The sequence below is a fragment of the Coloeus monedula genome (assembly GCF_965178545.1).
Source record: "Coloeus monedula genome assembly, chromosome: 5".
NCBI classification, from domain to species: domain Eukaryota; kingdom Metazoa; phylum Chordata; class Aves; order Passeriformes; family Corvidae; genus Coloeus; species Coloeus monedula.
In genome coordinates, this window is record NC_138785.1 from 4,243,380 (window position 1) to 4,309,652 (window position 66,273).

At 41.0% G+C, this 66,273-nt stretch overlaps 1 protein-coding gene across 1 annotated transcript; it reads right to left on the reverse strand.

Annotated features, from left to right (window-relative positions):
- Positions 1-916: 916 nt before the first annotated feature.
- Positions 917-13,691, reverse strand: QRFPR (pyroglutamylated RFamide peptide receptor; the record flags this gene model as incomplete). The annotated part of the gene is made up of 6 exons (XM_082281433.1): positions 917-1,320; positions 2,264-2,361; positions 2,699-2,934; positions 3,693-3,754; positions 4,343-4,501; positions 13,352-13,691. The coding sequence occupies 6 exons, from the start codon at positions 13,689-13,691 to the stop codon at positions 917-919; spliced, it is 1,299 nt and encodes a 432-aa protein (XP_082137559.1).
- Between the last annotated feature and the right edge of the window lie 52,582 nt (positions 13,692-66,273).

Below are 66,273 nucleotides of genomic sequence, written 5' to 3' on the forward strand. Positions count from 1 at the left end.
AGATCATGATACTCCATTGAAAGTCTTCTGTGAAGTTCCAACAGGCTCTGGATCAGGCCCTTATAACCCTCCAGAAAATGGCAACACCACCCTTTCAACCTGTAAACCTCATGTCCAAGCATGACTAGAAGTTCAACTCAGTGTTTACTCTACAGACCACACCTCCAGCATCTGCACTTTGGTGTACAGCACTTTTTCAACTTCTCTGTTTTTCAGCAGAACAACGCAGTTTGCAGGGCGTACAATGGCATTTAAATTTGTACCCAAGAATTAACCTGTAAAAACAGCACAGTAATTATGCATGCATTGTTAATTAGTAATATGCCTCCTGTTAACAAAATCCAAACGTGCACGCAATGTTTAAATCTTAAATCTCTTCAGTCATATTCTGGATAACCCTTTCATACTCCCTTTCTTTTTTGTAAAGTAGAATTGCATCTCAGTCTCCATCTTTCCTGAACTCAGATCTGAAGCCTCTCTGTCCTCAAAGCTGCAGAGTGCAGATCTTACAATGTTGGCCCACGTCAGATTTCCAAGTTGTCCAAAAAAGGCACACATTCTTTCCATAGTTCCTGTCTTCTGGCATTCAGCTGAGTACAGTCCAGACACAGAACAAATGGAGCAAGCAGCAGTTGTTTGGCTTACCTAAAGCAGAGGGCAAACAAGCCCTAAATTAGCTTAAGAAGAAATTTTTTTTTTCTCCTGGAAATCATCCAGTAATGTTGTTTTCCAAAGTTTAACTCCTCATCATTACAAAATAAATACTACATTTTCTCAACCACTATCTCAACACGCTTATAGCCCACAGAACATTTTGCCCCCTCATTTCAGCATGCAAAGTAGCAAATTCTTTTAAATGGCTTACTGAAATTATCCTAAAGAGAATGATTTCTCCATTCCCAAACCCCTTGTGACGCTACTGTCCATTTCCTACTGCAGAGTGCACAGTAAGCTCAGAGCTGAACAAGACCAGGTGCCTTTTCAAATTCCTTTTGGAAGCTGGTTGATCACAGAACTTGACCTCAATGTTGCCATCACTGAATGCCTCCCTCCTGCCTTTGTCCGAATCCATGGGATCTCTTTGAGAAGCACTTGGCTTTTGCCTCCTCATGGTAATCCCCGAGTTCCCAAGCTGCCTGCTCGGGGATGTGTTGTCTTTCACAATGCAGAAGCAGAGGGCAGACAGAAAATTCTTCTTGAAGTTCTCATTCATGAAAGCATACACTATAGGGTTGCAAATAGAATTGAAGAATCCTACGATCTGGACAATTGCAAAGATCATTTTGATTGTCACATCATCATACTCCTTCTCAAAATTACCTGGAGAGGAGATGAGAAATATGCTGTAAGCACAGAATGGCATGAATGCTTACCACTTAGCCTATTTATATCCAGTTTGGCATTAGAAAGCTTTTGTTTAAAATCAACAAAAACACATGCTGGAAGTTCTTAGCATTAGCAGTAGAGTTTCATCAACAAGATAAAATCAGGATCTATCACATAATCATGCTCTGTATGTAGGTAATAACAGAATCAAATGAAAGAGAATTTATGAGTCAAAAAAGCTGACTGGCTGAACTACTGATTTATCTGCTACAATCTTATTTGTGATAGGAGACAAAGAAACAGCTCCTGCCTTTAGCAAGTAGAGTAAAACAACTACGGAAAATTTCCTCTTCTTCCTACACATAGGCTGCTCCAGTACCAATGGAGGAGGTGGGAGATGAACAGTGGAAGACTTCAGAGAAAAAGGCAAATAGCAAAAAAGCCAACACTACAAGCATTAGGGGCATTTCCAAGCCAGTCTTCAGTAAAGAGCACTAAAAAACTCCAGCTGGATTCACTGGGTATCATCACTGTGATGTCCAGTATTTATATTTCCAATATACCTACCACAATAAAAGGGATAAATGTTTCATAGTAAGTTTAACTCAAAACAGTTAAGTTAAATGAAATATAATTAAAAACTTCAAGAGGTTTTATGCTCAGAAATTACTTTTACCTTCCAGCCAGGCACTTTTGACCTTTCAGTAAATGAGGGTAGTGTAACAGACACGGTAAGAAAAGGAGAGAGACACTCACCCCCCTAATAGTCCTGTTTTTCCTAAAGTCTTCCTTATAAGCAGAACATTAACCTTTGCTAGCAGAAGGTATTCTAGAGCTGAATGCTGGCAGCAGCACTAGCTTATCACAACCTGTAGTTCCATTATCAAAAAACACCCAAAAACCAGACTTTTTTCTATGAGATATGGCAGGTACTCACTGTATTCCATCATCATGTGAATCACATGGAAAGGGGCCCAACAGACTGCAAAGAGAAACACCACTGTCACCATCATAACAATTGCTCGCTTCTTCTTCCTGAAATTGCACCAAGACATTCCACACTGAATCACTGGGAACTGACTGGCAGTTTCATGTCTCTCTTCAAGTTAGATCTGTGACTGTGTTCTGATGGCTGCAGATGCAAATAAAACTCTCAAGGAATGCTCAGAAGTACACAATTCCCTTGGAAACAAAAGAATGCATCATTATATACATCTAGCACTTTATTTCTCTTTTTTGGGACAGCAGTGCACTTTGCATCATGACATCAGCATGTCTTGCAAGGCATTTTAAACTCTATTCAAGAGGAATAAAAAAGTCAGGAAAAAAGCTTTCTAGAAGTCAAAGTTCCAAGTGTATTTTGCTTACAAACCTTGATATTTTAGACATTTCGCTCCCATGAATGGTTTGAAGAACTGAAGCGTCTCCCACCCGTTTCTTAATCCAGAGTTCATAGCCAATTTTAGTGTACAAAAAAAGCATCAGCATCAGTGGAAGGAGGAAGAGTATAACAAGGATAAAAGTTGTATAGATCTTCTGATAAATTGGACTGGCCCATTCTTCCAAGCAACAAACATACACCTTTTCATACAGAAAGTCATATTTAACCTGTAACAAATGCAAAGAAGATAAGTCACTAAGGTGTTTATCCCAAGTGTAAAACCCAAGCACATTCAGATATTCCTTGCTCTTAATGGAACAACCAAAATCAACAGATTTTCCAAGTGACAAAATTCTTTCAAGCACTTTTCCACATCAAGTGTTGGGTTCAATCCAAATTGACAAAGAGGCCAGAAGATGCTCTGATTTGCACTTCAAAGGAGACCTTGGCTACACATTTTGCAAGTAAATATGGATATATAGAAACCTCATGATAGCTGCTTAAAAAAACCAGAAAATTATTAACATTCAGACTCACAAGCAGCAGAGTCTGCCAAGCTGCCTGCTTAACCTCCAAACATTGTGTGGTAACTCATCAACTACAATGAGCAGCTAATTAATTTTAAACTAAGCACAGTTCTTCCAGATCTTGGGGAGCACTATGTCATCCTGAAACAGCAATCTAAGTCCTCTATTGCTGTGTGCCAGTGCACATATAAACCAAAAGAAAGCCACAGTGGAAGTCACAGTTGTAATTTCTGCTCTTTGACATAATTAGGGAGAGTATGCATGACTAGTCCCTGTTGGTACTCCTCCTTCCACTGCATGCAAGTTCTAATCCTTAGCCTTTCCCAGGCTGGCACACAGAACCAATCTCCCTTATCCCCCACTAATTTCACAGGAGTTGATTCAATTTCACCTAATGGTGCAGAAAGATCCAGCAAGGACTGAGTTTAAGATGCAAATTCCCATTTCACCTAACCTACCTCAAGCCGTTGCACGTACCACATGGGTGACCCAACAATAAGAGCCAGCAACCAGACTATGCCTGTAAACAAACACATTTTTTAATACTTTGTCCAACAAGCAGGATTTGGTATGAACAGTTTAACAGCTCTGAAAAGTCAGGCAAGGTGGAAAATTGTAATAAAGAACAAAGTTTTCTATGAGGCATACATCAGTCAATACATCAATAACAGCATGCTATTCTGACATCAGCTTTCTGTCTCCCAAACTACCTCCATTTATGGATATTCAACAGGAAAAGCCACTTAATCTGCATAAGGAGCATTAAGTAAGTATCTCTGTGTAACAACGGAAGGACCATTTCACTGTGACATTGCCTAAGCAGGGCTTGTACATTTTGAACCCTTCTTAAAATTAAAAAAAAAGAAGAAATGGCTGCTAATGGTTTATCTTTAAGTACATTTTTGACTTCAGATGCTAAGTCCCTTGTTAGAGTTTTGGGTAATAAATATGCTCTACTGATAGGCACTCTCCTTGAGCTATTTTATAAAGGTCAATTAACTCTGCTTCTGAATCACTGGTCATATCAGTGCCCTCTGTTCTGCCATGCCATCAACACTGAAGATTATTTCTCTACATACAGAATTACCGGAGATGCTTAAAATCTTACCAAGCATCGTGAAAGCTCTTTTATTGGTGTACTGCCACTTCATTTTTAGTGGATGCACAATTCCCTGGTGTCTTTCCACAGCAATGCAGGTCATTGTAAGAATCTCTGTTACGATAGCAGTGGACTGAACAAACGGCACCATCTTGCAAGCGAAGGCACCTGCAATAATCAGAAAGTAAGGCATGCAACAGCTATTAATACCAGACTCCATTACTAAAAATAACAGACTAAGATTCTTAGATTTATTGCAACATTTAAACTGCTAAGTCACCTATTTAAGCCATTTGTCAAATGCAGCTTTCCAGAGCCATTCTTTGTTGTCTACACCTGCAGAACCAAGATTTCTAAGGACACATTCACTTGCTCTGTTATCAGTCTGCCACTTACTCCTATTTCACTTTTGACCAAGTTTTCCATCATCTGTTTTCAAACATGCCAAGTTACAGAGACTTTTTTTTTTCCCCATTTTGACAGATTACTCTCCGGTTTCATGCAGGTCTGAGTGTTACCTGTTTAAGTTTACCTTTTCCACTGTTGCAAATCCACTCCTTAAGCTCATTTAAATATCATTCTATTTGTACATTTTGGCTTTAATGCATCATCCTGTCAAGCAAGATATATAGAGAAGTCCTCAAAGAGGCATAACATAAGAGGAAAAATTCAACCTCTTCATCATCCTTCTCTTCTCCAAGTCTCCTTTCTGCTGATTAACAAATTATGTTAGAGCCACTGTCCAAACCACATGCAACTTCCTCCTGCATTTTCTAAGTTGTACAGATTTCTATTGTATTTATGCAACATCGGGATTTATTACTGCCATAGCTTCCCAAGAATTCCATATTCAATTTTTAAGATATTAGTCATTCTCCATTGCTCATTCTTAAGTCCTAACCATCTTAGAAAGTGGTATAAATTATTCTGTAAAAAATTTTATCTTAATGCTCTTGCCAATTGACTTCTCGTTTACTCATTTTCTAACCCTGAGATAATTTTCTCTGTCTGTATTTCTACAGTTCCCTCACACTCCTACAGTTCAGTCTGAGCTATTCATTTCAGCAACAGTCAGGGTTATTTTCCTTACTTGACCGTTATTTATACCTTACTCAGCTATAATCCATAAACTCAAAACAGCCTAAGACGTATCTGATCCAATTTTCAGTCAAGCTTTAAGATGCTACAGACACCTTATGCAGAACAGCACAGAAAACAGACAGGAAACAAACAGAAAATTGAAAACTTAATCCTACCCTCCAAGAAGGGAACAAGGAACAGGGAGACTACTGCTTGCTAGGCCAGGCTAAAAGCCACTCCAGCTTACAAGAAGGAACTGGTTTGCTACTGGTCGTACCAATTCTAGTTGCCCAAAAATCCCTTTCTCTGTGGCTCCAGAAACGGAAGGAGAGGACAAAGCAGCGAAGGGTGGAAACCAAGCACCTTTCAAGCACATACTCAACACCAGCAACACAATGGAAGTGCACACAGATCTGGCTTAAACCAGAATAAAAATATACCATGCAGGCCTGTTTCAAGTTACTTGAATGAAATCTTAGCATGGGCAGTAGGAACTGCATGGATGAGGATGCATTGGGCTGCATGTTTGTTTTTCACCTGGTATGTATTTCTCCAGAGCATCAGGAAGAGCCAGAAAAGACATCCTCACATCTTGTATCAACTGCAATTTATACAATAAAATTCCCCCTGCTTCTTCTTCCTTCTAAGTAAGTCCCTTAAACCCCTTAGAAAAAGTAAACCCCTTAAAAAAAGTACACACAGTCAATATCTTACTAACTCAGCATCTCATCAGTTTCTCACTACACCCATTAGAGAATGTGCTGCACATACAGGTACCAGACCCATTCTGTCAAATTTAAAGTCCTTCACCCAATGGGCTTAAACTTCTGTTGTGAGATAAAACAAAAAGCAAGCTCAAATCCTACCTACTCTGCACATGGCAAATGGTGAATGCAACCAAAGACGTGGTTTCAAGTGTTTGCTTCACTAAGTTAGAAGGGACTCCTGCTACAGATGGCGAACAGAAAAGCAAAACTTTTTAATGAAATGTTTAAGTTCCTGTTTCACTAAGGAAATAGTTCAAGTCTGAGTGCTGAAGCTGGGGCGAAAACAAAAACCAGTAGACAAACACAAAACAAACTGAAAAAAACCAATCCAAACTTTCACCATAGGCTGTTTCTTACAGTTTGAAAAAGGCCAGACTTAAATAAAGTCCACTTGAACTATACTGCCTTACAGAGATTTCCCTGTAATGCACTAATCCTCCACTGAAGTCCCAGCATTCCAGGGTATTCTTAGGAAGCAGAGAAGTATCACTATTACTCAAGTAACAAAATAAGACAGAGACTTTCACTGGAGTTCCGTCGGTCTGGTGGAATTTCTAGCTGATGCACAACTGTTCAAAGAACAAAGAGAAGACCTGAGCTCAGCTCAGGAAATCCCAAATTCCCAGATGCCCATTGTTTTTTTACAGATGTCTTCTCATTTTCTTCCCAGTAACCATACTGTCAAAGAGCATAGACTACCACTCACTATGCCTTTAGCTGAACTCCCAGGAGAAAAGGCTGCAAAAAACCCTTATTTCACCTCTTGGAAGACAAACACACAAAAAGGGATCACTTAAGCTATATAAAAGTAGCTGTTAAAAAGGTAATAAAACCAAAAGTCTACACAATGCCTGCAGGTTGAGCCTACCGAGCTGGACAAGGAGTGACTAGCACTTCCAGAAATGGAAAGCAAAATGATGGTTTGCATTACACAGAGTTGGCTGGAATGGAAACACCTGCTCTGAGACACGGGGCATGGCACACACTTTGGGGACTTGGAGGCCATAGCAAAACAGCCACAAGGTATTTTTATAACCAAGAAACAACATCATGTTTTCAAATGAATAGTAGGTAAAAGCTACTCAAAAAGCCTCTAGGTATCAAAACTAAGAACAAAACAATACTTCAGCCTCCCTGAAGCTTCTGATGTCACCATGCACAGGGTCTCTGGGTACAACTTTTATTAACAGTACCATACCCCCTTCAGGACTCTTGTGCTTGCTCTGAATTGTCATTCACTATACAAATGCTTCCCATTTTCTGAAATCCTGAGATGCTCAAGTGCTTGAAATTCAAACGTCCACCAAGGTTAAGAGACTGTTGAGCAAGGAAGTCGACTCTCTTCACTGAAGTATTTAAAACAGATTGCTTGGGGAAAAAAGGGAAAGAAATACACTGCATAGAATGTCAGGGCCAAGTGAAGATCCATCAACTTCAATGGAAATCTGACATCAACACACCTGAGATCCAGCTCCACCATCCTTACTGTGTTTGAATGGGATTCAATCCTGAGATACCAGGAGTCATTGTACTTGGCAGAATAATGAATGTTTTTTCACATAAAGCCTCTTTTAAGTTTTCAAAACTACTTTTTTATTTATAAATATATAGCAGCCATTCCCAACTGCTTAGATAATTACTAGAGACTTTCTCCAGGTCTTTCAATACTTTAAATTATATAACCTATGTTTTCAAATTACAAACATTTACAGATCTTTACACATGGAACATGAAATCTACTGTTAAATAAGGTAATTATTTCAGAATGGTGGCAGTTGGGTTGGGGCAGTGCAAAGAAAAAGGAAAAAGACAACCTGAAACTATGATTTCAGAATAGTAAGAAATTCAGAATGATCACACTGGTTATTCCAGGGATAGCCTGAAACAGAACTTCTGTATGGGGATCATACTGGTCACAAAATACAGCCTTGCTTGTGAGACTGGAGGTGAGGTAGGTTTTACTAGTTCTAAGTCTTTCCAAAACACAGATGACGCATTTTTCCTTCTTCCCTTTAAACTAATTGAATGTTGCAATCACTGAACATGGGGAGTGTGGGAAAAGGGGCCTCAAATCCTGTCCCTCCAGCCTCGAGGAGAAAGCCTTACCAAGTAGGGCTTCACATTCAGGACCTCCCCCTGAAATGGACCATCTCAAAAGAACAACTACAGATTTTCACAGCCAGGAAAAAACCCACAACACTTCCAAATTTCCATACTGACTATTAGGGAAACAGGTACTGAGGTCTAGTCTCCCATCCAATACTGCATGCACATTTCACTTAATATTTAATCCATCTGTGTACAACAAGTTTCACCTGCAGCAAGGAGAAATTGCTACAACCCCATTCCCAAGTGTCTGTTAGCTGAAAGTTCCTTATAGAAAAACTGAGAAAAAAGTGCTGAATTTTACTGTAAGGAAGACGTGGTAAGTTTTGAGAAAAAAAAAATTAATTATTCTACTACATCATAGTACATACAGTGAAATTAAAATAAGACTGAGACAGGCAAAAGCCAGCTGTGTCATACATTAAAACCATTTCAAGCTAATTTTCACATATTTGTGTTCAGACTTAACATAGAGTAACAGAAGATTTTAAAGGAAGATACTGTCTTAAATCTTTGCTCTAAGCCAGCTGGTAAAAATGTGGCTGTTTGGAACATGGTTTGGAGATTATATAGTTTAGTAGCTAGTATTATTCAAGTCTTATTTCTACTCACTAACACAACTGGTATATATTTTAGTTATTTGTATCAGGTGCTATGCCCTTGCCTTGATACACTCACCTATAGTAAATCAACACTGGATTAAGAATACAGTGAAGTTCTGTATCTCCCAAGCAATCTGAAAATAAACGTGGATTTGCTTTTTATCTTTATGATAAAAGCTCTTTAATTACTTCACTATTTATTTCTCTTTGAGCAATATATTCTTCAAAACGTAATTTCAGATCCTACCTAAAGAGGACTTTTTTTGTGACAGACAAACAAATACAAACAACAAAAGTCCAGTTCAGTGAGATTCAGTCAAGATTACTGAAATCTCACTCTGCAAGTTTTCCCAGTGCTGGGTTAAAGGCTAAAGTGCTGGGATCACCTCAAAATCACTGGAACTGTGTTAATTTCTGCACTGGGGCCAGTACAGAGAAGCGTTGACTTTTCTGAATCACTTAAATAATGATAACACTTTAACTAATATGTTAAGTATGTATCAAAGCATTTAAATTTCCACAATGTCAGGCTTTCAGAAAACACTTCCAACAGATTGTCAGTCAAGGCAGCACTGCAGCATCTAATACTGACCACTTCCAATTGGGAAAGAAAAACATTTGCAGTGGAACACTGGGAATGAAAATAACTAACTGCTTCTCTTTTTCAAGAGGCTAAAAGTATTCCTTATGCACTGCTTGATAAAAACTGCATAGATTATTCAAACAGTGAACAGTTTTCCCAATGACAACACATTGAGAGACCGCAAATATAAATGGCATTCCCTTGAACAATGCTTTATGCCTTCATTATTGGACATTGTGCCTGGAACTGTGATTTAGTCATTTCAAATATCAGTTTTCTTTTTATTAGGGTAGCATAAGTAAAAGCCTGAAACCATTCTCTGGTAAAAGTCAAATTGCTCCTTCCTCTGGTAAAATGCTGTTGATCAAGCCCTTGCATTAGAATTTCTATTGCAGCTTGTAATGAGCTCTCTCCACCTCACTCGAAGCAAGCAAGTTGATTTTTCTCACATTTTGTAACTTGGGGCAGAACACGTCAGTCATCATCACACAGATTATCTCCCTAAGGGTGTTGCATTGTTTTACATCAGTTCTTGGGTATATATGCAAGATTTAGTTTTCATCCCTCAGCAAGGAAGCTTTATGCGTTCTCACACAGGGAAGTTCTCAGTAAGGTAACATACAGCTTGACACATGACATTTGGTAAGTAACAGGAAGCACCTTAAAGACTCAGCTGGGTAGAAGGTGCCACTTCGTTTTTCACCCAGCCTTTAGAGAAGAGAAAACTGACACATCAAGAAGCACCAGATGTGACAGCAACATACAGAAGACCCACCCCTCTCCTGAGTGGCAGCTGGAGACCAGACAAGATACAGGAGGAAACCGCAAATGCTGATGTGTGTTCAGGAGTGCCTCAGATGACTCACTACTCTCAAAGTGACAAGGAAAGTCACCCTCTCACACCTGCCTTGAGAATACACATCCCAGCTGATAAGATGCAAAATGCACAAGACTGTAGCACAGGGCTGGCTGTACTTTAAGCTCAAGTTGTGCCCTTATCTTTTGCCAGAGGTGTTACATTACACAACATTAAATTAATTCTCCAGTCACCCTGGACAGTTCCGTAAAGACAACACTATCACTCAGGTAACTAAGCAGCCTCAGGAAACAAAGCAACTGTTGTAATATTTGACCGAGAGACAAAAGCCCAAATTTATCTTTAATAGTGCCATCATCAGTATGACAAGACCAGTACTGCTGCCTCCCACCTAGGACCATATGAGAGCAAGTCTTCAACTGCTCCAGCTTGTACCAAGACACACTACTGCTGTATGCACCAATTTACTCCCACTTGAGTTCCCATTTTATCCTTCTTACCAATAAATATGATCACAGTGACCATTTATGACAAAGCCACAATCTTCATTTTCTTCCGCATTACAGAGAGATAAGCATGCTGGATTTTCATTAAAAGCTCCCCTAGAAATTACAGCCATTTCAGCTGCATAGTTTAAATTTGGAAATTAAATCATATACTGTCACTATTACACTCACACAGCTACACAGATTCTTAAAGAGATCAGAGAATCAAAAGCAGGACCAATTGACCTATTTTTAGTCAATATGGTGCTGATTCCAGTTGCTACCCATATAAAGCTAAAGGGTCTGTGTCAATGCTGCTTAATCACCAGGCAAAGTGAGGCACACTGAGATTTTTAACTGCAGGTGAAGTTAGAGTGTATTAGTGAAAATACTATGGAAAAAGTCACAGCTTCAGCTACTCTGAAACTGTGGCTGTTCTTTTGCTTGTATTACAGTGTTTGCAGTTCTCTCCTCCCCTCTCCCACTGCTGTGGGCCTCTGAAGGGGAAGAGAAACAAACACAAACACACATATACAAGCATGGAAAAAAAGAACCAGATCTAAATTAAAAACAAGTACAAAAGATACACATCTCAGTTCACACCACCTAGTATAGATGCTTGTTTTCATTATGTAAATAAATCAAGAGATAAAGTGACTGAAGTCTCAGAATCCTCAATAAATTTCTAGCATCAAGTGCCCCAGGATGCACCACTTTGTCCACCAAGGATTTATCACAAGTCAAATCACCTTTTTTGTAACAGAGCTGGATCTTGCACTACTCAGTAATGTTGCATTACAGTGGATGAGAACAAGATTTTTTTCAGACTCCAAAATGAAAGGCAAAAAGCAAATTAAACCAGTTAAGCTAGCAAGGAGAAGACTCCTCCAGGACTGGCAGGCTCTGATTTGCAGTACAACTGTAATCACCACTCATGCTTCTCGGTGTAAGCATCAGGAACCAGATACCCTTTGGATACCAGCAGTTCACGTATTTGTTTTCCTCAATTTTACTTCACACCCTCCACCCCTGAGAGCAAAGGGTTAACACACATCAATGATATTACTTATTATGTTCTTTAACTAACACAGTTAGTTAAAGCTAAAGATGTCACCAGATCAAAAGACTGATGGATTCACTGGTACTGAAAGTGCTCTACCACAGCAAAGAGGGCAGGCAAAAAAAATACAGTAATCCCCACAGAACAGTGTGCTTTAGCCAGCCAAATTCTGAATATCTGAAGAGGTTTTTTTGTAATTATGCTATACCATTTACACTCACTACCTCTAGATTTTTGTCAGGCAACCTCAGTACCAGAGTGTAAATAAAACATACATATTTGCCCCATACTGTTCTACATGCCCGTGCCTTATCTCCTTATTCACCCCACATGGAGGCTTCAGCTGATTCTGATCAGATGTTTAGTGAAGCTGACAGGTCAGAGCCTCCCTTAGGAAAGAGAAGAATCACAAAGGCTATCTTCCCCAAAACAGCTCATAAGAAAATAGCACAGTTGTCCTTAGTATCAGTAGTCCCAGGAGTTTTGGATTCATCACTTCTTACTAAAGTTTCCGTAATAAAGCCCATTTCTCACATGTGCTCCAAGTCTCCTCTGACCTGTCAATTCCCATCCAGCATTCTAGTCTGTGGGAAGTACTGGAATTAAATCTCCACGTTCTGACAACAACCTTCACTGTTTCCCAACAACAGAAACACAGGAAGCCTTGGAAATTGGAACATAAATGTGTCACTTTATCAACATCTTTACTGTTCATTCTGAAATATTCTGAAAAATATTTCAATTTGTGGTTGTACAAGATGTTGTCTGCTACTTGCTGCAAAACCATTCCTTTTATTTTTCCACTTATAATTGTCAAACACTGTTGTAAGAACAAAAAAAAAAAAAGGAAGATAAATACCATATGCAGTCTTACTGCACCTATCTCTGCTTGTTTCTTACAACTTGGGAACTGAGATACATAGAAAAAGAAAAAAGAAAATCCTTCTTTGTAGGCATTAGGGAAGCTTTGCCAAAAGGTCCTTCACATCAACAGGAATACAACACAGTTCGCAATAAAAAAAGAATGAAAAAATTAAAAGGATGCATTATTTCAGCATAAATTGTACACGTTCTCTCAGTCACCTGTTCCCCCAAGGACATTATTTTTCCTCACAAAAGGTCAAGGAGGTCTGTTTCTGAGCTGACAGCTGTCAGAAGAACTTAAGCTGTATAGAGACTGATATCTCACTTGCCAGACAGATTTCATTACTTAGCGAGAAAAGAAAAAAAAGAGAAAGCAGTACAGCAAGTCTTCCTCGCCAGCTCCACACAACGAACCGCGTCCCACACGCACATCGCAACTTTTAAGGAATACAAGCAGGAAAGCGCACTGGGTTATTTTAACATAATCCGAAGGAGGGATGGAGAGGGGATCCCTCGCAGGGGGCGGGAAGGGAAAGGGTCCCTCAGAGACGGGGGAACGGAGGTCTCGGCGGCAGCGCTGCCCCTCATCGTCCCCCCCGCTGCCGCCTCCCTGCAGCCCAGCCCAGCCCAGCCCGGCCCGGCCCCGGCACTCACCGCCGAGCCAGTTGGAAGAGATGTTCTGCAGCATGGTGAAGGGGACGCAGAAGAAGGCGATAAGGAGGTCGCTGAGCGCCAGGGAGCAGATGAAGATGTTGGTGACAGTCCTCATGGCTTTGCTGCGGGTCACCACGTAGAGCACCAGGCAGTTGCCGAAGAGCGCCAGGGCGAAGATGAGAACGCAGATGAGGACGAAGGCTACCTTGGTGCGCCCCGGCAGCTCCGGGATGTACACCAGCGGCTGCAGCCCGTAGAGAGCGATGAACTGCTCCCGCGTCACGTTGTTGTCCCGCAGGAGCTGCGCGAACTGCTCCGGGGTGATGTTCAGGGACCGCATGGCGCCCGCTCGGGGATCGACACCCCCACCTCAGTCTCCTCAGCAGCGCCACTGCCTGCGCCCCGCCATGGCTGGACCACTGCTCCTCCGGCGCTCGGCCGGGCCGGGCCGAACCCCGCGGTACGGCGGAGGAGACAGCGCCCACAGCCGGGAGCGACCCGCGGGCAGCGGCGGCTCCGCCCGGACACAAACTTGGAGTGAGCGGCGGCGCCGCCCGCGGGCACGGCAGGCGGAGGGGGGGGGCAGGGCGGCAGCCAATCAGCGCCGGGCGCGCGCCCGCCCCGGCCCCGCCGTGTGGAGCGAGACGGGCGCGAGGCGGCTTTGCCGCCGAAAGAGCGCGCGGGGAGCTTCCTAATCGCTGCCCGTCACGGCGCTGGGACTCCCTCAAAACGCTGGGAGACTCCCTCACAACTGCCCCTCATAGCGCTGGGACCCCCTCAAAATGCTGGGACTCCCTCACAACTGCCCCTCGTAGCGCTGGGACCCCCTCAAAACGCTGGGACTCCCTCACAACTGCCCCTCATAGCGCTGGGACCCCCTCAAAACGCTGGGACTCCCTCACAACTGCCCCTCGTAGCGCTGGCACCCCCTCAAAACGCTGGGACTCCCTCACAACTGCCCCTCGTAGCGCTGGCACCCCCTCAAAACGCTGGGACTCCCTCACAACTGCCCCTCGTAGCGCTGGCACCCCCTCACAGCGCCGCTCCTCTCCCACAAACCCTCACCGCGCTGGGACCCCCTGGTAGGAGTGGGACTCCCTCACAGCGCTGGGACCCCCTCAAAGTGCTGGGACTCCCTCACAATTGCCCCTCACAGCGCTGGGACCCCCTCAAAGTGCTGGGACTCCCTCACAGCTGGCCCTCACAGCGCTGGCACCCCCTCACAGACCCTCACACACCTGCCCCTCACCTTGTTGCCCCAGCCCCCCCAACATCTCACAGCACTGGGACCCCCTCATAGCTGCCCCTCACAGCACTGGGACCCCTCACAGCACTGCACCCCACTCACCCGTGTCTTCCCAGCTCAGGCTCAAAATGCCCAAGGTGGGCACTGAAACTCCCAGGCCAACCTCTCCTCACATTTGGATCAGGCTGAGCAAAAGGAAAGAGATGATGCTGTGGGTACATGGCCTCCTGCGTGAGGTCCATGCCCAGCTCAAACGAGGGATTTTATCTGCCCTTCCACCCCGCTTTGTGTCAACGCCACTACAGACCCTTCCCAAAACTCAAATAGAAAAGTAATTTTCCAAACTTTGGCCGTTGAACTCACTCGATAGGACAGGAAGCTCCTGAAGACCCCTTTCCCAGCAGTACAGCTGCTCTTGCCAGAGGAGACGTGACAGAATCCCATCCCACACAACCTGGCTGGCGAGGCTACTGAGGTAAGGCCATGGAGGCTACTAAGGTGCACTCAGCTAAGTGGCTGCAAAAAAATGCCTCTGCAGTTTAAATGTGAAAAATAATGACAGTAAGGTCTGACAGAGGGACCAAGCTGAAAATATGCATTGATTTCTCTTCCAGCCTGATTTAAATTTCCCAGTACAGCTTTCTCACTAGAACAGGTAATATCCCCTTTGTACTGTACAATGAGACATTGAATAGCAACTTGCTTTAATGACTCACATAAGAAATTACCAAAAAGCATCCAGAGAAGGCAGTAAGAATACGAAAACCTGTTCAGCAACACTTCCCACCCTCATGGAGGTAGATGTTTCATAGGGAAACCACATCGACAGGGACAATGCTGCAAAATTAGATTTTGTATAGAACATGCTCCATGCCCTGGTTACGTAACTTTACCTGTACAAGGGAAGTATAGAAAAGAATGAAGGAAAGGCTGTGTATTTATAGAGTTTCTAGCTTGCCGAGGAAAAGTGGAAAAGGAAGAGTTCACCACCAATCCATTCTCAGCGAAATAAATATGCTCAACAAGACCAAAGACATTTTGTGTCATCTTTGAAAAAAAATAAATTCCATTAAGTGGAAATCAATGGAGAGAAGTTCAAATGCCTGCACTACCCTGTGCTGGTTCAGTCCTCCAAGTGCTGACGACCCTCTCTTAAGGTGTAGGTCCATGGCAAAGACTGTCTTTATTATCCCGTGGTGGAAGGAGAGGTCACTTTTCTTTGGTGCAGTATTGCCATGTGTTTTCCACTTGAGACCAATGTCATCAGGCTCCCTCTCTGACAGGCTTTCTAAGCCTTGCTCTGGAAGGCAACTGCTCGTTAGATTGACTTAGATGCTGACAGCCCCTTTCACATGCTCTTAGGCTTGCCTTGTTGGCTAAAAAAGCTTGGTCTTTTAGGCCCATAATGATCCTGCTGAGCTTACACTCCATATCACAGAGACCGACTTCTTCTGAGGTCAATTTTCCCAGCACCTTTCCTTGTACTATCCATTAACTACACCAGGTACAGCCTGAAGCCACCTTTATGTACTCTGTTCACACATCCTTTCCTGTACCTCTTTTCCTTTTCCCTCTTACCCCTCCACGTTGTGCTGGTAACAGAAACCTCATTTAGGAGCTCTTCTGTTAACAAACAAGCCAGATGCATTTCAGCAGATTTCATCCCTATCCTAGATAAAGGGCCAAACCTGGAGGCCAGTCTGTCATCGTGGACTGCAGTTGTTGTGCTGTTCATTGTAAAAAGCATTCAAGTGTATCGGGAACAAATAAATGGGAATAAACTCTCACCTAAATACTGCAGATATAGTCTGGGTTTATGGTTAGCATGGACATTTGTTTTTTCATATATCCTTATTTTATTGCTATGATTGCTCATTACAGTTTATAAAACAGCATTAAAAATGAACAACATCTGAATGGTTATTCCATCGAATATAAACAAATCTTGAAGCTGTAGGCTATGGAAGGGTGCCATTGCATCTACTGCAGTTTTAGACGGGTTTTTTGCATGCAAAGGCACAATGTAGGTAATTTTACAGATAACTTTTCTTGTTAATACCTACATGGAGAAGATAAATGTAGGATTTACAGAAACTTTCGTTTTCTTTGAGCATTATCCATCCTCTTACCTGAAACAAGAGCAGGGACATCATACAGGTTGTAGGGCAAATCACTAGTAACTGGATTTCCCAGCTCCTTGACTCGAATTAAATTGTATTTGGAGTTAAAAGGGTTGAGTTACAAAAGGTGACCTCATCTCAAACCTGCTGAAATTACTGAAATGACTTCTCTGCTTCCCTGGGCTACAAGTAATTGGCAGGTAGTGAAAAGTTTACTTTTCAGGGCAGCATCTTGTGTTCTGCCTTATCCTGCAATGCCCAGCTGCTCCAGCTGCTCCTGCTTCCTGCAGCCACAAAGCAAAGACATGCAGGACTGCCGTGGCTCTCCCCACTGTCATTCAGCTCATCGGTGAAATCACCAGCCATGTAAACATATTTTGTCTAAAACTGGAAAGTGCAAGTGTGCTTAACCAAAAAGGTATGAAACTACTTCGTCAAACAAAAGGGGCCTTTTTTCTTTAATTGATGTTACTAATTCAAAGATTTGAGCAACTTCCCTGCTGCCTTGCTCACCAAAATATATACATACACACATACCTTGCTTTGTCCTGCATGACTGTTTTCAGATTTTAACGATGATTTTTCCTAATTCTTATCAGCAACCTCCAAATCCACTTCTGGTTTCATTGAAGTCTATGGAGTTCCGATATTTGCATCAATGGGACATGGGTCATGCCTTTACATAATCTTTGCAATAACAAATTAATCTCTGCTCTAAATTTTGAGAAGCTGTAGTGTACTGTGTAAAAAGAAAAAAAAAAAGGACTATTAGTAGCCCGTACATAATAATAATAAATTACAAGGCACTGTTCTGTTCCCTTAACAATTATTTATTAAACTGATGCATTTATGACTACAAAGCAGGGTTTGAAAAAGCCCAAAATATTCTAGTAAATAATTGATTATATGGAAACAATACATTTCTCATTATTCTTAATTGAAAAAAAAATTAAGCCTCCTACTAATAAAGTGACTAGAAATATTTTACTTCTGCATCTAGAATCCCAGTGGAAAAAACTTGCAACTTGAACACAGATCAAGTCTTGGGTAACTCTGCTTTCAGAAGGATTGTGTATTCTTTGGTCACAAGCTGACAGAGTGCACTCTGTCAAAACCACTCATTGCTTCATGCTACCATATGCTAATTTCTTTTTTGCCTACGCGATTTATCTGCATGACACTTCCTCCTCATTCAAAAGAGACAGTGAATTTTCTGCAGACTGAGAAATCCTGATAGTCAGTTTGTAACCTTGTCTCTCACAAAGAGGAAAGAAGCTGTACTTGCACTCTGTTTCCCTTCTAATAGCACGCAAAAAGATCCACGTCTGGCAGCCATGAAAAAAGGAGTGACAACAAAGAATGTGCATTCATAGTTTTGCGTAAGTTTTGACAACTGAGCATGAAGTTTGTAAAAACTGTGAGCAGCACATATTTGGAACACTGACAAAGCACATGCTTACTGTGTAATCCTAAACCAGAAATTTTAAAGTAATTTTTTTTCCCTTTCAAATCTCTATTCATACTGTCTAGTTCAGGCAAAAGAAATAGATGGCAAAACTACTAACAAAAGACTTCCTTTCCTCTTCCATTCCCTTAACACGTCAAAATACTTTGGAAGAGACGATTCAGATCCATGTTACCAACTTTTAAACAGCCACTGCAACTAATGACTAGTAAACCTTACTAGCCTTGGATCCTTTGGTAGATATGCTGGGGATGAACTCCCCACTAATCCAGATCAGAACTTTTAGGATGATTCTTTAAAGCAATGGAACAGCTTACCATCATCACTGAGTAATTTTAGGTTAAGTCAGAAATAAAGTGGCTTTTAACATTGTCAAAGCAGCCTCTAAAACTTAAATTTAGATAGAGCATTTGCTGTTGTTGAGAACATGTGTTTGGAGGGAGCACTGAGGCTAAAACTTCAGCTTTAGATTTACATGCTTTTGTACACTTAGACAAACAAACCATAAATTATCTTGCAAAAGGGAAAACTCGACACTGATTGGACTAGAATCTTGCTTGGTATCTAAGGATACAGCTCAAAGTTGTCTTATCAGTGTATAGTTAATTTTGGCTATTGTCTCATTTTTATGCATGCTTTACGTTCCATCACTTGTGAAGACAGGCAGCTTCCACAAAATAATATTTATGACGAGAAGCATCAATCCCTAAAACAGAGTAGCACACAGTTGCAAAGTATGTTGGAGTAGCTGAACAGAAAATTAATTATGTCAACTTAGCGCATCGGCTTAACTGCAAATGTTTTGTCTCCCACTGTGTGGCTCTGCTGATAAACACTGCTGGCTGGTAATCTTGATTCCTGTGAAGCCTTGTGTCTCTACACTTTTAGATTTAGTGATCCCCATTGAGCTTTATAACCCATCTATCAGTGATATTGCACAGCGTGTGCATGGTGGGGTGGGGGACAAACCTTACAGCCCCACAGAGCTTGCTGGTCATATTTGATACAGCAACTGAATGAGAAAACTGCATGCATGGACTGGTCTTTGTTTAAGCTTGGGAAGCCCAGCCTCACCAGGCTGCAGGTACTCCAACAATTCCCCGTGGGACCCTGCCACTGCCACCCATGAAGAATGAACAGAGACTAACGTGATGTCTTAGAGAAAAAGTAGCCACCCACCCCAGCACAGGCTCTGGCTCACCCAAACCAAGACTTTGTTGCTCAGGCTGTTCTGACACTATTTGATTTACAGTTTCTATCCTCTGCACTGGATCCCAGCCCCTCAAATTTTACAGCTGACACGAAAATTGGTTCATTGAGCAAGAGCCTTTTAAAATCACCTCGAGAAATTGTTCCCTTCCCTCAAAAGAACCACATTTCTCATAGTTACTGGTGCATGTGACACTTACCTCCACTTACTTTTACCCCACCTTCTGACAACCTTCCCTTGGGCTCCTTCCTGGGTTTTCTTCCTACTGCAAATGAATACGTTTTTTTTAACCAAGTCTGTGCTAGACTAGGACTTATTCTTTTAGATACTTTGACTCCTCCTGCCATTTGTCATCCAAGAATGTTTAGTGAACTTGTGAAATCAAAAATAAGTTGCAGCAAGCACAGCGCTCAAAGGAAATAATTTAATGTACTTTTTCTATTTTCCTTTCTTTTCTCCCCTATTCCCTTTCCTCATGCAAATCAAGTAAGAAAAGAACATGGCCAACTATGGCAGCTGGTGTGGGGCCAGTAGCTCTGACTGAGGAAGCTGTGACCGGTCAGGAGAGATGGTCCCGAAAGAGATCATCTTCCCGAAGCCCGGTGTCTTCCCTCAGCTGCTGGCAGGAGGGCCCGTGCAGAAGCTGTCAGCTCTTTAGTGATTGTCAGCTCGTGATTTCAGCTCAGCTCTGCAGGGCAGCACCCAGGCCACACCAGAGAGACACGAGAGGCCCGTGTAGCTGCCCTGCGCGAGGTAGCTTTATAGGGATACAGGGGGTGGGTATCAGAGGGTAAGGGCCAATGGGTTACAAAGGATCTGCATAGGGTCTCCCAGAGGACTCTGGGTCTGTCGTCTTCTCGCCACAACTGCAAGTGGTTGCCTTTGCAGGGGAGTTCTGCCGGGAGAGTTCAGCAATCTCCTTATCTCAGCAGGCGTCCCCACAGGGCGGGGGCTGGGCATACCCCACAGTCAACAGTTTCACAACTTCAAAAACGTTACATATGCTATACATAATCGCTAACTTGTGGGGATCTGGGGTTATTTTGAGGAGTGGGTTTAATTTAAAAAATTAAACAGTGATGATGTGCAAGTAGCATTTGATATACATGCCAAAATACTAAGCCATATATTGTTCAGGATTTTAAATTCCTTCCTTGTGCTTGTGCTGAGCAGCAGTTCGTCCATCCTCAATTCACTAAATCTTTTCCATTTCCATTTCCATTGACAATTCCAGTTGCTATTCTCTTTTATCCACATACACAGAAAAACAGCTATTTTTTGCCACCAGTTACCAACTGCCACAGTTTGCCTAGATATGAAATTAAATTTCCTCATCTTCTGATTTAATATCAAGTCTAAACCCTGGCCCAGTCCCATTTGTTAGGAATAGTCACAAATCCCACAACAAGCAGTGTTCTCCCAGGCCAGCCGCAAATCTGTTTCTGTTCCCAGAGCATCAGGAGACAGTGGCAACAGCACCGTGATGCAAATATCCTCACTCCTTGTAGTCCTCATGTCATTTTCATTTCTTTCAATGCTTTCCACATGACGTGTACCCAAAAATCAGTTCTAAATCTCCTATAAGTCTCATTTGCACCTACAGAGAAAGGTTTGCAAGAGCAAGCACTTTTTTTCAGCTAAAATCATTCAGCTCCAAATATATTAGAAAGTCTGAATATCTCTTGCTTGTTCTGTCACTTTAAGTAACCATTTTTGTAGTAATTTCGAAGACTTTGGTTGACTGTCACACAACGCCTTATCTAATTGTAAAAGGCCAATTACCTGGCACAGCTTTTAGCTGTTAGCATTCTATTTATCTTGCACCAGAATTCATTCCCCATCTAAGAGCAGACACAGTCATTTCCACATTTTCATTCAAGAAATAAAATACAACAGTAATATCATTTTCTGCTTGTCCAATTCTCATTTCCTTCCTTTCTATTGATGCTAGTACCCAGCTTTGTCATTTGCAAAATATGGTGTTAAATGTCTGTACTGCAGTGACCTGCCTCTTTTGGTTCTCAAGTAAAGACCTACTTATCACAAAACAACTGATTCAGTTCTAAATGTCAGCTTAAAATTGAGGGAATCTTTGGATCTAAGCCTCCACAGGGACATGCAGAATATGGTGTTAGAGGGATTGAAAAGGGAAGCTGCACCATTTTGGAAAAAGTGCTTATGAGAACTGTTAATAGCATTTTAAATTTAAGTTACTGTTGTGATTTGGTATATTATTATTAAAATACTGTGATATGAAGATTATCATACTGTAATGTTCTCAATAATTTTAAATGTTTCTATTAATAATCATTACTTTAATGTTGTCAAGTAGAGATTTAAGCTGTTTTGGCCTGTGACAAAATTTCAGTCTCTCATTGTCACATATCAAATATACCCTGGGGAAGGTTCTTTTCTAAAGAATATAATGCTGCAGGTTCTATATGTCAGGTGTTGAGTGATATAAATTACCCTAAATTATTTCTGAAAGAGAAATCCCTGTTAGAAAATGTACTTTAAAAGGTGAAATGAGCTCATTAAACTCCTGTAAGCAAGATATCAGAATCCTACCTTCTGGCCAAGTGAAAATACTGATTCACCACTAATCTTTTGAAAAGCTCACCAAAAGAGCTTGAGATCTGTAGCAGAGTTCAGGACAGTTCACTGCTGGCAATTTCATGGCAATGACCCACATTTTGCTTTAGTGGATTTCACGCTTTATAGCTGCTGCATCTCCAAGAATGGCTTTCCTTTCTGAAAAGATACTGAAAGTAGTTCATGTATGTTCTGGCATTTTACAAGCTTTAAAGGCTGCATATTTCACACTCCGGAGCAAAGCAATTGACTGACTCCCTTTTTACCCTTGTCTTACACAAACACTGAAAAATCACAACTCCTGTTGGACCAAATGCCAACAGTAGTAGGTAAATAGAAGATGCCACATTCACTTCCATGTAATGATTTTTTTTCTACGTTAGATCAGTGTTTGCAACCCTTTAAAAATCCTTTTACAAGGTACAATGGATTTATACAGGAAAAAGAACCACTTCAAATGCAAGAGAGTGTTGCTGAGAAATTACTTGGGGAAAAAGCTGATGAATAGATTAAGAAACCTTGGAAATATCGACTGCAACAGAAATAACTAGGGAAGGTCAACATAAAAGTATTAGCAAAATTTGGGAGTATTGCTTGGTGTCATAATTCCCTTCCACAAAAGAGCTTTCAGAGTAAATAGAGTGAGATCAAGGCTGCCCACCAGGAGATACAATATTTCTTATCCTTTTTGATGAAATCAGAATTAAACTCTCAGACTTGTTCTCATGTAGGAGTCTTCCTACTGTGATTAATCTGCACTTTCTCTGAGAAGGTAATTAAAACCATCACACTTTTACAGAAGATTTTCAGAAAAAATCTGATGACTTAACAAGTACTAGTCCCAGTGAAAGGCACCACCATGTAGGAAACTCTCAGGAAATGGATACTCCTACCCTTTCTGATCTGGGGGTTTGCTGCTTTGCCATGATTTGAGCAGCAGCTGAATTTATCCCTCTAAACTCCAGAGGGTTTTATTATATCCAAAACCATTCGATCCTCCTGCATGTTTGGTCTGATTGGCAGCACTTTCCTAATTAAAAGATAATCACAGTATTTCAGAAAGGATTAAAAAAAAATCTGTTCATGAAATACCCTGTGTGCCACTCTACTGCAAACAATCCACACAGTATTCAAGGATAAATCCCAGGCCATGGGCAATGTGGGGCTCATGTGAGTACTAATGAGGCTCTTTGGCTGCAAGCTAGGTATCATTTAAGCATTAATACTGTTGTGAGTGGTGACCTTGCTACGATGCTATTGCACCATGGTTTAGTTAGATGTGATTAATTTCACATAATCCTTATTATTCTAAATTAGATCAGCTTGCTCCAAATGAGCAATTTCTTTCTTTCAATTAGAATATTAAATCATTCTTCTTCCTTTCTAATGTTTTGCATAACGTCAGCTAGACAGGGTGGCGTCATGTGCTACACAGCAAGAGGCTTGTGCTAGTGCATTTCTGCTGCTTCTATTGCTGTTACCACCTGCTGTCCCCAAAAATAAAATTTAAAGAAGGGGATGTATGTGCAAACACACAGATTTCAAGGTACAGGCAGATTCCAGGGGGTAATTCTTATAAATAAACTGGTTTTGGACATTTAACTGAAAACATATTAAAAATGCCAGGATCAACAGCATACAGAAGCAATTGAATTTTGTGCTTTTAAGGGTTTGGGTGATGGTGATGACTTCTGGGACAGACTGGGTAATTTATTTTCAGTTAATGCATCTCCATGAATCGAGTGTCACTTAACATCACATAAGGTTAACAGTAGGAATAGGTACAATTTGTCACACAGTCACAGCAGATTGACAAGGTAGTCACTGGGCTGGCAAAAGCATTGGCAAGGAGAAGACTGAGGGGAGAGAACATGAGTAGGAAGAGATGGAGTCTCACTCTCGCAGTCCCTGTGGGCAAAAAGAGTTTATCTTCCCCTTCAATCACCACTAGGTTATACCTTGCTTTTAAATAACACATTAAAAGTGAATCTAGCTACAAAAGAATTAAAAATATTCAATTATTGAATAACCAAATGTCACAATCAACTAGAAAAAGACATGTTGAATTTTCATTGTCCATTACAGAATTTCAGTCCAAGGCTGAAACAAGAAAAACCTCTCCTAGGTAGATGCAACCACCAAGGACCAGAATTTTGGAAAATTTTATGCACTGGGACAGTATTAAACAACAGGAAGCTTTTATAGGTACCTAAACTGTCCATAAGAGAAGAGTTATTTGTAGAGGTAGCAACTTCTTCAGATTACTCCAAGGATTAAAAAAAGTCAAGTAAGTAAGAAAAAGCATTAAGGATTTAATTGTGTAAAAAATCCTGGGAATCTTAACTGAAGTGCAATGGAACAATCTGATCTTTTAACAGTGTCAGTATCAATAAGCATTTTTTGGCACCATTTATTTTTCACATTACAGAAATGTATTCAGAGCCACTGTGGTCTTTGTTTTGTAAGAATGTGAGTGGTTTACAAAGTGAACACCAGGAAATATATCAGAGGAGTTTTTTCCTGAACGTAACAGAGACAAGAAAAATAGAGCTGTGAATCAAATCCTTGCCATTTAATATTTCATAGTTATTGTTATATTGTACACTGCTCACCATGGACTTCTAGATCATTTTATATGGAAAAAAGGTTCAGGAAATATTCAGCCTATTAAGAAATCAGTGGCAGAGAATTCTGCATTTTTTCAAGGAGTGTCTTGACTGTGGCTCCAAGGATAGTTCCAGTCCTTTACAGGGTAAACAAATTATTTAGTTGAAATAGGCAAAGACATTTGGCTAAAAAATCCAGTAAATCAGAAAGTCTTATGCCTGAACACAAGTTAGAGGTTTCCCAAATCCTCAAAAGTTAAACCACTTGTTCATTAAGCACCTCATCCATGTTTCCCTAGCAGTGCAAGGAGTTTTCCAAAACAGCTGATTTTTTCAGACAAATATGCCTTACACAAGCTTTTGTGTTTGAGGGGGCCACAGGTAGCAGGGCCACAGATGAGGCAAGTGCACAACTCCTCTTCAGTAAATTCCTAGAAGAGTTTTCCTAAGGTGTGAGCTTTCCTGTTTCCCCCATATCCAGAACAAACCACTGGCCACAGTCGCAGATGTAACATAGGTGAACAAAGACTGGTTTTAACAAGGAACTCTTCCTTATGTTAGAAAGGACAGAATAAGGACAACAGTTAATGGCAAGTGCTTGTGATGCCTCTGGAATGCAACCTGGCATGGCCCACAGACTCTGTCATCAATTGACATTCAAATGCTTGACAATGGAGAGCAGTAAATGCTGTTAAGGGGAAAGCTGAGGTACAGAGAGAGATTATTTCCTAAAGGTTATTCCATAAACAAAACCAGGCCTGGCATGTGGGCATTAGACCAGTGCTTTTTCCACTAGACTACAACTCCCCCATCATGAGAAATTCATAGCATAGGTTTGCTCTTCTTTCCATCAGCTCTTGCCTAAGAGAAAGTGTGTGCTACTAGACAAAACGTGCACCTCGGCATGGGGAAGAGAGTTCTCGTCTAAAGAATTCCTCCTTTTCCTAACACCATGGCCCATATCCCATCCTGGCAAGCTGGAAAACTCATCTGTGTGGAATCATTTTAGTTTAAGAATCAGGAAAAGTCAACATTTTTACAAAGCCTTACCAATGCATCAACCTATGCAATACCAATATGTTGAATGTGAGATGCAGTTCTGATTACTCTCAGTTTAAAGACAATCAAGCCAAGCTGGAAAAGGTGTGGAGAAGTATGATTAACAGGACCAAGATTTCCCATGTCCAAAACTCTTCAGCTTGAAAATGCACGACTAAAGGGGAGAGAGAATAGGAGACTAAGAGAATAACACTGAGTGACAGAAGCTGGTGAATGAACATGGCTGTTTCTTAAAACAAACAAACCAACCAACCCCAAAACCAAATTAATTTCCCTGGTTATGTTTTCTGTTTTCAAGCTGACTACAGCATAAAATATTAAACCCACCATTCTGAGAAGCCAAATAGTGTTTTGTTTTCTAGGTTATTATTCAGTCCATTATGTTGAAATATTAAATGTGATGAAGGAAAAAAATAATAACTTGACCCAGACAAAAAAAAATAGAGATGGTAATCAGTAAACATCATACCTTGTCATTCCCAGCTCCAGCAAGCTGCCAAATCTCGATGACTCAGGTTTTTGTTCATTGCTGACTTCAGGTTCTAGGCTGACAACACTTGACAAGCTTTGGAAATTTCTCTTCCTTGGTTGTTATCCACACAAAAGTAAAAATCATCCCAAACCTACAAGAGTCATTGAATGTGAAAGAGAAAAGCTTTTAAGACACAACTAAGTCCAACTGTGAAGTGTCCCTTCTGTGTCACTGCCCAGCCTACCTGACATCAGCTGCTGCTTCAGTCTGAGCCCCCTGCACGAGAAATGGAGCAAGAGCTGTGTGATGGGTGACAGCTGTGCTGAGGCCACTGCTGTGAAATGACTTCTGATCTGCTAGGGAAAAACAGACCAGGAAGACACAGTAACCAGACAAACTGAGACTTGAGGAAGACTGAAGGAAAAGCAGGATGCCTGCAGGAATCTTTTCCCTAGTGCAGGCTCCAGCTGACTTCCTGTCTGGAAGCCCAATCCTCTGCCTGAAGGCCCATTTATGAGTTACGTTCACAAATGGCAGGAACCTGCTTCATCTTGTGCTGGTGGGACATGGAGGGATGAAAAAACATGGGATAAAGGAGAGAGGGAGCAGGAGGTGGTTACCGGACATGGAAATGGTGTTTTCAGTTACCACTGATTTTAAATGACACAGCTGAACTTCACCTGTGTTCAGGAAAAAAGTATTATTTTCCAATTTCTGTCTTGCACATCCTCAAGTTGTGACAGTCAAGCTATTTCAGTGCAAAACTGAAAAAGATTTTTTAATTTTAATTTTTAATTTTTTAATTAAGCACCAACATTGTAAAGAATGAAAACCACCTGATGAGGAAGTCACTGACTGAAGAATTGGTAATGGAGTTTTTTGATAGCTGTCCAAGTGAACTGTTATTAATCGATCCTGTAGATTTGGATTCCCTGCAAATCAGCTCACCACAAATGTTATCAATCAGTGCAGCTCAGCTGCTCTTTGCAAACCAATTAAGTATGAATGCTACAAGAAAGGAAATTTGGGTATGAAAACATGATTGCTTCCTGTTGCTTTAAATCACATTGCTTTATATCAGTCCTCATTATTTATTCTTATCTTTTTGCCTTGGACAGAAAGTATCATTGAGGACCTTTTCTTATAATTTCCATGTAAAAACAAAGAGTGCATTTTCCAGAAGATGCTATTATGGATTTTTTTTTTTTTTAATTTAGAGGCAAAATAAGTACCACAGCAATCAGACACTTGGCATTTAATATGTGATAAAATTTGAGACCTTCAGAGAACCATCAGCCAGATTTCAAGATTTCGTTTGAGAAGGGCAGATCCATCTTTTTTTAGCTTTATAAAACTCTGCTAACTCCAGAGATTACCCTGTCCCCTCAACGTGAGCTTCTACAGAAGAGCACTGCAGAAAACTTAGAACACATTTTTTCTTGCCATCTCTCAAGATGTCACAGAGCCCTAGACGGGAACTCTTTTCCATTTTAATATGGTTCACTGAAAATATTGTTATAGACACAAGCTAAAAGCCTGAAACACTACAGGCAACCAGATGCCTAAGAAATGTTTCAGGAGAAAGGGTTTCACCTGCTCCTGAGCCACATCAGTTTTTCCCAGCTTAAAGTAGCTGCTCATCATCTCAAGTATTCTTGGTGTGCTTGGAAAGAGCTGTCAGCTTCTCTCTCACACACAGTTCTGTTGACTATTTATTGGAAAAAATAGCTCTGGAGGGAACCTCACATGTGTCATTTGTCAGTTCTGTTCGGTTCTTATTTAAAGGCATGACTCATTGAGCTGAGGTATACAGCATAAATAAACAGCATGTCAGACAGCAAGTGCTAGGTTGGCCTGGTATCCCTTTTTGTCCTCTGTTCCTGTCACGTAAATCCCAAAAATTTTGCTTTCTTCTGACCACCATGCAGCTCTCAACCCTCTGGGAATGAGAAGAGAAAGCCCTAACCTTTTCCAGTACCACAGTCCTTTGGGAATCTGCTATAAATAAAATAAGTAGCTATTATTATTATTTCACTGCCCTGTCTCAGACCTCTCACAGGTAGCCCATGGTAGCCAGGCTGAGCCTTCCCTGTCACAGGGGCTGCCCCAAGTGAGGGCTGGCACAGTGGCACCACCAGAAAGGATACCTGAAATGTGAATGAGCTCCTAAGAAACACTGCCAGGTAATTAAAACTGTAACACTGTGATGACAGACAAGGCAAATACCCCTGAACAAAGAGATTGCTTAATGTTGTCACAGGCTGAGCATAGTAGTGTGAAAAACTTGCTCTAGTTAGCTGGCATGTGGGAATTACTTTATACTTTTTTATTTTAGGTAGATCCATTCCAGACATGCCTTTTCCAGGTATTGGATTTACTGTGCTTAAAACATTTTCAATGAAGGCTTCTTTTGGCTGAGCCTGAATTCAAAGTTGCAGTAAGAGCCATTGGGTTCTTCTCTCTGTTGTGAAACAAGATAATACACCTTTGAAAATAGGCCCATGTTCTACAGCTGGGTAAAGGAAATTCCTTCCCACCATGCATCTACTAGCCCTTATTAAACTACGTAGATTGGCACATCAGGACCACAGTAAATATCTCTCAGTTTTGAAGTCTATCATGGGGTAAACACAAGCACCATCATTTACTAATGAAACTGAGTTCTGGGGCAATAAAGTTTTCATTATAGCAAACAAATGGATACTTATTAACTTTGACTCAAGTTTATGCATTACTCTGATTAAAAAAAAAATTAAAATAATTGGTAGGAGGACCAAATCAGCTTTTTTGTGTGTGTGTTAACCTTGTACACAATGCCTGCCTTTGGAAAATAATTCTCCAGTTTCCTTTCAGCAAACCCATGTAACTGTGTGCCAAAATGGGATTTCATTTGGTCAACCTAGATTACTTAACTGGGTCTTTTCACTGATTTCTACATGCCAAAAATTGCAGCTCAAAGAATATGGTTTGTTTCAAGGAGCCGTGGTAGCAGCCTTTCCCTAAATTAGCGAAGTTATTTCAGTTACCATGTTTGTTATCCCAGAATAATGATTAGGATCTGGTACCACTGCCCACGGTACACAATCTGTACTTATGGCTGGCATATTTTCAGTAAATAGTTTGACAGCTACAGCTATCTAACAATAAATATTCTTCCCAAGACTGAAAACTTCAGTACATGCTTTCTTTCTCTTACAGTTCATGACTAATTTCTAATACAAGACTGATTGCATTCTCTCTTCAGGTTTTTACATACGGCTCTAGGTGACACAGTGATAGTCCTAATTGATTTTAACAATATTTTCTAACCAGAGCTGGATATGTCATCCAATTTCTTTTATAGATTTACGGTGAATTTTTAAAATGAAAAAAAATTAGCACTTGGAATCCAGTTTTGAATGGAATTGCAGTGAAACTACAAGATACAACTCAAGTGGGTGTGTTCCAGGTACCCTACTTTCAAGTGCCATGTAACTATTGCAGCACTGGCTTATCTTTCAAGACCTTTTCCAGTAAAAACATCAGGAACAAATGCATGCACAAGTTTCCAAGGCTTCTCAAAAGTCTCAGTTACCATCCTTTAATTGGGGGATTCGGAGAGACAAGAAGCGTTGACAGGCGCTCCGGCTTAAAAATAACCCACAGCTTTCCATTTCATGTCTCAGAAAGATTTGGCAACAATTGTTGACATGCAATTCAAATTAACTTTGTTTTCAACTTTCAGGATGCAATTGAGGAAGCAATTGCTTTGGTGGCAAACCTGGCCTAACAAGCTCTTGATTTTGCCTCCTGCGCCCTGCTGCACAGTTGTCTTGTGGATTCATAGATTTCAACCCTACCACTGAGACAGCAGCCAAAGCACAGAGATTTAAATGAGGATTTAAAATTTTTCAGGAATATGTGGCTGATGCCATTACCTTATGAAATTATGAAATAATTTTTTTAAAGGTTGGGACCAAGATCTTAAACTGGCTTTGGAAGCTGGCAAGGACATCCTGCAGGACTGTGAAGGTAGCAGCAGTATATTTTTGGAAAATAAGTTTTGAAAGAGTCAGGTAAGTTTCTTTGGTTCATGTGGACAACAGATACCATCTTCCTATACACATCCAGTGACACAACTGGAAGTGACCAGTATATGCATGACCACTGCTAGGTCCAAACAATGAGGACTTCTACAAAACCAAAGGATCGGGCTTTTTGAACACCTGTGGCTAGCAATAAATTCAACAGGAATGCCAGGAGTCTTCCAATCACAATCAGCAATGCTTCAGTCACACCGGGAAATGAGAAAAACGGCCAAGAATTTGAATTTGCCAACTGCTTCTAACCTCAACATTTGTATACATGCAGATGCTATTTCTGCCAGGAAACTGGGAAAACTTGGTTTTGGTCATGAAACCTTTTTATTTCCATGATAACTTTCCTCCCAAACTTCAAATTATTATTTTTTACTAAGAAAAGGCAGCTCAGAATAAATTATAGAGAAGGTATCTACAGAGCATTCATTTCAAGAGATAATCACTCTCACTTTGCCACCAGCAGCAACTTAATGAAAACAGCAGGTGTTTGGCAATGTCTTACAGGCTTCACGTAAGCCTGGCCCAGGAGATGTCACCAATCCTGAGAATCACAGTAAGAGTCAAATCCTTGAGGCAATATTCCTTCCTTCTCTAACTTTTCAAACTTTTGAAAACAGCTAACAACAACAACAAAAAGTCAGTAAGAGTGATTTCTGTAGGCATTCCTAGGTTTGTTTTCAGCTGAAATTATTTCCCCAGGAAACAGCACTTATTTGTATAATTCCAATGGCAGCTAGCTGCTGGAACCACTTCTAATTACTATCCTGTTCTTCACTGGAAGGTGTCTTTTCCACAGTGCCCTCATATTTTTACAGGTGGACCTTATCTAAACTTCTTCCCCTTCAAACTGGTTATGTTTGGCAACAGAAAAGAGACAAGGGGAAATGACTGACCACGTTTAAATCTTTAATCTCTCAGCCCAGCAAAAGGCAGTCCCTGTTTTTAAGCTGTTTAAATAACTTTGCTGCATTCCCTCTGAGAACAGTGTCCTCCCATGCTGGAACCTGAGTGGAACCTGAAGAGTCTGCATATAAAAATTGATATAAACACACATTGTCAGGCAGAGAGAAAAGCACGTAGAAAATAAGGTATCCTCAGTGCTTTGGAGACAGTGAGACGAATTAGCACCACCAAGAGAGTTGAAGTCTGAGAACAGAGCAGGGAGAGAGAACAGTACCATGCTTACCATTACCATCCATTTTGGAAGCATTAACTCAACACAATCAGTCACAGAGGAGCAAGAATAACCCTTACAGCATTATGTTCGCAAAACTGTAATCAAAGTTGCCAGTTTTCTCCTAGTTTACAGAGTCAAATAAGTTCTGAACTATTAGGCTGGACTTAAGTAGTTTATTTTTCATACTTCTCCCTCAGGGAAACACCTCTCTTACAATGTGCTAATACTTGCATTGACAAATGGGGTTTTTCCTAGACCTGAAATGTCCCAGGACTTTTTTACAAAGTCAGGCTCACTTCTCAGAAGAAGGGCTGTTCTTGAAGTGATTCCCTCTCTGATTCATTTCCTCGTTTAAGTCTATGCAGTGGCAGGTTATAAAGCCCTCTTAAAGCTGTTGGTGAGATCACAGTGATCTAACTCACCCAGTGGCTGCGATGGTACAGAAAGGTTGCTGAACTCAGACACCTGCCCTCTGGCACACCAGTGGGTGAGAACTGTTCCCAAATGGAAATGTGACCACCCATACTTGTGATAACATTTATTTCTGATCCTGTCCATGAAGAGGGCACTGCTCATATTCTAATGCTCTAGGTCAGTGAACACCGGGTGAAGGACAGCAGAGTAAGTACTGTTTGCTGTCACAGAGCTGTGACAAACTGGGGAACTGCTGACTCCTGCAGTGATGCTCACTTCCTTCCATAAGCTCACTGCTTTCAGGAAAGGCTCCTTTTCCCTGAAAGACGCTTTTATTTGAACACTGGGCTCCATTAATTTTGAACTAGGTACCATCCTCCCCACTGCTGAGTTGAAGAATCACTGCTTTTATTTCTGCCTGAGATTTGTAGCTGCTGACAGACTCTTCATGAGATATTTCTTGAAATTTCAGTCATAAGAAGGCATAATCATTTCTGATTTGTTAAAAGCATATATTGCCATCACAACCTAGCATCTCTTTTTCTTTAAAAAAAAGCCAAAACCAAACCAGTAATAAGGTTACCCTGCATTACATTTATAGCCACCTCTGCATATTTGAAGTCAATCATCAATAAAGCATCAGGAAATACTTAAATTGCTGGAAATACTCTTTTTTTTCAAATTTTCTTGTTACCGAGCAGTTCTACAAAAGTCTGTATCAAAACAACCCTCTGGTGGCAGCAGCAGCTTTGATGGTAACTTTGTGCTGTCACCCACAACTCAAACTAGCCTATAAAAAGGAGTGACCTCTCTCCAACAGGCACACTAGGAGATTATGTTGGCATTCAACAGCTTCTTCATCTGCAAAGGCAGATGTTATTTTCTTCCAGGAAGGATTTAGAGAAGTTGAGTGGCAATAAACTATGAAAACATTCTGCACTCTCAGTTCTTAGATAGAAATGCATCAACACTTGGCTTCGCCCTATTTGGTACAACTGAACACTTCCTTGGCTTAGGGACTTCGTAGCAGCACCAGGATCCAGACAGTAATGCTGCCTGGGGAGGACACTCCCTTTCCAGCTCAGAGAGCCTGCAATACCCACATCTCATCTTCTCCTGGACATTTTTTTTAATAAGCACCACAGGGGCTTTTATAGACGCGACTTAGAGACCATCTTGTCTAATTAGTAAGGCAGGGGTTCATCAATACGTTTACTTCCAGCTACAAGTTTCCAAAAAACACAGGAGGACTTCAACACATGTTTCAACACATGCTGCAGATCATAACACCCCTGCTTCGTCTCTTGACAGTAATCACAGACAAAAAAATACTGGAGACAGTCCAGGATTTCCAGCTGGTCAGATACTGCTTTGCAATTAGTTTCAAGGTCTTGAACAGCATTTTTATCCCCAGAAAGGACCCATAAGATCAAGTCCAACCCCTAACCCAGGCTACCACTAAACCATGTCCCTACGTGGCACATCCACACATCTTTTAAATACCTGCAGGGATGGTGACTCCATCACTTCCCTGGACAGCCTGTGCCAGGGCTTGACAACCCTTTGGGTGAAGAATTTTCTACTCATATCCAACCTGAACCTCCCCGGATGCAACTTGAGGCCATTTCCTCTTGTCCTGTGTCACTTGTTACCTGGGAGAAGGGACCGACCCCCATCTGGCTACAAGCTCCTTTCAGGCAGTTGTGGAGAGCGATAAGGTCCCCCCAAGCCTCCTCTTCTCCAGATTAAGCACCCCCAGTTTCTTCAGCTGCTCTTCAGACCCTTCACTAGCTCCATTGCTCTCCTTTGGATGCAGAGAAAAGGACCAAAAGAAAAGGAAATGGGAAAGAAAGAGTTACTCTGAGTCATTCATCTCCGTCGCAAAAAAATCAAAGTTTCCATTAAATTAAGGGGGGGGGAAATCACTTGTTCCTTAAATTGAAAGATTAGTTAAGAATTTTATTTCATTTAAAAGTTCTTTACGAGGGAATGTTAGCTCTGCTCCTGGAGGCCATTATTCTTACAGCTTAGAATTACATCTTGCTGATGGGTGTTCAATACAGCCCACCTACTCCCTTGGTTCTTCTTAAAATTCAACTGCAGTTATTCATGTTCCCATAAAGGAGAGGTACAGAATTATCAAGATATACAAAAGAATTACCGGCCACTAAAAATAATTAGATCCACCATCAAATGCAGCTTCAGAAAAGCTTACTGATTCTTAATTGCTCTCCTCCACAAGTGGCCGCCTGCATTGTACAGCTCGCACTCATTAGCCAGTGGCATTTCTGTCACCTCATGGGGCGCCATCGTGTGAGCAGCACAGCGCCGGCTCCTCAAAGCTGCGGCAGCTCCAGCCGAGGTGCGGATTGAGCCCTTCACAGGGATTATCCAAGGCTATTGGCTTTGAGTGCTCAGCCACCACACCGTGGGAGGGACGGCTCCCAGGCAGTGCAACAGCAGCACCACCCTCTGCAGAGACCACAGGGGGCTGGAGGCTCCATAGGTGGGCTCCAGGCTATGGAGAAGTGTCCCTGGAGAAAGATAAGGGCATAAACTGCCTTTGGAAAAAGGCGGTGTTCTTTTCATTTTTTTTCCTGTTCCACTTTTCTAGTCGTATCCTCTCACAAAATCTAAGGGAAAAAAATCAACTCCCCTCTAGTTTCCCTCGGACTCACCTACACAAAGCCCAGAGAATTTAATCTGAAGTGCTGCGGCTATCAGGAGGCTCCTGTTTCCCAGACAGGGACAAGACAATTACTCCTGAGGTGGCAATAGTAGCGGAGAAGTGATTGAGTGACATAAGCCCTGACAGTTCCAGCAGGAGAGCCACTTCCCAGGCTTCAGAGAAAGGTGGAAATCTGACAGATCCCTGTGGGGAAAATTCACTTCCAGCTCATCTCAAAGATGATGCTCAAAGCATATACATCGAGGCAAAAATGTCAGGGAAAGACCAGAAAAAGAACCCTTTGTGCCACCTCAAAGGTCTGTCCCCCTGGAGTCTTGTGCCTCACCTCCAGCTAAGTTCAGCCCCAGTGTGTCAGAGGAAGGCAGGAAAATGGATTCTGTACCACTCACGGCTGAGGAATGAAGTGTTCCTGGCCATGACAGGAGAGCCACCACAAGAATTTGTCTTAATACGGACCCCACAGCGTCTAAACGGAAAGCAAGGGAAGCAACTCCAATTACCTCATGTAATCATAATTTGATATTGCTGAACATAAGAGCTTGGTTCAAATAATGAATTCCAGTTTTAGCTTGCATCTGCGTTTTTTAGCAGTTTGTTGTTTCCAATTTTCTCAGAAACCATGGGAATTTGCAAGTAAAACAGGAGCATAGACACTATTGAAACCAGTGTTACTGTTCTCAAAACAAGAGGGCAGCTTTACACATACACATGTTAAAATACCAGCCATGGAGCTCAACACATATTTATTGCATGGTCAGGTGATATGTCGTTTAAAAAGTGCAGGCTATGTTCCAATTCCTATTGAAATCATACTACCATAGCATTTAATATTTACTAATTAAACCAGCACTACTTTATGACTGTTCTGCAGAGTTCCTCAGGAGCATCACAAGCACGCACAAGTCCCTCAAGGTATCATTTTCTATTTTCCTTGTCACACTCAGAACCTGCCTTTTCCTGGGCAGGCACAGGTGTGCCCTGTACAGGGGGCTGCTTACACGATTCCCTGGCAACGTCTTCTTTAAATTTCCTTCCTTACTCTTGCTTCTAAATGAGCACAGCTTTGTGCACACTCACTCCCAGACTTCAGCAGCTACAAGGTCACCCAGATTATCTTCTTTTCCTTTACTGGGGGCTGAGGTAATTCAGTTACCTCGGGTTCACCTTCAGCCATGAACACATGCAGTGTGTAACACACACCCTCTGCTCCCTCAATTTACATCCATAGTACAAGGTCTCTACTTCTAAGAAGACATCTCAGAGATGTCTTGCATTCTAAAAAATGGTTTATACATTTTTAAGCTTTCCATACTTTAAAACAGACCTCCATCCATACTCCAGTTCATGTAAACAACCCATGCATATCCTGCTTGCATATAAACTAGGAATTCCACTGAATTCTCAGGGAAACTAACAGAAAAGCAATTGTTCAAATTTACATTACATTTAACTTAAAAGTGCTTACTTCTGGTTTTTGCTAGGATGAATTTCCTCATATCATTACTTTTAAGAACGCAAATGATGTTTCTTTTCTGCTGATCATCTTTATTTTTCTTTATAGCAATAAAACATTAAATATTCACACACCTACGATTTCTGAAACTTCTCTGCCTTTGGAATCTACATAAAAAAACTCAACCTCTACTCTTTTTAAAAGAACATCCTGTTTGTAAAACATAACCAGTTCCCAGGCCTCGAAAGCAGCATCCCTTTCCACAGGCCAATGGATGAGAACCGTAACACACGATGCCCATGAGTTGCTTGGCTTCAGCAAAGACAACACCACGCACATGACACCAGCCTCTGGCCAGAGTCAACCAGACAGGCTCAACTCCTGTTCCTGGGCAACTCTGGAAATTAAAGGCTTGGGTGAAATTCTTCTCTTTTCATCTGCTGGGCTAAATCAGTGTTTTCACTAGCTCTGGCTGGCAGGATTTATTTATTGGTACATTTGTCTTTGCACTGCTGGGCAGCAATTGCAAATCTAATTATTGCTAAAGTGGCTCTTGGGGCTTATGCACAGGTGTTTTGCTTAATATTAAATCTAAATAAAAACCTCACTAGCAGGGACCTGTTCATAACAATTTGTGACATGAATACTCTCAAGGAGAAAAGGCACAGCTTTCAGCCCCCTCTCCCCTCCAGTCCCTTGTTATTTAATTCTTCAGGCAGTAGCACTGTGCAAATCAGCAATCATCATCACACCATTTCCAGCTAACAGTTTTCAGAGTTGCCAAGCAAGAGTGCTCAAGTGGGGCTTTCCCTCTCTAGCACTGCTGACAACAAAAACCCAATTGATTTGTGAAGCTTTATCTCAATGGGACAGCTTTGCTCATTTTCCTCAAGCCGTGTTCTCAGTAACATCTATATAGTCCCACAGATGCAACTGTCAAGAATAATAAATAATTCCATTCAAAAAGCCTGAGAAGGAATTGAAAACAAACCAAAATGCTTAAAAAGCAATTTAGAATGTGTTTGCTACTCTATGAGGCACACCTTTTTTCCTAAAAATACATAAATACACAAATACAACAGAAATTGCCCTTTTAAAAATAGTGTAGTGTTTCTAAGTAACACCACCAGCATAAAAGTCTTGTAGTCTTGAAACAAACAAATAAAAAGAAGTGCTGGAGTCTTCAGAGCTTGACTCCAAAACTGTGATGCAAAGAGCACAGCTGTGACCAATAACAATATACTCTAGAAGGTGTTAACACTCACTGTTCTTCATCCCGTGCTTCAAGATTTGACATTAAATCTCTGTGTAGGTTAGAGGGGTCTTAAATGAATGATTAGCTCATTTATTAGCAGCTGTGCTTCTCTAGCTTTCACAGTAATTTATATTACCTGATCAGAAAGTTATGCTCAGAGAGTTTTTTAATTTTCAAGCTTTTGCTATTTCAGGGGAATACGAATGCAGAAGACAGGAGAAGAATAAAAATATGTACGTTTCTTTTGCTGACTTTAATGAGGCTTTTGCTTAAATTTTAGCTTCTTCAGAGTCCTGGCTGTCTTTTACATATTTTTAATCAGACAGTGATACTCCCCTTCTAGCCCCATTCCTGATTGCTTTGCCAGAGGAACAAGAATAACCCTCCAAAGAGCCTCCTGTTGCTGCCTTCTACAAGGTAATGAAAAGAAATGCCCGTAACAGGTTTTGCCACTTTTTCAGTCTAACAAGGAAGAAAAGCAAATTTCAAACAATTTGGCCAGTGATCAGCCATCTTCCACAGGTTTTTGACTGATTCAATCACATTCATTCAACCAAAATCTAAGGTTTACAAGCTTTTTTCCATCATGAAACAGTTCTTTAGTCTTTCCCTTAAATAAAATAAACTTGACCAATAATTCACAAAGGTGGCAATTTCATTTTTTAGCCAGTGAACAGGCAAGAGAGACATATACTTCAGTCTGTAGATGAATTTATTATCAAGAAAAAAAGGTGTCTATTCCTTCTTTCATGAAATGAGCTTCTCCTGAAATAAGTACCAACCCAAATCCTTTAGATATTTTTGTTCTAGAACAATATTTAAAATCAAAAATCAGGGGGGGCGGGGGAAGAACTTTAACTGTACCATGTCATGACTTAGTTTGGATTCTCAATACACTCGGAATGTAAAAAAAAATTTGAAATATCCGTTTTAGAAAGAGAAAAATGGAGAAACGAGATACTGAGAACATCCTGTAAATACCACTGGCACTTAAGCCATCTATTTTTAGGGATGGCTGCAATTGATTTAGCTGGGTTTTTTTAATAATGAATCAACAAAACAATGAGTAAGGAATAAGAGTACAGATTAGAATAGCAGTTATAAGAGACAGTATGTTTTCCATGATGATAAAAGCTACAGAAATGCCTTATTTTAGCTCTTGTTGATTAATTATCAAGTAGGACATTCTAATACTGTTAGAAAATTGCTACGTTTATCATAATTCTTTCAGTAGTGTCAGTCACATTTGTACTGTTATTGAACCATAGGTATTTCTGTTTCATTACTGTGGCTAGAAAAATGTGTGTGGGCTAAAACTACAGTTAACTAGAGAGAAAACTGTGTTTCAGCATAGAAAATCATCTTACTAGTAATACTTTCTTCCTCAGATTTGTGTGCACAATACTGAGTTTCAACATCAAATGGAAAATACTTGGAGAAAATACAGTGATTAGCCTGAAAGCAGAACTGGCAGTACAAACCCACTGAGAAGATCACAATTTTTTCCCAGAAAAATGTGCAAAGTCAACAAATTTGTGATTCTAGCCGGGACAGGAGGTAATGGTCATTTGGGTTTTTTGAATGTTTAAAGAAGGTATAATCAAACTTGTTCTAAATCTTCTGGGGGAAACTGGAAATCAGTTCAATGTCCATCTCAAAAAAAAAATGTACCCAGAAAAATGACTGCTGACAAGTCCAGGTGCTTATTTGAAATTACTCAATTGCCTCAGTTTGTAATGTTTGAGTAGAGGCTTCTTGACAGCTTCACATTCATGATTTCAGAGCCTTTCACTTCTGTTCTAAGAGTATCTGGAAGAATAGTCTTTCACAATACTTCACTCTATCCACTTTGTCCAGCTCTGATAACAGCAGATTGGTAGACAGAAGAAGCAATTTTCTGCATGTTATACAACTTCAGAAGAAATTTAAACAAAATTTCACTCTAAAAATGAGTACAAAATTCAAGTTGTGCCTGGAGTGAGAGACTCATTTATAAAGTCAGCTAGCTTGGTTGTCAAGCTAGAGTCTCACACTCTTCCTGAACCATTTCCTTTGTTAAAGCCTCACCTTTTTAAGAAACAGATTTTAAATGAGCTTCTCTGAGTACCAAAAAGGAGGACGTTAGTCAGTCTCTGTGAGGAACCATAAAAGAAAACCTGAAAGCATTCTACAGAGCACTGGGGGAGAAGGACATCTCATGTACTGCTTAGAGCCATGGCATTGCCAGGAGAATGAATGAACTTCACACAAGTCTAAGGAAACACAACTAGACAAGGTAAGTCAAAAGCGTGAGAGTAAACATGGAAGGTGTCCTCACATGAGGAGATTCAACTCACCTTCTGACGTGATTTCATCAGGTATTTAAAGATTAAGGTTTTACTTCAGGGCAACTGAGGGTGGTTTTGGCATCAAGAACTTTGAGCAACTTTACCACTGACCTGCAGAAGAAAGACAAAGTGAATCTTTTAATCATCAGCTTATTCCTGTCCCTGGATAGCTGATCTGCTCACCTACTCCAAACCATTTATATTTAATTATGGAGGACTCCTGGTCCAAACCAATTTAGGATTAAAAAACAAGCCAATGTGATGTAGTGTACTCCACATAAGCAATGCAGAAATACTCCTTACCTTTGGGCCAACTGCAGAGTGAAAGGCAGCCTGAATTTCCCATATCCCTCCCACTAAGCTCTGAAGCCCATATTCCTGTGGCTCTGCTTTTAAAATCCTGTTTCTTTGTACTTTTATGAATTTAGAATGTAGGTAGCTATCAAAATATGAAAAATATTTTCTTCTTTACCACATAAAGCAGGTCAAAAGAGCAAAACATTAGCAACTCATTCAAGTATTTCAGCGAACAGCTCATCCAACAATGATTTTTATGCATTTTATAGCCACCTATAAATTCTCAATATAAAATCTGATTGACAGTTCTTACAGAGACTTTAAAGAGGTCAGCGTTTTTACTGAAAAATTAGAAATATTGTTCAGTTCATATAAAAAGGTAACAAAAGAAAATCTCTAATAGCAAAAGCCTGAAGAACCAGACACTTTATCAATTAAATGGAAAGCACAGCCTAACAAATTCATTTATTCCAGGAAATAGTCATGTTGAGTTTATCTTACTGCCAGAAAGAACCTTTCAAAAGGTACTCACCTAACAAAAGAGTAAATGCAGCTTGCCAAATAGTTAGGTAGGTACAGAGGAAATAGCCAGCATTTTTGGAAGTCATAAAAATTGAAAACCAGCAGTAGCCATTACACTTGATTTAAGGGAGCTTCAGCTCTCTGGGAACACACAGCCTTCATGCCTGAAGCAGACTTGCAAGCACACACCAGCACAGAGCAGCAGGATGCAAACTCCACCACAGCCTGGTTAGATTTTACTTCTCAAATAAGTTTTTAATAACTCACTGACTTCATTTCATTTCGATTTATTGGGGGGGGGTGGGAGGGTGGGGGGGGAAAGAATGTGTATGTGTGACTACAGGAAGATCATTTGCTATCAAGAGCTGATAAATTCTGCCACGTACATGCAGCATCACCCAGTCTCCTCATGCTTCTCTTCACCACCACTGCCTAACACATGGAAGTTGCACAGACGGTTAAGAAGATCCCCAGAGCTCATGGCCAAACCGTGAGCTTGGGAAGGATTCCTCTTCTGTGCCCTGGGGCATGACTAGCTGTACATGGTATTCTTGACATGTATTTCTGCGCCCTATTCTTAACGGCTTCAGAGCCTGACAGCCTTTCCAATCCTTGCTAACATTTCTGAGTATTTACCTATTAAAAGTCCAAGAAAGCACCCTCTAATTTTCTTCAATTTAAGCCTGTTCATTCTTGCTTTACCAAGAGTAGCCAGGCAGAACAAGCCATTCCCTTCCACACTGCAACAGTCTGTAATTATGTGCAAAGGATGGATCCTCTAAATCCTCTCTTCTTCAAGCTGAAGGACATCAATTTGATTAATCTTTGTCACAGGTCATGTTTTCATACTTTCAACAACTCTTTTCCTCTCTCTACACAGTCCTTAACTGGTGCACAGCTTGCTTGGATTTTGGTACCCAAATGCTCTAGGATTTGGTACCTGATCCTCTAGGACAAGCCCTAATTAAGCGGAACAACTCACTCATCTCCCACCCAGGCTAAGAATCTCAAGCACATGCCCCAATAGCATTTTTCTTTTTACAGTGTTCCTGGAAACTGTAATCCATTTCTGTACAAACTCTCCACAGCCAGCTCTCCCCATGCTAAGCACTGTGCTTGGAATTCGTACTGTTGATGAATTTTTATTCTTTTCAAACGCCACCTTCTGTTTGAAAAGATCATTTCAAACAAATCCTGAGCTTTTTATTCTCCCATACACTTGTGGCACCTAGTGTGCTCGGAGGATTTGAATAATAATTTGAATAATGTCCTAATCATTAATAAAAGTCAGATGTTTGATACCAAGGAACATATGGATTCAAATCCACTCCGCCATGCATAATCAGAAAGCGAATTTGGAATGTAAATTAAGGCTTTGTTTTGTACATTATTACTCAACAGCACTGAGATTGTAGCTCCTCTAAAGCAAAACCAACATTGAATTATGAGCATTTCTCTCTCTAATGTTTTATAATTTCAACTTTTGTGCTCTTTTCTATTCCATTTACTGAGCTGCTGCCTTATTGTATAACTCCCTACCTCAAAACGTGCATCACTGATACAATGCAGTTATAATAATAACTGTTGAAATATAAAGATAGTTTGAGAAACTAGCTTCTCACTGACAATGAAGGCCGTTGTTTAAGAGTAAGAAAACCAACTCATGAAGATGCTTCTCAAAGAAAATTTAGTTTTTATTTCACCTAAAAACAGTTAGTCAAGAATCTTTATATTCCTCTAATCCTCTCTCAAGGTTATCTCACAGATGTTCAGAAATTGATTGAAACTAACGGTGACAAAGTAGAGAAAGATTTTGCTTCTTGAAGTGATTTTTAAGTGGCAGTTAACTCTCATAATCTCTGTGCACAGCCAGACGCTGGTACAGGCATGGCCCAGAATAATTTAAGCACTCGCAGTACTCACAGAGACTGAGTTGCATCCAGCCTTGAGAATCCCGCAAAATAAATGAAGGAATAGCAGGCTTCTCTCAGGCACCTGAGGCAGAGGAGAGCGTTTCCTGGATGTTACAGCCTAGCTGCTCTCCTGCCAGTGGCACTGGGCCAAAGGGCTGATACGGCTGTGTGAGCCCCACAGCACGTGGGAAGCCCACCCACAGAAGGTGGGGTCTCAGAGCACCACTTCTAGGTGCTTTTAGGGCATTGATATCACCAAGGCAATGATAAAGGTCCTTCAGAAAACTCAAAATCAGATCAGATACATCCACAGTTTTATCTATCACCCCTCTGCTTCTGTGGTGAGGAGCAGCAGCTGTCTAAAGCACCATTTGGCAGCACCGTCCAGCAGTGGACAAGCAGCACAATTTCCCATCTGACTGGGAACAAGAAGTCAGCTGTAACACACAAATCAACCAACCAGACAGAAGCCTGCTGCCAGCCCTTTGTGGCCAAACAGGGAATCGCAAATCAGGCCAACGAGCTGCTGCTGCAGAAACACCTCAGGCAGCCCTAAGGCCAAGTGAAGTACGAGCCCAGCTGTCAGCTGTGCAAGAAGGGAGCCCACTCCACAAGTTCCTCAGGAGGAAAACCAAAGCAAGACTGTATGGTTAAGCCATTTTATTGGGAGAGGAAAAGGTGGGGTGCATGGGAACATTGCAGTGGTAAAAATCACATTTCTACCACAGATGCCAAATGTGTACTCTAACAACCTATAAGGTTAAACAGAGAAAACATCTGAAAGCTTAGTGCCAAAGCTCTGATCTCACTGCAAGATGTCTGAGGAACTGTGAAGCCCAAATAAAGGTGAGTCAGACTTAGAGTCTCAATTCTGCTAGATGCTCTGAGAATTGTACCCTAATGCAGGCTATACACTGTGTTAAAGCTCTCAATACACTCCATCAAAGTGAACTTTGCAAAAGCTACCAAAGGGGCTGTCAGCCCATGATGAGGTTTGTAACAGCTTAAAATACAATAAGGGAGCTAACATTAAACATAGCACCAATTTCTTTTTTCTCAAAATGAAGAGATACGGTCATTTAAAGTAAGAGCGAGAGACAGACACAGATGTATGCAAATGTTTGCAGACAGAAAAATAATTGGAGGTCAGAGACTTATTTGCCTAGATCCCACTCGAACTTGCAAAGTAGTGTAGTGCCAGACATGTGAGACACAAGGACAAGGAGAAAGGTCCCTGAAAGTGCCCAAAACAGCTGGAGGGACTGTGAAGCACAAAGTTGTGCTGACCAGGGTATGGTGTAATCAGGAAGGAGACTACCTGACTAAAAATTTATGTATTACCTGTATACCCAGAAAAACCCAGTAATGATGAAGGGAAGGAAATTATAACCTCCAGCTCACTATGTACTGCTGGGTTTCCTTCCTTTCCTCTCATAGACTGCAGACTAACAACTTCTTCAGTTCAAAAGACTTTTTGTCCCTAGATTTGAAGTGCACACAGGTGAAGAATAGCAACTAAATTCAACCATCATGCCTTGGATATTTTTTTTCCTCTAAATATGATTTGGTTGCTGGTCCGTACAATTGAGTCAGTGTCAGTAAATGTTATAGAGGCTGACTCACAGGGATCAGTCAGTCCCAAGCAGTTTCTGTTTGAAGGGAACATTTGGTAAAATCTCACCTTTTATTTGTGACCTTTTCCCAAACGAAATATAATCTTACAAATAATGCTAACTGTTATTCAAATGCCTTTCCTTTATATCAAGATAAGAATCTCCAACTATTCAGAAGCTGTTTCAAATAGACATTTTCAAACCATTAAAATACACAAATAGATTGCCTCTGATCTGTTGTTTTGGCTACGGAACACCTGTCCTTCATTTAACAAGGCTACACAACAAAGTATATTTGTTTCTCTGCCCTCCAAAATCAACTTTCAGAGCCACTGCAACAGGAAAACTTCCTTCGGATGTGGCCAAAACAAGCAAAAAAAAAAGCAAATTGTTTGTAAAACCAGTTCTGTAATCCTGGCTTACTTTCATTTGAGCTGTGCAGTCATTGACAGACTGCTAATAACAACTAAAAGGTCTAAATCAGGGCCCATTTTTTCATAACTGTCAGCACATTTGCCTGCTGTTACTTCTCTCCTAATAACTTTTTCTGCCCCATGTTTATCCCCCTAAACCATATGTCATGATCAGAAACAAGACTGTACAATTCCAGGGTAAGCAAATGTAAAAGACTTTGAGTCAATACAGAAGCCAAAGTTTTTTGACGGCTGACAAGTCAGGAACCCCCAGAAGTCCAAGCTCAGCTTTACAAGTGCTTTTTATATTTTCCAGGCTGTACTACATCTAAGTGGATTTCTCTTGCTCCTTTGGGTACACTGAGCACAGAACACTGATCACTTACAGTTTCATTCAACCATCTCTCATTTGCATAACCTGCATTTATTAATCATACAGGTTTTGGTTTTTCTCCATCTGGAGGGACAGCAGATTTGGCAAGTCACCAGCAAACTGGCAGTTGCTTTCCTGGGGCTGTGACCAGAGCTGTAGAGGCCCCCTTAATGAAGGAAACAGTGACAAAACCCAAGCACGTGCTGGTCAGCTGGAAGCCGTAGCCAGACTGACCCTGTTCTCAGCCATGTGCCACCATTAAACACCTTCCCCATACCCAGGGTTCCTTTGTACCGTTCTGAGTCCCTGACACTTTGAAAGAAACTGTCATGGGTTAGCAAGCATAGTCCCGGAAATGATGTTCTTGCAAAGGGGTGCTTACAGCTTCCTCTGTGACCTGACAGAACCCATCACCTAGCCAGTCTGAATATGGACAATTCTTTAGCAAAGCTCAGTGCAAATCTTTGCTCCTCACAGTCAAACACCCTACTCTGTCTTTTTTGGACCAGTTGACCCACTTATCATTAGAATGAAGTTTTGAAGTGACATGCCACATCTCACACCAAAAATGCAGTTTGATTCCCAAACAACTCGATCCAACCACCTTCACTTTAGATGCTCTGGTTTAATTACAAGAGACACTTTTCCAGGAGACAGTAAAAGTGAAGCTAAAGAATGAAAATACTTGATTTTTTTCCTTCCTTATGAACTTTCACACATACTTACAAAAAAACAGTGCAGAATTTGGCTGATGCTGTATCTTAGGAAACAGATCCCAGGCCAACGTCACAGTTCCACTAACTATAACAGGTTCATAAAGAGTTCTTGGAAAGCAACAGCAATATTGCAGTCTGTCTTAGGGTAGGAAGGTCTCTGAGCTGGCTTCAGCCTGGTAACCAGAAGCAGATTCACTGCAGCAATAATACAGCCAAACAGATTAACCTGCATTGAGCTCTGTGCTGGCAGAACCACACTGCCTGCTCATGTGAAGGGGCTTCAGCACCTGCTGAGGTGGCAGCAAGCTGCTACAGTAGCTACCCAAATTTTTGTCTGGCTTTCTGGCTCATTATGAAAGGAAGACCATCTATTTTAATTATAATTTCAAAATTCTTATGCACACACTTGAACTTGGGATAGGGGCAGTTTTAATTTGTTTCAGGGTTGATTCATCTAACACTGATCATAACAGAAAACAGTTGATGCTTGAAGAAGAATAACCTAGGTATCCATCATCTGAAATGTTTCCTCTGAAGCATCTTATTTTGCATTATTCTTCCTCCTTTCCCTTTTTCTCCCTCCATGTAATGACAGTCCTCAGTGTAATCACTCAACAGTGTTATCAGCTCACGATGCTTTACCTTTTAAGTGGTAAAATGGAGCTTCACTCCTTTCACACTCAGCACGCTGTTTTTCTGGAGTTACTTCTTTCTCCCACAACCAGAAAACTGTTTGGAATGAGAAAGGCTGATTACAGTATTTCTGAAGGAAAAAAAAACTGGTTATTACGTTTGTCTGAAGATCTGTTTCCCTCAATATTCCAGTCTGACTTTTCAGACCACAGATGTTTGAAACCTTCACAAACCCCACTGACGTTGCTCATTGCTAATTGAATTTCACGATTTCTAATGTGCACTGTTTTTTTCAGCCATTTATTCTGCCAACCTAGATTCCATATTGGGTGATAACTCAAAGCCATAAAAGTCTTACCTGTCTCCACTTGGCATACCTTCTGTCATTCCTATAGTCACTTCCCTCCATAATCCTGCCTCTCCTAGTTATGCTACCTGCCCACAGTCTTTCTGGTTATCTGACTTGTTATCTGTAAAGACAAATGCCAATTTGCGTGTCAAATTAAGCCGGGAGCCCACATTTACCCTGGGGCTTTACTTGCTGCTCCTACCCTTCTCCACCCCATTCACCAGAGCTGCTAACAATGTCAGTAGCCATATAAAAAACTATTTTTCTTTAGCTAAAGTATAACAGGAAGAAATCTCTTGGGATCCAATTTGTCTCTTGCTGGTGCAGATTGTGGACCTCTGGAGGAATCTGAACTGCACCAGGTATTTACTACCTCAACATCCTCTACAAAATCGTTGCCTTAACTGCACATCCCTTCAGGACAGATGCAAAGCTTATCAGCTTTAGTTCTGCTGTTGCCCTGAGCCGTATCAGCTCCAGCAAGTGATGTGCAGGGTAGGCAAAGTGTGATATCCAGCAGTGCCCTGAGTTTCAGCATGTTCAGTTGTCAGGGTAATTAAAGCTGTTTCACACCAGCACTGAGATGCTGCACATGAAAATGGGACGTACAGGAAACAGTCTGTGCCTGCTGTCGGTGCTGGGCGGGTACAATCTCCAGGGTAGAAATAAAGGAATCAGTGGGAAATAGCTGCATTTTATGGGCCGGCCCACATGGCACAACAGGAAACATTAAGACTGTACCAACTAAACTAACCCCAGGAAAGGGAGATACACGTATTTGTATCATGACAAATCTTACCCTGTAACTTGATTCAGCCATCATTGATTTATCTTTTTCTGACCATAGCAAACCAAGACCTAATTTATTATCAAATTAATTGGAAAGAAAACTTTACAGCCTTGTGGCATGTAGTACTTTCCTGTACTTGAAAGCCTCAGCACTCTTTTCAGTCATCGATTTTATTTCCCCAGATATTCTTCTTGTTAGAGATGCATATTTTATTGCACACTCTCTGAAATGCCAGGAACAAAATTCTCCATGGACTTAGTAGACTTTTCCCTTCATGTGCTCACAATAGCATTTCACTGTATTAATAAAAATAGGTTCCCAAAATGGTCTCTCTGCTTAAAAGCACATTAGTCTCCCAAATTCCATGTCTTAAGGGGTAGTACACGCAGAACCTCACAGGTTAAGGGTAATGGCCATGCAGCTTTCTATCATATTTCTCAGTAAAGGAAGCAAATTCTGTGATTTTGGGATGTTATGCAAGTTTTAATTGTAAAATGTTGTGAATGACAAGTTCTTGTAATTGAAAACACTATAGCAGAACAGTGGTAGACTGGCTATCTACTAAATTTAAAGTGAATTTTTGCATGCAATTAAATGAAAAATTGTTTTTCAGTGATTTATCAATATTTATCCACTCAATTTTTGTGTTTCTCTAAGCAGGTTTTTTTCCTACTTGAATATGCAACATGTGATTAAATTTTACAGATATAAGTCATTTTCCATCCATCCAATAACTGAACTAATCCAATATAAAGCATAGAAAGTGAATTAGAAAACATTTTTCATCTTACCTGTATTTTACATACTGCAACTCAAGTTAATTAAAATTCATTATAGAGTAAGAATGAAGCAGATAAACTGGCCTTGATCTTTGTGCAAGACATGTAGAAGCCTTTCAATGACAGCAATTCTTATTACATTTTCTAGCAAAAAGGAAAGCAAGAAAGGTTTTAAAGAGTAACTAAGAGCGACTAAGTGTTCCCTTGGTGCTTGGGTTTTATCAATGGGAACAATCTACAGCTGCTGTTCCACAGCCCCCACTGTCAAATGCAGTCTGCTGGTAGAGCTGGGGCCCCTATGTGTAAAAGCTAACACTGAATCAAGCAGCTTTATTTTAAAAATTTAATGAAATTTATTCTGTTGAGAAATATTCTGAAAACAATCTTTTTGAAAACTTACAAGTTGCCAGAAGCAGGGCTCTTGAGAGTCTGAAGTCCAAACAAAATACAAATTAAAAGTAACTTCTGAAAGATGGTTCCTTATCTATGTTTCAAAATCTGACCCAGAATAGAGCTTTATGCAGCAGACAATCCTACTGCTGACTGCTTCTAGACTCCTCTGTTCTCAGGGACATACAATCTATATTACTGCTTGTAGAAATCCTTCTAAGAGCATCAGAAAATGCATCAATTATTCATAACGAACTTTCATGAATAAGGCAGAAAACCATTTTTTAAAAGTTTATGACATTAATGTATATTCTGTAGCTGACCTGATGTGATAAAAATAATGAAAAATAAATCAGTCACGACGCAGAGATTACCCAGCTCAGATTTAAAGTGCTTTAAATTCTTCAATGCCATTTGAGAATAGCATCAAATAGATTACAGAGCAATGTATAAACTAGAATTAATTTCACTGAAATTTATCCAAAATTGGCATAAGGATGATCAGATTCTGTAAGTTTGTAAGAAAAAGTGCAACTACTGATGCTGTATGTAACTGTGTGGGGCAACATCAAAATGAACCCTGCAAACAGAATGACTGGCTGCTCACAGAAACGCAGCCACCAAAAGCAGTTTTCAAGGAATAAATGGCACACTCCATTCCATTATTCCAGGTTATTTCAGCCCTCATTACAGTCATGGAAAATCGGCCCATAACCACTAAGGGAGCAAAGAACTACGTGAGGATTTTGAGAATTCATTCCTCGAGTTTAAGTTTTTTTGAAAAAATTTAAGAAACCAAGAAAAACCAACCCCAAACCCCCCTAACAATCCACCACAAAATGTATGCCTTATTTCTGAATATTGTTGTCAGAACAATTATTTTAGTCTTTTACTAGCATGTGATTGGCAGCTGATACAGCTTTGTCCTTTTTAACAACCATTTCAGACATTTTTTCTCAGAGAAAACAGAAGTGCCGATAATCACCACTTACCACATTTTCATCTATTTTTCCTTCATATGCTGAACAATCATATGTTTGAAATGTTAGGGAATTACAGAAATTCATTACTAGCCAAAAAGTGCTAGTACTGTATTTAAACTATCTTAATTCTTTATATCACAGAGAGATTCTAATCGATTGCTGTAAAAGGAGCTGAATTTGTCTCTGTGACTGGGTTCAATTCAGGTTTATCTTTTGTACTTCTTGTGACTCATCCTGATGTTGCCACACAGAAAAACCACACGGGAATGTGAAATTAACACAGCCTGAGGAGCGAGAGTTTGCACAGTCACAGCCCCCCTGAGAGAATTAGGAGATCAACCCCAGGTTAATTTCAGTAATGCTTTTCCAGTAAGTCAGGTAGGAAGTCTGGGTAAAATGCATGAAGTTCCTGAAAACTTTCTTTATGAACTTCACCCAAACGATCTACTTAGAGAAACGTCCGAGTTACCATTTTTCTAGTTATGCATTCATCCTATTAAGGGGGCTTGGGGGAAATTTTTCTTGGTTCTCTTTGCCAAGAGAGCCACATTTGGGGTTTGGTGGAGGTTTTTTTTACGGTTGGGATTACTTTCAGAGACAGCTTCAATACTTGCTTATTCACAAATAATTTCACTGTAATCTGGGCCTACTCTGGGCTCTGAGAAGAGCTGTGTACTGTTGAGAAACCAGAGACACTTCTTTAAAAATCAAACCTTTTTTTTCGAGGCCTAGCAGGGCTAAGTGATTTTTTTTTTTTTAATTTGTAAGCATAGAAGAAAACACTGCTGTAGAAATAAGATAAGCTTATCTTGAATCTCAGAAACCCAAGAAACTGAAGTTTGTGAAGAGAGGGAAGAAGTATTTCTTTGACATGATTTAGCTGATGAGTGAGCTCCAGTTGCCCCTTGAGTATTATGATGCAACCAGACTGGCCTTTCCTGCAACATCACCCTTTCTGCAAAGAATGTGGCTGCGAAGCCAGATAATATTTCTGAAAACAGGAATTCCAGGGAATCAGGTACTCAGCTCTATCTGGCGAGCAAGAGATAAAACCATGCATTCAATTTCATCTTAAGAAAAACTGTTATCTGCTTCAATGGCTAAAATTGTAATTTGAAAGCTTACTGATAATACAGATATATTTCACATTTACCGGGGACAGCATTTTCTGTTCCCCCTTAATGCATAAAGGAAATACTATCTCCCATCTCAGCAACAAGCCATGCACCTATTTTCCATGACATACATATTTTTCTTCAGCATCTTACAAATTTCTGGCAAGATTAACAAATGCTGGAAGACAGTGCATTCCAAAACTCTTAGAAATGAAAGGCAATTTGATTTTCAGTGCTCTTTTAGAGCTGGCACTCTGCAGTCCTGGTCATCCATACTGAAAAAAATGAATCCAAGCTAAAATGGTGAACAGGGGCGGAAAGCAGAGCAGCTGCCTCACCAAAAGGAGAGTTAAAGACTGTCCTTGTGCAGTTAGCCTGGTAAATTAGGGAGTGGGAGGCAGGACGTGACTACTTCCCACAAATACGTAAAACCCTGTGAGGAGTAAGTGCTCCTCAAGATGAAAGGTAGTTCCCAAGAAATGGGAATACAGTGGCTGATTTTAAACTGAAAATTAGGAGGATCAGTAGAGCAATAATGTCCTGGGACAGTCAGGAGAAAAGGATATGGAGACAGTAAGCCACTTCTAAGATGGAATAAATACATTTATAAAGAGGATTGTAGGATGTGGTGGGTATGACAGTAAGGACCAGGACTTGGTCATCCAGGACATCCTTTTTAATCCCATTATCTTGAATATAGACATAAACCAAGGAAAAAATGTTTTTCCCTCCTGTTTAGATCAGATACAAATTTTAAAAGTACACAATAGGTGCTACTATAGTGCAAACTCCAGGTGTGGGAGAGCTGCATTTCTGTAGCAGGCTACAAAGCAATGAGTGATTTGGCAAAAAAAGACAAAACCATCTTAATAATAACATTTCACTTTCAGTATTTCAATGAGTGAAGAAACACCTCACAGAAATACCAATTAGCTGCATCAGAACAACAAGCAATTTATTCCCATTGATATCTATGTGACACTCAGTCTCAATTCATGTTTCATGAGTTCCTCTGCCTCTTCTGCTGTGCTGTGTTTTAGCAATAATTAGCTTTTTAAGTGTCAGGCAGGAAACTACAAAGCCATACTATCATAATGAGAGACAATTTTAGCTCCCTTGACTGGAATTGCAGATGCCAGCCCTGACAGCAGCCAGTTCCACTGCTCCCACAGTGAAAGTCTGGGAGCTGGATAGCAGATTCCCAGTGTTACAGCACAAGAAAATCTCATTGGTGGCATTCAAGTGTGTGGAATTTCTATCAGCTAGGCACAGGAGAAGACAATGGACATATTTATTAGCCTTCCTGGACAAAAAGCAACTCTTAATGCTATATTTTCTAGTTTAATTCTCCTTGCTTGAAGATACATATTTCCATATGTAATGAATTTTTCAACAGAAAGTTGAAGTGAGACGAGGCCAACTTTACTTGAAGAGTACTGGAAGCTACTTTCAGTTTTAAAGTGCAGACAAAACCTGCAGTTTTTATGTACTTACACTCCTCTGAGGGAGTGCCAGCCCCTGTTTACATCCAACCCCTTCCCCAGCTACAAGCTGAGCCGGAGCATATCCATGGCAACTACTTAAGCACACTTGTTGTCTCACACAGAGACAGTAACACCATATTCCTGTCATAAGGCTAGTTTACTTCTAGTCTACTCTTTCAACAGGGTCCTGGAATATTGGAACTCCTACAGAATTCAAGGCTTTTTTGAGCTTTGACAAGATCAATTGCTGGATATTGACTTCAAACTCTGCACAACACAGCACCGTGATCTCATAAAAGTGTCTGTGGTTTACTATTAAAAACAAAACAAAACTATACAAACCTCATGAAAAGTAGCAGAAATCTGTCCTGTATCCGCCAGTGTTTTATAGTAACAGACAGTTTGGCTGGAAATCAATTCCTTGAAATGTGCTGCATCTGAGCTATTACTTCTGCATCTCTTACATAACTTGAAATTGAGATTTTGTTTTATCTTCTTGCAAATGTTCAAACGTGTCAGGAGCACAAGATTTGATTGCACTGAAATTTGTAGTTCATCTCACTTTATGTCTTCACGGTGTCATTTTGCCTTGTTCTTCCCTCTCTCTCTCTCTGAAGCAACACTGGCTTTTCGTGATGCTGAAAACCTTGTTTGCATTCACTCCTTATATAATGCTTCCATCATTCAACATTAAATTTTAGAAAGCAAGAACCAGGTGACCAGACCTGACTAGAGCTGATTTAACAGATGCATCACTTCATCCTGAGAGATCAGATGAAATTACATATATAAAACATGTTTCAGCATCCACTCCTTAGTTCTTTGGAAAGATGAATCTCTTATTCCTTACAAACTCAGAAGTGAAATGACAAAGCCTGTTATTTTCACAGTTGCCGTTAGCTAATAAATACAAGGCTTGCCAGTAAACAGTAGCTGGGAGATGCTCACAGTTACCACAGGTTACTAAATTAATAACAGCACCCTGTAACAATTTCTAATCGGAATTACATATGAACTTTCTTACTGGAAGCTAGACAAAAACTTTCTGAATGCTCACAGCAGAGTAGGCAAAGTTTGTGTTGAGTCCTTAGGAATCAATTTTAGCCCAAACAATTACAAACAACATACAAACAATTGCACTTGTCTCTCTGAAGCCTGCAAATTCATTTCTCTCTTTTCATATATTCCTGCCACTTGATCCCAAAGCTTAGAAAGAGCAGTAGGTTGGCATTAATCTGCACATTGAAAATCTTTATGCACCCATGTCAGAGGCACTGAATTAAGCCAGAAGAGCCAATTTCCTCCTCTGCAGCCCTCACAGGACCCACTTACTCAGATGGACATGGAGAATGCCATTACTGAGATCACAAGCCCATGCCTTACATTGGAAGGAGGCTTGTGGCTCATGTCTGATGGGGCTGCACTGGGCCACCTCAAGGAAGCAAGGCATTGTACTGAACTGGGCAGGAAGGAACAGCTCAGAAGTTCTGGTGTTGCTCTCTCCTCCATCTACACACCCTCAAAGCCCTGTGAATGCAAGCCCACAGAAAATAATGACCAGTTCCTCTTGGCTGTGGCATGAGGGATGACTCGCCCACAAGTTACCCTGCTGCACTGAGCAACGAGGTTTTTCTGTTATTTCACTGCTTCTGCTGGAAATACCAGCCTACACTAACAAAAATGATTTTTAAGGAGAGGTATCATTTTTATTTGAACCACCAGGAGACAAATAATGATATGGAATAAAATCTTGGGAACCAAATAGCCCCTGTTTCACAGCCTCTGACAACACTCCCACATTTATCTCTAGGTTTAGCCATAACCCTGCAGCCCACTTGTACTGTGGTCATTTTGCCTTCCAGAATCTGGCCTCCTCAGAGCCAGCAAGCCTTTAAACACACAGCTGTGATCCTGTTAGCTCCCAAATCCTGTAGCTCCTGTAGCACCAAACTGTACCCCTGTGCCTTTTCTGCTGCCTGACTCCTGTCTGGTCAGGCACCAGCCACTGACCCCTCTTCCCTACCAGCAGCAGCCTCCCTCCTCACACTCCAACGCTTCCAAATCTCCAGCCTTCACCCCTCAAACACTAACTCCTACTTTTGGCAGCACTGGGACTGGGGCTGCTGAACCCCCAGATAAACAAAACATGAGCTCTGTGCCAGCCAAGTGCACATCTTCTGAAAAGTGGCATCTGCCACATGAGTGAATTGCTCAGTGCCCTTACAGCTCAGAGTTAATTACACAAAATGTAAATCGAGACTAAACCAGCCGCCCACAGGGCATAACTGGGAAATAAAGATATTAAGATCAGGTTCCTGAACATGTTAATGACAGAACTATGCCAGAGAGGAGAAAGAAAGAGCTGGGGACTGAAAAAGTGTAATTAGCAAATAAAAAACTGCCATGCCAATTCATGAGTGGGACCAGCAGCATTTCCAAGCAGCTGGTCCTGAGGTGCAGTTATGAAGAGCAGGCAGAGGTACCAGGAACACAGACTAACAGATCACACATACAGAAGGGACAGCTTCTAGAAATCTTACAGATTACCAGAAAAACTAGTTCTGAAAATGGTCATATTGACCTCAGTCATTAAATATCCAGTTAAATACTAATAAGTAACTTTTAATTGATTATTTATTAATAATTAATTATCAGATAATTGTTAATTAATTAGTAATCAATATTGGAGCTCTGGTTATAAAAGGTATTGCAGCCCACCCCTGTTAAATTCTGCTGTAATACTTCCATGGCACTGAAGACAAAGGTTAAACATGCTATAAAGAAAAAGAACCACATACCTGAAAGCATTTAGGTGGTAAACATAAGATGGATTTTTATATTCCTTGCATGTCACCTATTTATGCAAAAATTATACAGCCCACTACATATGTATTGGGCATCATTCTGCTGCCTCTTTTTGAAAATATAAACAATTGCACAATGCGAAATGATGGAGAATTACTAGGTCAGATTCTCCAGCCCTTCTGTTTGGCTACAGCTTTTCCAAATAAAATGTTCTACTTCGAATAAGATAATCTATTCAAAATAGAACAATGAGGAGGAAAAAAACCCTCTATAAATAAAATAATCAAGATTCGAAAGAGCAAGAAATAAAGACTTGTGCATACAGAGAAAAAGTGACAATGGAAGAGGAGGCCCTGTTCTGCCAGGAGGGAACTTTGCCATCCCTCAGCATTATTCACCCAATAATGGCTTTCACTGCTGTTCCTTCCCAGAGCACTTGCTAACCTGTATTTGGCTATGAGCAAATGGCAGCCTTGGGAAGGGTATTTTACCATGCCCTTCATGTAGAGTTTCCAAATTAATTTCAATTAAAATGTATTCAAGAAGATCCATATTATCCCCTTTAAAAAGATACACTAGCAACACTAAGCTTTACAATTGGTAACTACAGTATTCCAAGAGTCTTAATTGAAAGGCTAAATAAATACTTGAGCTGTTCAAAAAGATGGATCTCCTGCCGTAGGGGAAATTCTAATAGTGATTTTTTTTTTTGTTCTGAATGAAAATGTCAGCAACAGCCAAACAAACAAACAAAAACCCCATCTCAAAAGGAACGCCTCAACCTTTTTTCAGAAGTACTGAACTATTATTTCAATTCAGAACTGTAAGTGGATTTCATTTTACTGGTGAGGAAAATTGCTGTATAGAAATGGGTACAAAGTCAATGAAAATTATTTAAGATTACATAGAAGAGGAACAAAACAGAAAAGGGCTATTTTAACATAATTTAGATAGAACCAGGTTATATTAAACTACTTTGAAGAGTGACAGATTCCACAAAATATTTTACAACAGAAAGAGTTAGCATAGAATCTGTTCCACTGATTTATTTTTCCATCATGTTTCACTACAAGTGCAGGACAAAACCAACCGAAGATGAGACAGAAGTAATGGCAATTAAATTCAGAGGAAAGAGTACAAGCATCAAAGTCACAATCACAGAGTTAAAATGCCTTGTTCCTGCATTCGCCTTCAACAAAAACTTTTCCTTGAGGTTTATCTACCTTACCTGGCAGCACCAGCACAGTGGAAGGAATGGCATGTTATCAACATGAACAGAGTTGGCTCTTGTCTAATGAGTTTGTTAATAGAATTATGAAGTTAATGGATTCATTTATATGTTAATGAGGGCTTTGATTAGGCTGGAAGGTTATCGAGTTTATTATAATGTAAGTTGATGTTGAATGATAATCGTTGTCGTTTAGGGATGGGACTTACGTATTAAGGGTCGATCACGGAAGTTTCTGGATTTTGCTAACAGGGAGGGGTACGGGTGTCAATCACAGTTAGCATAAGCGGAGACAGCGGGAAAACCCCATTGGACCATCACGAGCCAAGCGAAAGAACCCTGGATACAGACGAGCCAACCAGAATAGCCTAGGAAGGTGGAGTCAAGGGAGGAGCTATACTCAGCTCCGGGGTATAAGATCTATGTCCCCAGTTCTGTGGCGTGCTTGTGGCCGTGCCTGACCTGTGGCTAGGTGGTCAGCGCTGCTCCTTTGCCTTGTAGGTTGGCAGATCGCCATTTTTGGTCTCTAATTGTCCATAGTTACTTGGATTAATAAATTTTTCTGTTTCAAATTTAATTGGCAAGTTGTTTTCATCAGCACACATTTTGTCCTAGTTCTCTACATCTCTGGACCCTGTGTAATTATCTGTAAGATAATACAAACCATAAAGAACTGAAATATTTTACAGCCACACCGCACAAGTGTAAATCAGTACATGAAGTACAGAGGGATGACTAACTGGGCACTGAGTAAGTGATTGGCAAGGTACAAAACATGAGACCTGTGTTTTTTGGTAATTTCAGCTCTGAGCTGCACAGCATTTGGGCTTCATGGTTCCCCAGCTCTCAGCAGGGCAATTGGGGTGTGCCCTCACCAACCCTGCTTCTGGCACCTGGAAAGCTTAACTCTTGTTCCTCTAAGAGATGTGGCACATCCAAGTCTTCAATGATTCAAAAAAGCTAAGAAAATTCACAAACTGCGGAGTCTGGAGCAGATCCTGCTGTGTATCAATCCTGTCACAGCAGATGGTGAACAATTCCCACCCTGGAACTTGAGCAGTCCTAGTGTGAGCAACAGAGGCTTTAAGTGAACATGTATGTGATACTTTTTATTTAACTGAGCTCATGGCTAATGAAGGAACATTTAGGAAATGAGCTAATTTATATGTTTATTAGGGCACTGAGCAGAGCAAAAAGCCTTGGGATTAATCCAGCAACCCACAAGTTTATGTGAAAGAAGAAAACAAAACCTTAACAGCTGTTTTGGAAACAGGGTAAGTCTAACCCCATGCCTCCCCTCCATGAATGCTCACTAGCTGCCTTTCTTTAGTCAGACAGTATATGTAGGCTTGCTTTCCTCCCCTGCCTCTTGTTTGAAAGCTCAGGAAAGGGAGCCACCTCTCACTTGCAGGGAAAGCAGATCTGTCCCTGTCTTGCTGTAAAACCAGGCTGCTCTGAAGTACCTTGTTTTCCCCGCAAACCCCAAATATCCTCTGCTACTTACACTGTCATCCTAACTCAGCAGGCAGCAGCGAACACAACCTGATACGTCTTTGAGGGATTTTAGCTACTGAAAGAAAACATCCAATTTGTTATTTTTCACATAAATGATGCATTACTTACGTAAATATTTCAACTACCCACACTCCTAAAACTCCCCCTGCTTCTTCCAGAGCTCACCATTCTAACTCCAAAAACTGGTGTTTACGTTTTCCTTACTTTAAATTCTCTCCCTATTCTCAGCAAGTACCATGTCTTGCTTCCCCTACAAGCACTCTCAGGCAGAATCGTTAATGCCCCATGACAACATCCCAAGCCAGAAGAAGCCCTGTGACATTTGGGTTTTGTACACAGCCTAATACACAACACCACTTTGGCGTTTTGGAGGGATGAAACCATTTTCAAACTCATTGTGACTAATAAAATCCTGTGGAGCAGACTGAATCATTTGGGAAATGCTCATCAGGAAGCCCCTCTCCTCCCCATGTTGTATTTGGCACATCAGCAGATGAGGGCTAAACCTGCAGAGATGAATGGGTGTCACAGAGATATTTTGCATTCCATATTCAGGCTTTCTGTACACAGGAGATTCCCCTAAAGTCTGAACTGAATGCAGCAGGTGTCCCACTTCCCTTTCCCATCCCAGGTTTGGCTTTAGCAGCTGTCCATAACATTTAAGGCTGGGTCTGTTGCCAATCTCACTGTAACACTGACTGAGGGAAACGCAGTTCATCTCGCTTTCAGAAAACTCTATCACCTGCCTGAAGGGGACACAAAAAGTGCTGGGACTCACCCTAACTCACCCTCAGCAAGAGATTCTCTCTAATGGCAAAGCTGTGTGGCAGAGCTCCAGGTCAGTCTCCAGCCTGGAAGGAAATACATGCAGAAAGCACCTTATCACCTCATTTGCAAACAAGGCTCCCGGGGCATCCTTTGGGGGCTGGGAAAACTCTTCACACAAACAACTCTGGTTAATCCATTATCAGAATATTACAGCAATACTAAAGAAGGGGTTTCTATGGTTTCCAGAGGAACATTTTAATTATCTTGGGCTTGTACCTTTTAATTCATTTTAGGCAATTACTATAAGATTGCCTCCCACTTCAGATTAGGTCCATGTGCCAAATCACAGCAAGTGCTGTTACAGCAACCCCAAGCCAGTGAGAGCCAGCAGTCCATGACCACCTGCGTTCCTCCTCTGCTCTTCCTCTCCCAGTATTTACAGCCAGCGGTGGCAAAGAGGACAGTTGCTCTGGGAAACGTACACTGAAACCAAATGCAAGTCAAAGCCAAGGGAGCTGTTCTATGTGAGCCTGATAAGCAGAAATCACTGCCTGGTGTGGGCTCCGTGCCACAGGGCTTCCCCGTCTCCACTGCCTTCAGCAGAATGAGATGCCCAAGGCACAATTTCGCTCCAGTCAGATCTACCCCTTCCTTCTGTGGCTCATACAAATCACAAACCAAGCTTAACTACTACAAACTAATGATCCCTTTCCTTTGCTGCACCCAAATCCTCCTAATCTGCTCTGGTGAGACTCACCTGCAGTGCTGCATCTAGCTCGAGGGTCCCCAGCACAGGAAGGGCTTTGACCTGTTGGAGCCAGTCAGCAAGATGATTAGAGGGATAGAACAGCTCTCCTGTCAGGATGGGAAAGAGAACTGGGATTGTTCTTGGAGATGAGAAGGCTTTGGGGTGACCTAATGGTGGCCTTCCAGTACCTGAAGGGAGCCTACCAGAAGATGGAGAGGGACTTCTTACAAGGGCCTGTAGTGACAGGACAAAGGGCAATGGCTTCAGACTGACAGAGTAGGTTTAGATTAGATATTAGGAAGAACTTGCTCCCTTTGAGGTTGGTGAGGGCCTGGCACAGGTTGCCTAGAGATGTTGTGGATGCCCCATCCCGGGCAGTGTTGAAGGCGAGGTTGGATGGATCTCTGAGCAACCTGGTCTAGTGGAAGGTGTCCCTGCTCATGGCAGGGCTTGGAACAAGATGATCTTTAAAGTCCCTTCCAGGCCATTCTGTGATTCTATGATTTAAATGTATCAAAGGTGATACAAAAGAAAAACCAGAAGAAACAAGGGAGAGGGAAGGGCTTTGGGGGCAGGAACACCAAATGTATGCCTAGAACAGCTCTTTGAAAATGAAACCCAAATTTTCCTTTTAAGTTTTCAAGCTAGTACACCCAGTATTAAATTAAACACAGGACTTGAATTAAGAACACACCTTGAGATTCATCCAGCAAATAATTCAAGTCCAAGTGTTCCCCCTCAAGGATAGAATATCCCAGGCTAAGTGAAATTATATAAACAGTTTTCTACAAAACAAAACAAGTATAACATAATCAACAAACTGCTATAAGATACAAAGGGAGGTAGGTTCACAGATTGCTGGGATCTTCCCAAGAGGGGCTAGAAAGGAAAAGGACAAGTATATAACATTCTAATGACTGCTCAAATCACATTACTGCAGCACTGGGGAAGCATTCCAACTTCCAGAACTGAAACAGTGGGGCTGTTTACATTCCTGCACCAGGTACAGGCTTTGTACTTACAGTTCCAACAAAGGAAAATATAACTTCTGTGAAATAGTGTTTGAGAGGAAAGTACTGGGAATGCAAGTAGAAGGAAAGTTCTAGAACAGATGAACGGAAAAAGGTTAATTTTTGGTGCATTCTTAGTATGCCATCAATGAGCTTCCCATAAATATAGCCCATAAAGGAAGATATCCTGAATGCTATAATGAGGTCACTGCCCTAAAACTACCATTAGAGAGTTGTAAATGTCATATCACTAAATAATCCTTCAATATGCTGATAATAAAATACTTGTTTTGAAGGGCTGTCACTTCACTCCAGAGCAACATTGCTGAGGTTCAAGTCAGCTTCTGAAATTACACATAACTCAACACTTGATCAATTTAATGGGTAGAACAGCCACTCATCATCACTACCAGCAGAGCTTGCAAGTGGGAATCTTTCCCAACAGACCCATTCACTGTGTGTTAAGAACAGGCTTTCAGCATCAAGGCTTTCATGAACCAGTCCAATGAGCACAATCTCAGTTTTGAAATGAAATCCAGTAACAGATATCCAAGGTTTCAAATTTTAATGATGGTCCTGGTTAGAGCTGCATAAAGAATCTTCCCCCACTATGATGCCCAGCACTCCCTGTAGGATGGCCTTGGCACCTCCTGGGGCTGTTTCTCAGGCACTCTGGCAGCCTCAGAGCAATCACTGCATGTGGCCTTTCTGCTCCAGACTTCTCTAAAAATGAAGTCATGGAGCAATGAAGGAATAAGACTGAACCAATAAAGCATTCCTCATTTAGGCTACTGGAAAGCTACTTCACTGTCCTAAGCAGGGAAAAGTCCTCATCACAGAGCTACAGCATCCCTTTCTCTTAACAAAGATTGGTTTTCTTTATTACATCTTTACCAGCTTTTCATCCCTACATGTTCTAAAACAGTCCCCACAGGGAGGGTTCAGTGCTTCCCAGGAATCTATTTACAAAGCCATTAAGTTCTCACCATGAGAAAATTTCATCCTAAATGTTGTACCTGGCTTGATTTCATCCCATTATTTTGGCTGTAGCCAAATAAATCTACTCTTCATCTATTTGCTGCTTAATGTTTGTAACACATCAGTTCTTTCATTATCTTCCACTTTGTGTTAAGACTCCATCTGTTTGCCAAACATCTTTGGCTCGATGATATCTACAATCCAGTCGTCTAAATTGCAAAGATGTATTAGTAGAATAAGGGTTTGCTCCCTGCTTGCTAACCAGGCTCCCAGACCAGCCAGAATGGCTCCTGTTGCTGTTACACCACCCTGCAGCTGCCATCTACTCACCTATCCTTAAGTTTCTCTTTGCATTACTTTATTTTCCAAGTTTCTGCCTCAGATCTATCCTCTCCTCACTTGGATTACTTCTTTTATTTTTATGTGCTAGTTTGCACTTTTCCTAGTTATCTGTAAAGTTTTCTGACCACACAGCGAGATCACTGGCCCTGAGCTATCACTCCTATCTAGAAGTCATCTTCTTACACATAAATTAGCTTTGCAAACTGGCAGTCCCCCCATAGCCAGAAGCATATACACACTTCCTTATCAGTCAGCAGTGAATTAAATGGCCAAAAGTTTCATATTTTCAATATTAGAAGTAAAATTTTCTATATTTCAAGGAGTCAACCAAATAGATATGATTCTTCCTCATCATTAAAAAAGTCCTTCTGGCTAAGACAAAGTCTTTCATTTCAAAGTTGCTCATGTTTCTTTAACACATTAAATGAGAGAGCCCCAACATATAAGGAAATGCTGACTATTGTACATCCCTCTGCAACGTCAGCACATATGAATGGCTACTAGAAGATTCCTTACCTGCTCCCCAAATTGTTCCTCAAAACCAAGAGCACACTGTGACCCTGTGGCATGGCAGCAAGCCACTCACTGATCTACAAGCACTTCATTAATTCCCTTCACTAAACAAAATCCCTCCACCTGAATTCAGAAAACCTTGGAGGTCCTGAGGATGCTGTATTTATCCACTCTGAAAAACCAGCAATCCCTTTTTGGAAGAGCAGAACAGCTAAGGAGAACAAACTTAATTCTCCCTCCAACCCCTACAACAGCTGGGAGCCTGAAGTAATTGCTAAAGATGATGAAATTACTTTGGACATACAAAAACAAGAGAAAAAGCACCAACCTCCTGCACCATGATAACAGTAGGGAAAATAAGGCCCTTCATACTTGTACTTTTCTTCTATGTGTTACACAACTTACTGTTCTTGGGACACACGGGTTGCTATGCATGGATCCATCAGTCATTTAATTACAATCAATTTGTTTGGTGTAAGTCATAGAACGACATTTCTTTTAAACACCATCACTAAGCAGCAAAATAAGTCATGCTTTGCCCATGTTCTGGCTAAAGCTGTGGAAGGAACTCCACTCCAGAAGGAAGGGATTACTCAGATCAGTTTTTGCAGCATTTCTGCAAGCACCAGAGGAAGAAGTTTTCAAGAGCAGAACAATACAGGCTGGGAAAGAGACTGAAATCCAGCCAGCAGCACAAGTGGAACCTGGGAAACAGAAAGGCACATGCAGAATCCAGTGTCTGAAGGGCTTCGGTGGGGTTTGCCAGGAAGCCATTCTCAGAACAAATGCAGAACCACCACTGTGGTTCTACACACAGAAGACAGCATTACAATTCCTCCTCTGCTCTGTTTTGTCTACCATTGAACTCTTTCAAGTAGAAAAAACACGCCAGTGATTCTCTCGACTTTTAAATCTATAAATCTCCTCAGTTTCCTCTCACAGAAAAGATCCTGTAAGCCTATCTTGAAGGCTCAAGTCTCACACCACATGCAGAAATGCAGCTCTAGAGCATACCTCGGTGTGCCATACCCAGCACAAGAGCCAGCTCCAAGAGTTACCCCAGTATGGCAGAACACAGCCAGGGAGAAAAGCTGTTTGTTCTGCAGCAACCTGGAACTCAAGGGCGGCACTTCCATTTCAGCAGCAGCGACCTCTCTCAGCTCTCGCCACAGAGCCTTTCCACCCACATCCTCACTGTGCTGCACTTCACTCTCCAAAGGCTGGAGAAAATACTTGCTGCATTTTCCTGTTGTTCTCCACACAGATGGCAGCCCAGAGCTCAAGAGTATGAACGAAAACCAAAACCCCACTTAAGAAAGTTACATAGGATAACATCCTGCAGCCCAGCTCTCATGTTTTATCGGTGCAGAGCTTTTCTGAAGCTCCCACATTACATCTCAAATGCTGCTGTGTTACACCAACCAGGGTGCCAAGGGTCACCTAATCCCCAGCCACCAGCAGCCCTGATCCCTGAGCAGGCTGCCTGAGGAATTGCAAAGGAGCAGATTAAAGGATTTGTACATCACAACAAACTAATAAACACCACTTTGGCCAAAGTGATTCCAGTGCTGACAGCTGTTAAGGATGGCATGGCAACAGGTTTCCAAGGCCAGAATAATGACAAGATATTTTAAACCTGCACAAAAGAGTGATGAACATCATAAACCTGAAAAGGGATCTGCATCCATATTCTGATTGCCTCTGTGCATGAAAATCTGTGATGTGCTTGTCTCCTGCTTTGTGGGCATGCTTTAATAGGATGTGACTAGATATGGCTTTAGTGACACATTTGCATTCAGAAATCTCTGATCTAAGATAGACAGGAACTGAGTTTGGGGGTTGTTTTTTGTTTGTTTAGGGTTTGAAGGTTTTGGGGTTTTTAATTAAGCCAGTATAAAATGGCAACACTGCTTTACACCAAAGGAATTTTGCTCCTTTTTGCATCACAGTGGATAGTTAGGCCACAGGGCAAGAAAAAAAAAAAATCTCTGTTTACTATGCAAAATGTCTGCAGCTTAAGTGACACCCAGGGGATGAGTGATTCACGCAATCATGAAGATTTTGAATGTTATTGTGACAGATGTTTTGGAGATAATAGTTTGAAAAATCCTGGAAAGATGTTTAGGCAATAAAGTTAATGCCTCATTTTTTCCACCTTGTAGCTGTTTCTTGAAGGCATAAGGAGTTATATCCATGAGACTGACGTTTGGCCTCTAATTCCATGCTTCACTGCCAGTGCCTGTAAAGAGTAATAAACTCACAAAATATTCCAGGTTTTCCATTAGGTTGATATCTCATGAGCCTGAGTTCATCTTATTTTGCTAAGTTTTATGCTTGGAGTGTTTTCAAACAAGAAATCTCCTAAGCAACCTTGTGACTTTTTCCTCATTAGACCATGAATCTCCAAGAGACCTCAGCCAGGATATGATCACCCAAAAGATGTATAATTACATTTTTTCTTTACTCCTGGTCTGAAGGACTTGATACAAGGCTTTCTCTAAGGCACACAGTAGCTGAGAACTGCTGGTTCTAGACCTCTGCAGCACAAAACAATTTCTGGTACAAATAATTCCTTCATTTTAACTGCTTTTGTTCAAACTTTCACTTGTTCCTGATATCTTCAAATACCCCATTTCTCTACCACAATTGATTTCCTCAGGTCCCCCAATCCCTGCAAGATTAAACAGAGCCCATGCAGGCTAACACTGTGATATCATTACATCCAGTGTCCCCAAGGGCAGACTTGGAGCAAAAGGCGTTTTGCCAGACCGCAGAATATTTCCATGTAGGGAAGCTCAGTCTCCTGAAGCCCACATCACAGAGCACAGCATGCTGGCAGCGTTTATCCCTTCATAAACCAGCAGTCCCCACCTATGGATGTCTGCCTGCTTTCCTCTGCTCTTCTTTAGAGACAGATTTACTCTGAATACCACTGGAGGTAACTGAGCTGTGTACGTCATTTACTGAATTACAGAAGGAGCTCGGGAGTGTTCTGATGCAAACTCCAAGGGGCAATTTTAAAGTGTAGAGCCAACTCTCCTTCCCTTCTGCAGTGCTGACAAACACATTGCCTTGTAATGTTTGATCACAGCTTTCTCAAGGCTCAGGAAATACATTTCCTTTATAATGTGGCCACTAAATAATTTATTGCAGTCTTATTTTGAGCTATATGCAAACAGACACCTGGCAGAGATTCAAGAGTCTCTCCATATTAGAAAGCAAGACTAGGATACAGAAAGCATCTAAATTAGCAAGAGGCTGTTGACTCCACACTGGTCTCACACCAGCTGGGATGACGTTTCCAGTAAGCCAGCAAGCCTAACAGAATGTGCTCCCCAAAAAATTGCTTCACTTAAATAACCATTTTCCAGATCAGCTTTCTTTAAAATCAGGCACTAGACCCTAAATGCCAGGGAAAACAAAACCCCATGCATTTAGGGTTTTGCTGACTTAGAACTAGAGAAACATATCCAGTCAAAGCACAGGACTTCAGTCAATGTCATCTTTGTGCATAGCTGAAACAGTTTCTACACAAAGCCTGTGGCAAGGGAGAGGAGCAGAAAGGAAAATCTGCACTTTTCACAGCAGATGCAGGCAAACAGATAATTGGGCAGGCTGGTCAATCTCTGTGAAATACTGGGATTGTGTGACATCCTTTCAGATCAACAGCATTAACTCCTGCAGATTGCCCAAGACACTCCTGTTCTCATCCTTTTAAGCCTGTTCTATGCCAACCAGCAAATTCCAAAATTAATTCCCTACAGTGTCTTCCTGAAACACCAAAAGAGCTGCCTTTACATACAGTCCAAAAGAAACCGATTTCTTTGCCTGGAATTTAATTTTGGGTTATCCATTACAGCCTGGGTAGGAACTGCCAGCAGCATGGCAACAAAAAGAGAACTGAGCATGGCATGACATGGAGTTAGGGGGGCACCTACAGAAAGCAAGGAGTAACTCATTGGCAGATGTCCTAGGAATTTGCTTGATACAGTCAGGTTTAAAAGGACAGCTCAAGAAATATACTGGAATTGGGGGAAAAAACAAAAAAGTCCCGATGGTCAAAAGGTATTTTGCAATTTATTTTTAGGGTACAGGGTCTGTAATTTAGAGCTATATGTTGGTTACTTCTCTTTACACCCTCCAAATTAGCAGCCTGCACTGAGATCACTGAGAGCTTGCATCATTTGTGTTCAGTTTCATTACAGGCATCTGCACAAATCTATGACAAGTTATTTAACAGAATTCAAGGGGGGGGAAATAAAATCAAATGTTCACCATTATTTGCAGTTTGCTTTGGATACACACCAAGCAGGAAGTCATCTCTCTCGATTAATAATGCTCACTGACGCTTGGCTTCTAACTACTCAGTCAATATGAGGCAACAGAAACAACTTATTGACATTTTTGAATTTGACATCTCTGTTCACACAAAAGAAAAAGACGCAGCCAGATCCTTTTGAAGATCTCAGACACTGATGTGG